The sequence below is a fragment of the Apium graveolens genome, chromosome 11 (genome assembly GCF_009905375.1).
Source record: "Apium graveolens cultivar Ventura chromosome 11, ASM990537v1, whole genome shotgun sequence".
Lineage (NCBI taxonomy): Eukaryota > Viridiplantae > Streptophyta > Magnoliopsida > Apiales > Apiaceae > Apium > Apium graveolens.
The window spans coordinates 201,798,555-201,870,643 of record NC_133657.1 but is presented as its reverse complement, the minus strand read 5'-3'; the positions used below and the strand labels follow the sequence as shown (position 1 = coordinate 201,870,643).

Here is a 72,089-nt window from a genome sequence, read left to right as displayed (position 1 = left end):
TGGGAAAGCAAGTGATTAAATAAGATAGGCTTGACACAAGTTCCATGCCTTGTATTTAATCATGACATTGCAGGGTAGAAAGAATTATTTGGTAACTATTCACTGAATAGGTTCTTAATATTCTAAGCAGTGAATTCGTATTATCCGGATAGTCGCGATATGCTGAGAAGTATCCCTCACGATGTAGAATAAATATGATTAATTAATTAATCATATTTAATGAATTAGAGAATTTAAATAAATAATGATAAACTAGTTTTATTATTATTTATTTCTACTACCGGCTTAATATTGAACCTACAGGGTCACACCATAAAAGAGAATGATTTAATGGTGGAGGAATTAATTAATAATGGCTGATAATTATTTATTTATGAAATAAATAATTAATTGGCAAATTTAATAATTGATTAAATGAGATTTAATTGATTATAAATTAATTAAGAAAAATTCTTAATATTATTAATTAAGAATTTTATTTTTGGAAATTAAATCAAGTGAGAGAATTATTTCTAAAGAGTTTAGAAAAAGGATTAATAATTAAAAGGTGTTTTAATTATTAATGAGAATAATAAAGGGTTAATAATAATAATATTTTATGGGAAAATTTTCAGCTGAAAATTTTGCCTATAAATATACTATTATAAACCCTATTTTTGCCTCAACCTAAAATTTTTACAAAACCCTAATTCTCTTCACCTCCTCCTTCTCCATTACATCGTTTTCTTGGTGGATACCGGTGGAGTGCTTCACACTTGAGGAGCAGCTGCTAAGGATCTCCGCTCGTGGTTCTTGGATCGCTATTAAAGACCTCCATCTTTCCATTAATGTAAAGATTCTTAAGGTAAACATACTGAACTACGAATTAAATATTATTTTTCACATGGATCCTGCGGAGGGTTTCAGTTTTTTTAAGATTTAAGTTTACGTTTTCGCTGCGTTTATGTGCTAAAACCCTTCACCCATCAGGTCCAGGTACACCTCTTTGATCGATATGATCAATACACGAGGGGATGAGTACCCGTCCGACGCGCACCTAGATGCGTTTGATCACATTAATACTTTTCGGGACCTAAAGAAGCTGGACAAGATGAGATCTTTCTTCAAGATCAAGGAGTCGTACAAACTGGTCACTGCAGGTCCGGCCGACAGGGCTTGCCATTGGAAGAAGGACACCTTATGCGTCTTTAGAGACACCTTGAGGGCAGGTATTAGACTTCCTTTTCATCCTTTCATTCCAGTCTTATTTGCAGATGTGGGCATCAGCCGTTGCCAACTTTCTCTCAACTCTTGGAGGTTGATACTTTGTTATTTATCACAATGTGCCAAGCACGACGTTCCTCCTACGGTCGCCGTGTTTAGAAAGATATTCCAGTTCAAAAATAGCCCCAACAAGAATCTGGGGTGGGTTTCTTTGAACCAACGCCCCACTGTCCCCCATATTGTGAATGGGAAGTCCATCCCTGACAACAACTTGGGGTGGAAAAAAGAGTATTTTTATGTCCTCTGGGAAGGAGGGGACTGGGGGACTCTCATTCGCTCGTCCTTTGGGCAAGCCGTGGATGGGAGCCCGAATGACATTGTTATGACTGAGGAGGAGACCAGGGCTTTCAATCTCCTTACTCAGGATAATGGAACGTCACATTCCTGGGATCTCATTAGAGAGACGGTTCTTGTTGAACGTGGTCTTTCTCCCATTTCTAAGCAAGGTGTATTTCCTTCCTTATAGTGGTTTTTTTTATTTTCCTTACCTTTTCACTATTTTTCAAACTCCTTCTCCTTTAATTCGTGCAGTGGCTGAGAGAATCAAAGAGGCTACCAAGCCTAAGGACCTGTAAACAACCAGGATGAAGCATGATGGAAGGGTCTTCAAGGACCCGCGCCTTGGGGATCGCTTCCCAGAGTTCCTTATTCAGGCAAAGGAAGGAGACGAGGAAGGCCCCAGCCAACCCTTACGTACAAAATAGAAACCAGGGGCCTTCTTCCAGCCTGCATGGGGAATCCGAGGAAAGGACTCGATTGTTGGCAATACGAAACTTGCCAAGGAATGGTCCATCCAGTAGATTTCCCCTGTATACTATCATGATCTTGTCCTCTAGCAGGACTTGGAGGCTAATGAGCTTTTCGATGCTCAAGCCCAAGCGACAGTACATCTTTTTCTTCTTGTTATCCACAGTTTTTTATCACGATTTTCCTTATTTCTCACCTTATCTTTATCTCTTATAGGCGAACGTCCACTTCTAAGGGGCGCTTCACTAAGCTAAGGCTTGGAAGATTGGCCTAGAGGATACGACCAAGAAATTGGAAGAGGCCAACCAAGAAATTGAACAACTCAAGGCCCAACTTGCCTCCTCAACCTCGGACTTGGAAACGGCTCGGGCTGAGATTGTGATTCTCAAAAACCAAAAAGACAAAGCCTTTGATGCCTGGATGGATACTAAGGAGTTTCAAGACTTGATGGTGGAGCACGACACCCTCCTTCAACCGGTTAGTTTAAAGGAAGGCTGGGATGCTACCGTAGAGGCTATCCAGGAAGAGTTTCCTGAGATTCTTGAGCAAACTCCCTTCCCCTGTCCTGTAAAGGTCCCATCACTTGGAGGCGTTACTGACAAGCTAGCGGATCTTTTAAAGGAGGGTACTTCTGCGTCCCCAACCAAAGCGCCATCAGGGAGTCAGGGCCAAGGTCAGAAGAGGAAGGAGCCTGAGTCCAGCTCCGGAGAGGAGGAATCTTCTTCTGAGGAAGAGGCTGAGCCCAATGTGAAGAAGGCCAGGGTAGAAGAGCCTAAAAAACCAGTGTCCCCAAAGGCATCTGAGGCGTCTAAGAGTAGTCCCGAGGAGACCTCGGCGGAGACTTATGAAGAAACTTCCGAGGGGCCAACTCAAGAGACGTCCGAGGAGACTTCAGATAGTGGCTCCGAAGAATCTGAGCCTTCTAAGGCCTAACTCCTTTGTATTTTACTCTTCTTCAGAAATTTTCAGACTTTGTAATTGATCATGGATGTTTTTATTTTTTTACCTAATGATTCAATTTCAAGTACTATCATAGTTCAACCTTTCGAGTTTCCGAACTCAAGTTTATAATTTTTTTTGTCTTCCATAATCTAACAATTCATCAAGCTAGATCAAACTGGACGTATTTCATTATAACTTGGTATTTTCAACACCTTATACTAGATGGGTTCATCCCTGATAAAACTAAAACATATCTTCTATTGAATTTTATAAAAATCCTAAGCAAGCAAAGCTTCAAGGTGCTTTTAAACCTACTTGTCATCTTGACAAGTAAGAATCATCCGAAACCATTTTACATATAGTAAACCTTCAGGTTCTGCGCGTGCCAGGTTCTTGGGACTTCAAAACCATCCATAGTCTCCAACTTGTAGGTTCTTCTTCCTTGAACACTTTTGACCTTGTATGGCCCTTCCCAATTTTGGGAAAGTTTTCCTTTCTGCCCAACACCGGAAGCTTCCACCTTTCTCAGAACCAAGTCACCTTGCTTGAAGAACCTTTCCTTAACCCTTAGGTTGTAGTAGAACGAAGCCTTTTTCTGATATTCCACTATCTTCGCATGTGCCTCATCTCGTACTTCATCAATTAGATCCAGGGCTAATCTTTGCCCCTTCTCATTTTCCTCAGCATTAAAAGCTTGAACCCTGGGAGACGAATGTGATATCTCTACAGGAACAACCGCTTCTGCCCCATATGCTAACATGAAGGGAGTTGCTCCAGTCGTGACTCTGCAGGTAGTCCTATAGGCCCATAGTATTAGGAGTATTTCATCCACCCAGTTATTCCTCGACTTCTCGATCCTCTTCTTTTGTCCATCCAGGATTATTCGATTTGCCACTTCCACTTGCCCATTGGCTTGCAGGTGAGCCACAAAGATAAATCACAACTCAATTTCATTCTCCTCACAATACTTCTTAAATTTCTCATTGTTGAACTGTGTTCCATTATCGGTGACTAGGATATGGGGAATTCCATATCGGCACATGATGTTCTCCCACAGGAATTGTGCAACCTGCTTGGTTGTGATCTTGGCCAAAGGCTTAACTTCAATCCACTTAGTAAAATAATTAATGACTATAATCAGGAACTTCCTTTGTGTCGTGGCCATGGGGAAGGGTCCAAGTATATCCATTCCCCACATGGCAAAGGGGATGGGAGAGTTGATGGAGGTTAAATCTCGGGGGGTCATCGAACAACAGGTGCATGTTTCTGACAGCGATCACACTTCTTCACATACTCTTTGGCATCGGCCATCATCTCTGGCCAATAGAAGCCTAAACAGGTTATTTTATGAGCCAGTGCTCTGCCCCCCAAGTGTTGCCCATAAATACCTTCGTGTACTTCTTCAAGAGCCAGGCGTGCCTCATCGGGCCTGAGACATCTTAAGTAAGTAACCACATAAGATCTTTTGTACAAAATCCCATCGATTAAGGAGTATCTCAGTTCTCGAACAGCCAACTTTCGGGCTTCAATCACGACACTTGGCAACCAACCAGTTTGAATATGAGCCTTAATGGGATCTATCCATGACAGCCCCAGTCCTATAGGAGCTACAAGCTTAACATCAATGCTCCGTGTCTTCAAAACGCGGAAGTATACACATCCTGAACTTTCCTCTATCTCAGATGAAGCAAACTTTGACAATGCATCTGCCTTAGCATTTTCCTCCCTTGGGATATGCTCAACATGACATTCATCGAATTGAGTCATCACAGCCCTTACTAGGTGGACATACTTAGCCATTTTATCATCCCTTGCCTCAAACTCTCCCTTAACCTGGGATATGACCAACTTCGAGTCTCCACAGACTTTTAAGTTCTTGACTCTCAGTGTTCCTGCTAGGCCGAGGCCAGCTATCAGAGCTTCATATTCTGCTTCATTATTCGTAGTTGGGAAGTCTAGTTTCATAGCATATTCAATTAAGAACCCATCAGGGCTTTGTAAAACTAGCCCTGCTCCGTTTGAATTTGTTTTTGATGCCCCATCAAAATAGAGAACCCAATACTCCTTCTCCGTATCGTCCTTTTCTTTGCCTCCTTTATCACCTTCTGTATCTTGAGGTATAGTATCTTCCTGCCCCCGACTTCTTGGTTGGGTATGGTACATTCTACCATGAATTTAGCCAATGTCTGGGCTTTTATTGTCGTTCGTGGCTTGTACTTGATGTCAAATTCCCCCAACTCTATTGCCCGCTTAATCAGCCTCCCATTAGCTTTGGGACTATGAATAATATTTCTCAAGGGCTGATTTGTTAGTACTTCAATTTTATGAGCCTGGAAATACGGGCGCAACTTCCTCGAGGCCATTACCAAGGCTAAGGCAAACTTCTCAATAGTTGAATAATACAATTCAGCTCCATGCAAAATCTTACTTACATAGTATATGAGTTTCTGGATTTTAAGTTCCTCCTTAACCAATACAGCGCTCAAGGCACTATCTGAAATGACCAAGTACAAGTATAAAATTTCATTCAGAGTTGGCTTGGCTAACAACAGGGCCTGGGCCATATACTTCTTTAATTCTTCGAATGCCTTCTAGCTTTCCTTAGTCCATACAAAATCCTTAACTTTCTTCAAGGATTTAAAGAACGACAAGCACTTGTCCCCAGATTTGAAGATGAACCGCCCCAACGCAGCAACCCTTCCAGTGAGCCTTTGAACCTCTTTGATAGTATTTGGGGGCTCCATGTCCAAAATTGCCTTTATTTTATCAGGATTGGCCTAAATTCCTCTCTTGGAGACCATCAGTCCCAAAAACATGCCAGATCCCTCCCCGAAAGCACACTTTGCAGGATTTAGCATCATTTTGTGATATATCAAGACCTCAAAAGCTTCCTTCAAATGGGTTATGTGGCTAGTCCTCACTAGACTCTTGACTAACATGTCATCAACATAAACTTCCATAGTTTTACCAATAAGATCCTTGAAAATCTTATTTACCAACCTTTGATAGGTGGCTCCTACATTCTTGAGACCAAATGCCATAACAAGATAACAAAAAACACCAAAGTCATTAATGAATGATATCTTTAGGATGTCATCCTTATATATTTTGATCTGATTGTATCCACTGAATCCATCCATGAAGCTCAGCATCTCATGACCAGTAGTAGCATCTATTAATGTATCTATCCTTGGAAACGGGAAACAATCCTTTGGGCATGCATCATTTAGATCAGTGAAGTCCACACACATTCTCCACTTTCCATTAGCCTTCTTCACCATTACAGGGTTTGCTAACCATTCTGGAAACTGAATCTCTTCAATAAAACCAGCCTCTAAGAGCTTCTCTACTTCTTGTTTAATAGCTTCTTTCCTCTCTGGAGCAAAACTTCTTTTCTTTTGCTTTACTATCTTCCGATTCGGATCCACATTCAGCTTGTGAGTAATCAGTTCCGGGTCTATGCCTGGCATATCAGCTGCCGACCATACAAACACATCACTATTTTCTTCCAAAAATTTCACCAACTTCCCTCTAAGGGGTTCCTCTAGTGTTGCTCCAATGAAAGTCACTTTTTCAGGATCCTCGGGAGCCAAAGGAATCGAAACCAAGTCTTCCGCTGGCTTCCATCTTTTCACATCATTTTCTCGGATATCTAGATCTTCAATAGGCAGAACCTGCCCCCAACTCCATCTGCCTTAAGAGAAGCCACATAACAACTCCTTGCCATCTTTTGATCTCCTCTCTCTTCTCCAATCCCATTCCGGGTGGGAAACTTCATCACTGAATGGTAGGAGGAAGGGACTGCCTTGAAGGCATGTATTCCCGTTCTTCCCATGATCGCGTTGTAAGTTGAACTAGCCTTCACCACCACAAAGTCCAACATCTGAGTTGCTTGCCTTGGTTCCTGACCTATGGTTGTTGGCAACTTAATTATCCCTTCCACGGGGCACTCCACTCCTGCGAATCCATATACTGGCATATCGGTCGGGGTTAGTTAAGAATCATTGTAACCAATCCTTAAAAAGGTATCATGGAGTAAAATGTCCACCGAGGCACCGTTATCTACAAGGACCCTCTTCACCGGGCTGTTCCCTATTATTGGTGTTATGACCAGCGGGTCGTCATGTGGAAATTTCACACCCTCCAAGTCAGAATCATCAAATGTCATTGTCACTCCTGTCCTGGCCCTCTTCGGGGCTTCCCCAACAATATGCATGTAACACCCCCAAATCCGGGGTCGGGGATTCGGGTTGTCACGAGTTCTATTTCCCTTAATAACACCTAATCTTAATAAACAAACAACTACTGCGTACTGTGACCCCACAATATACACACACACCACAAGTTATAGTCTTAGACATGAATACCAAAATAACACAAGTCATTTTATTCCACAATTATAAGTCATTACACTTCAAAAGGGTTTCTGAATAGATTTACAAATTCTTTGCCATTATTACAATTCATATATATACATAAGTCTGGTACATCAAAAGTTGAAAGCCTAGCCTACTGGTAATTCCTACCTCAGCTACAGTGACATCAACTCCTACAGGAAACTGCAGAACGTTTCCTATCCACTCGTAAATTGGGAGCTTGGTCCTGTTCATCTTGTCTCTCTGTTGTTGTGTGATGAAAGAAGAAAGCAAGGGTGAGCAACAAGCCCACCAAAATAATATGTATAATAATTAACAATATATGAGCATTCTCATAGTACTCATGATAGTCTTGGTCAAGAAGAAATGAACCAAATTTGATATCTTAACGCGACCAAGTCGCAAAATAATCAGTATATATGTATATATATATTTCAAAATCTTGGAAATCCTCTTCCATGCATAATATACACAGGGTTCCAGTTTATAACTGTATAAAAATATCGTTGCAAGGTGATCTCATATATCTAACCTTGTCTCAACGTTTTTTCTGAAAATCTTTATCATTCATAAGATAATCATTAACTAGATATAAGTTGAAAAGATGAAGTTACAAGATACTCCAATATACTTATATCTTTTCCGAATACTACTTGAACTACCACCGTGCAAGTTATAATCAGTTTCAAAAGTTCATCACCTAGATGAGACTACTTCATTAAGTCCCGATATATATATACACCTATATATATATATATCTCATACTTTCCTTGAAAACCTCTGTTACGAACAGTATAAATAGAGTTGTAATACTCAATGCATTTGGAAAAAAGAAAACTTTGGCATAAACCCGATATCTTGCTGATCAGGCAAAGATACCCATTAAGTAACCTTTTCTACTAGTAGATGGATGAATCCCCCACCGGTCATCACCCTGGCCGCATTAGGACCTTGTGCTGGACCGCCACCCGGCCTCTTACGCGTTGATGGACTGCCACCCAGCCACTTACACTTTGATAGACCGTACCCCGGCCTGTCGCTTATGCCGACTCATTTAGATGGACTTACTTCCCGAAGTTTGGGCAAGTAATCAAATTTATTTATCAAAACAACAACCTCGTTGCGAATATAAAATACACCACAGAGCCGGATCCCTCAAATTTTTAAGCGAGTATTTAAATCCCCTTCGAAAGGAAGATCTTAAATTTGAAAACAAGTTTTGGGATCCCCTCTAACCTTTAAAATCATTTTGAAGACTCGAAAATATTTTTGAAAGCGTTTGGAATAAGGATGATTTGATAGAATAAATCAATTCCAAGATAATCAAAGAATATCTGAATATTATGCTATAAATAATATTCCAATAACGAATAGCTTTTATCAAAGCAAATGAAGTAAAAGTTTTGAAAATAAATTTCTGAAAATATTTAAGGTAAGAATGATTGACGATATCAATCATTTCTCGAATACTTGGCAAATAACGAAACATTATTATAAAAGAAAATAATGAATATTATTTAATAAAATAAACGGAGTCATATGTCCTCGAATGAATATTCAAACTAAAATTCGCTTATAATTTTAAACTATCGAATAAACATTATTCGATTAATAGTTTTGAAAACTATATATATATATATATATATATATATATATATATATATATACTCGGGAACATCGCCTCCCGGTTTCCAAAAATATTAACCTTTGAGTCCCCTATACTAAGGGTATACGCAACTACTGCTTGTCTCTAGCATAGGTATTATGCAGTTTATAAGCATTTGAATTGATAAAAAAATATCAATATTTCACAACATGCATATATATACCATATCAACATGCTCCAATATATCGCAAGATTTGCTAATAATAACCATGCATTTATCTCAAGATAATGCATCAATATATTTACATCACAACAACAGTATAACGGGTAGAAAACTTGCCTGAGTGTTCCCGGATAGACTTAAGCTTAGAGTGGGTCCGGTAACCTATGAACAACAACATAAGTCGGAATTAAACCACGGTCGCTTAAGAAACTAGACTTTATCCACTTAGACCCTAACGTTCGCTTATACGCTTAACGATTTGCGTTAATCGCTCGCGCACCCTCGGCTCCACCAATTTTAATAAATTAATCGTTACGAATTTTAAGGTGACTCTTTCACGAGAACTTTACCAACTGACTAATTAATCTTACATAATTGTTTCGTAATCCAATTAGTCTTTTAAGGGCCTTAAACAAGGTTTCAAAATTAAGCGAGGGGTAAAGGTTCGTTTGCGAAACACCGTAACTTAAAACGGTCGTTCCTCCTAAACCGTAAATCGGATCTAAGCGAACCACATACCAAAACGAAGCTTACGACATGATCTAGATAAACATGGCAAGTTTACAGATTGGTCAGTGAGCTTTCTGTCCCGAACACTAAGTACCAGCAGTTGAATGGAAACGGGCATTACGACGGCTATGTTTACGTGATTACCAATGTTCATACCACTCCAATTAACCACCAACCAACTCATAATCATCAATACAACAAAACTTCACCTAAACCATACCACATCAGTCCATAACCTCCAAGTTTTTCAGCTCAAACAACCACAATCAAGACCTATGAACTATAATCAAGCTTCAATTACCAAAACACTTCCAAATCAAACCAAACTACTAATAATCACAATCCATGCTTCTCATTTCACAAAACCAACCATTAAACTTACTAACAAATAAAGTAAAGGCTAGGGTTTGAAGTTTATACCTTCCTTGGGAGGTGTTAAGCTTCTAGGAAGCCTTAGGGAGCCTCCTACAAGCTTGATCTTTCCAAAGAAATCAAGAACACAAAGTTAGGTTTTGAAGTTTCTACCAGTCCGATTGAAAGAACTGTACAAATGAGGATCTTACCATGCTTATTTGGATGAGACTTGTGAACAAGAGTTGTAGGCCATCTCAATACCTTTCCAACTAGCTATAGAACACAACATTTGAGTGAGTATTGAAGGAGATATGGAAGTTTGAAGTTCTGGTATTGTTTTGGCCGAGAGCTTTTGTTCTTGGAAGCAAAAGTCAACTTCTCTTCTTTTTGTTTTATGAAATTATGCTTGGTTGCTTCTCTTTTTGTCTTGAAAATTGTTTAGCTTTTTACCATGGTTAATTTTTCATGGCCCAAAATCAACCAACAAAACAAAACCCCTTTGTCATGCTTATGTCATCAAGCTTGTGTCATCTTTTTAACACTTGTCTTTCCTTTGTGGTGTGATGACATCATCATCTACTAACCTCTTTAATTAACCCTTAATTACTTGGCTAATGACCGCTTATCTGTTATACGGTTCGCTTAACTTTCATTCTCGTTTGTCGTATGAGGGATCATATCCAGGATTTTATTACTTGGGTTCCCCTAACCTTTCTCAATATTTTATATTTCTTTTATGATCCTCTCTTATAATCCTTAATTAAAATCCTCTTAATTATGTTACCTTATACTCAATTCTTTCGGTATCTGGTGGATTTTCGGGAAAAATCAAAGTGTCCGAATTCGAATTCTAACGACCTTTACATACACTCATTTACTTTATGGAATACTAATACGATCTTAGAATTTCCATAACAGTACTCCTATATAGCATGGTCTGATAATTTTCCTTAATCAGCATCATCAGCAAAAAGTTACTATTCATCAGTGTTTCAAAAATTCCAAAAATTGGGGTTATTACAGTCTCCCCTCCTTAAAAGTATTCCGTCCCAGAATCAGATAGAAAACAGTTGGGGATACCTTTATGGCATTGCACTTTCTAAATCAAGTCAATTTTCCCACATTGTGATTCTATTACAAAACTCTCACTAGCTTGATCACCATGTCCCTTTTTGATTCGTAACCCTCACTGGTTGCTCCACATAGGTTAAGTCTGGTTGCATGTCTATGCGCTCATACGCCCCTATTTTTCTGGCATCCGGATTACACTTCCTTAACATTGATACGTGGAACACGTTATGAACTTGCCACATGTCCGGGGGTAAGGCTAGCTCATATGCTAACTTCCCAATATGTCTTAATACATCCAAGGGTCCAACAAATCGTGGACTTAGCTTTCCTTTTTTTTTCCGAACCTTATCATTCCCTTCCAAGGCTTTTCAAGGGGATACCTTTAACAACAATAGGTCCCCTACCACATACTATTTGTCCTTTCGTTGTCAAATCAGCATACTTCTTATGTCCATCTTGGGCTACTCCCCGCCTTCCTCTGATTAGATCTATTATATCCTTGGGCCTTTAGACCACTACTGGTCTGAGCATCTTGCGCTCTCCAACTCCATTCCGATACAAGGGAGATCGACATCTATTTCTGTATAGGGCCTCATAAGGCGACATTCCGACACTGTCATATCATCCATCATCGTAAGAAAACTCGATACGTGCTAAGTGATCATTCCAAATTCTTTCAAGTCTATCGCATAGACTCTCATCATAGCTTCTTGCGCTATAGGTTTTGCTTCTCAATACCCACTCTTTTCCAGTTCGTAGTCATTACTATCTTCCATACATAATACTATACTGGTTACACTTTTGCTCGTTAGTATTCTATAACCTTTTAATAATTGTGTCAACCTTAGTATCACGAATGTGTTAGATTCGGAATACCACCGCACTGATACTACTTCCTTTAGCTGCTTCCATCTTCGAAAGCTTGATCCATCGTATAGAAGTAAAAGATTTTATTGAGAGACCACTATGATCATGAACACTTGTTACAATGCACCGTTAGTACAGAAGGTGGTCAGCCTTTAGTACTTGACAAACAATTAAACAATAGATGGTATCCTACTAGGCTTCTATCACACAGATAGATAGTCATTCGACAATACCTCCCCTTCTGGAAGGGTTGTTCTTCTCAGCTTATACAAAATAAAAAGGAGAGAAAAGAACGAATTTAAGAGCATTATATAAAAAATATACTGCCACAAAATATCTTGCTTGGAGTCTACCCCTGAATTATAGAGGGTTATCACAGGAGGACAATATATATATATATATCAACATCAAGTATTATCGAATCGTATTTCACATGCCTAAATATTTTTGCTATTCCGTCCATCATTCTATGGACCCATGCTCTTGCTCGAGCTTATAAACAATCACCGTTGAAACTCCCTCGATAGCGAAAATCAAATATGGGATTTCATTCTAGACATCATCGTTACTAGAATTCTATACTTGCACTGCAACCTTCCTCGTATAGTAATACGGCTCTCTATTCATAAGAAGGAATAAATATTCAATAGGTAGATAATCGACTTAATTAGTCTATTAATGATAACTTATACATCACCACAACCCGATTAGTGGTACCCAATCTCAACATCCATTACAATACAACTCTCACAGTTGTAATCGGCTCATTATTAAAAGAATCGTTGATGCATTACTATAGTCCACCACGGACCTACTATAGTCATTCGTTTTCCATGAAATCTTAATATCTAACCATACAAAGTCCATAGCTATCGTATCGAATTCTTCTAAGGAGGCAACATGATCACCGTTCATGATTCATGAAGAACACTCCTGAACTTGACGTACATATGTCATGAAGCAGATAAAATTGCAGAACAGTTTCAATCAAAGCAACGATAGCAGGTTAATACCATTCTTAATCATATGCCTTCAATATAAGACTTAACTCAAAGGTTTGTTTAGTCCTTTTTGAAACATGGTCCTGGCTTATTCTCAAGATAGGACCTTCTAAGATAGATAGCCCGCTCACGGCGATTACATGAATTAAATCTTTACCAAACTACTATTATGGTTGAATATCGCACAATCATCAGAAGGAATGTCAATCTTTCACACCATACACCCTTCACGGCTTTAACCATCATCACTGTATTCCTCTGGCACGAGCGCCTATAATTGCTCTTTTACACTTAGAGTGTCGGCCACCTCATTGGCCTTTCCTGATAGTAATAGTTCCTTATAATTAATGTCTTTTGAACGATCTCCAACTAAATTTTCTACCTCATTTCCAATCACTGCTTGTGCGAAAATGCTCTTCCTTAAGCTTTGGTGAGAAAAAAAATCACCATTTTTCCAAAAGTTATTGCCTTGGTCTTTAGAGGTTAACATTGTCACGATTGACTCTCGGTCATACTTAGGACATCTCTTATCTTGGGTCCTTCTTGTTTTCACCAATCTCGACCTTCATTGGATCGATCTATACTTTCTTATGGTCCAACACGTGCCCACCTGGCATTATTATAATTACGTCATATTTTCTTTATCAAAATTTCTATTTTTCAGATATTTGAAAATTACCTTTCTCCTTGTAAAACCTCTAAGGTTATCCTTGAATCGTTCCTCCTGTATTCGCTAGATATAGGGCATTTCAAAATACCATTTACTAATACTAGAACCATTGTCTAGTACTTCTGAAAAAATTCTCCATTGATCCTTAAAGGTTGTTGTTACCTTAATCCTTCATTTCGTACTACCCAAACTCATAATATCCCTATTAAGGTTGAAATGCCAACCTTTATGCATCCCCCATGGTTCATCTCAAGTTACTGAGGTTATATCCTTAATTCCACCTTTAAAAAGGTACTTGCGTCCTTACATGGATAAATCAAGTCATATATCCCTGATAAGGGTATCTTATTCAATCATTCCCACCTCGATAGTATATGCCTAATTTCACAATAACATCTGTATTCAAAATGAGGTCAATCAATATGGCCTCTAAAAGATAACAACGGTTATCCGCTTTTCTTGCCTGATTCAGTAATGATAACAGGGATATTCTAGAAGATATTGGTCGTGTTCAACGTGAACTTTTTAGTTCTAACTACTCATTTACCTCTTTTATTTATCTCAACAGTCATCTCAATGTTGGGATATCTTTTATACCTGGCGTCCCCCCTTTTTGGGTATCAATTCACATGCGTTACTTACACTTCACATTCTTGAAGGTCACTTCCTTCATCCAATTTCATAATTTCTTACTTTCTTGTCTCCTCAGTCTATCCGCGTCTCATTATTTATCCTTCGAACTATCTCAAGGTTTCCTCGAATCCTCCCAACTTAAAGGGGATAAAATATATGTATATCTTATGCCTTCAACCATCAACTTTAACTCATGGTGAATCACCCTCATTCTGACGATTACATACTTTTCTATTTCTATTGCTACGAGTCTTTAGGGTTTCCTCACACCCAACTCCCTTATCATTCCTCAAACTCTATTGCCTTTATATTCCTTTCCACTTCAGTTTCTTTTTATTTTCCTTTCTCTTACAATCATTTCATGAACCCAATAATCATTGACTTCAAACATCACGTCGTTCTGGGATTCTTGTCCTCAGAACGAATCTTGACAACTTTTACAACTTAGATTCATAATTCATCATACTCGTCCGCCTTTGTTCTGGCTCTAAATCTTTTACACTACCTCCATAACCTTGGGAAGTACTTTCCTGAAAACCATTGACTGAACTTTAATCAGTTTATTATAACTTCTGGCTCCGTGCCTTTCTTGGCCTTTCATCAGCGGTGGCCTCTCTCTTAGGAGGGTAAGTGACAAAAACAGTCTTTTGTGATTCGTCAATCATTTAGAATCTCAAATGATTCCTATATTTCCTTTAGCCAGGCTCTTGCCTTGACTGGGTCAACTTGTTCCTTGGAACTCTGAGAGCTTAGCGACTTAAAGGTCCTGAAAGAATTTCCCACCGCACTGTTTCTTCAGGGTGGTGGTTGGGGGTAAAAGTATAAGTTTTGTTTAGGCAGGTCCATGAATTGCCCCATATGAGTACCGTCCTGGTTCTCCCTATCTTGCTCGACTTCTATTTTCTCAGTATGAAATGTTTCATCCTTCTCCCATATCGGGGTTATCTTATACGTTAAAATCCTTGTTTTCCACTTCATTATGTCATGGGTACCTTCTTTCTTGATGGCGACCTCTCTGACTATCATATTCAGGGTTTGCCCTAAATCTTATTCCTCGAACTATGGCTTTTATCTAAGATCCCGTACTTAAGCTTTTGAACATTTGGAACCCAAATTCTTTAGGAATACCTCATTATTCCCTTATCATCTTTCTAGGTATTAATCTCTTCTCTATTCATTGGCTCTCTGCCTTCATTCATCACTTTTTCTTGGCACAATATGATCTTTTCCAATAATTCGGGCTGCATTACAATCTCAAACAACTTTTCAGTACCGGCTCCGGTTACCTTCAATGCTATTTCCATTTTCTCAAAATCTCTTATCACTCTCCCAAAGACATTATCATCTTGAGTCTCTCCTTTCTTCTAAGGGTGTTAGCCATCATATTGGCTTTCCCTGGATGATAAAGAATCTCATAATCGTAATCCTTGATTAGTTTTAACCACCTCCTCTGGCACATGTTGAGCTCTTTCTACGTGGAAATATACTTGAGCTCTTATGGTTTGTGTAAATCTTGCACTTCTATCCATACAAGTAGTGCCTCCAATATTTAGGGCAAAACTATTGCCGTGAGCCCAAGATCATGGGTGGGATATCGAATTTTATATTACCTTAATTTTCTTGATGCATACGCGATTACCTTGCCATGTTGTATAAGAACGCACCCTAATTCCTTGTGCGAAGCGTCAATACAAATCACAAAATCTCCTTTTTCCATCCGGCAATGCCAACATAGGGGCCGTCACCAATCTTTGCTTCAGTTCTTGAAAGCTGTTCTTCGCATTTCTTTGTCCATTCGAACTTTTCAGTCTTACGAGTAAGCCGCGTTAAAGGGGCTACTATCTTTGCAAACTTGAACGAACCTCCGGTAGTAACCGGCCAATCCTACCTCTGGTAGTCGCCCCGGCCATGGTCATCAATTCCTCAGTGGTCCTTTCTTTATTCTTGTCAGGATCCTCCTCAGCAGCAATCCCTTCTGGGACAACATCCTCAACCGTTACATCCTCAATATGAACATCATCCGGTCCCTCATTAGGGTATTCCATCGGATCCACGATCTGATCTCCAATATGTAATAAAACAACATCGCGCTGTTGCTCTTCAACATCAGGGTTCGGTGCCCCGCTACATCGATCTATGTTACTATCATGATATTTATAAGGGTTCCCATAAGGGTTTTAACTGTCAGTACTACGTTAGGTAGTCTGACTATAAACTTGGCAAGAGTTCTTATTATCTAAGTGAACTTATTATTTTAACGTCACATCATCTCTGAGGTTTATAACGCTTAGCTCTGATACCATTTCTGTAACACCCCCAAATCCGGGGTCGGGGATTCGGGTTGTCACGAGTTCCTTTTCCCTTAATAACACTTAATCTTAATAAACAACCAACTACTGCGTACTGTGACCCCACAATACACACACACACCACAAGTTATAGTCTCAGAGATGAATACAAAAAATAACACAAGTAATTTTATTCCACAATTATAAGTCATTACACTTCAAAAGCGATTCCGAATAGATTTACAAATTCTTTGCCATTATTACAATTCATAAATATACATAAGTCTAGTACATCAAAAGTTGAAAGCCTAGCCTACTGGTAATTCCTACCTCAGCTACAGCGACATCAACTCCTACAGGAAACTGCGGAACGTTTCCTATCCGCTCGCAAATTGGGAGCTTGGTCCTGTTCATCTTGTCTATCTATTGTTGTGTGATGAAAGAAGAAAGCAAGGGTGAGCAACAAGCCCACCGAAATAATATGTATAATAATTAACAATATATGAGCATTCTCATAGTACTCATGAAAGTCTTGGTCAAGAAGAAATGAACCAAATTTGATATCTTAACGCGACCAAGTCACAAAATAATCAGTATATATGTATATATACTTTTCAAAATCTTGGAAATCATCTTCCATGCATAATGTACACAGGGTTCCAGTTTATAACTGTATAAAAATATTATTGTAAGGTGATCTTATTTATCTAACCTTGTCTCAACGTTTTTTCTGAAAATCTTTGTCATGCATAAGATAATCATTAACTAGATATAAGTTGAAAACATGAAGTTACAAGATACTCCAATATACTTATATCTTTTCCGAATACTACTTGAACTACCACCGTTCAAGTTATAATCAGTTTCAAAAGTTCATCACCTAGATGAGACTACTAGATAAGACTTGAATAAATTCAATCTTTGAAATATCATTCAAAAGAAATGAAGTTACGAGATACTTCATTAAGTCCCGATATATATATATATACACCTATATATATCTCATACTTTCCTTGAAAACCTCTGTTACGAACAGTATAAACAGAGTTGTAATACTCAATGAATTTGGAAAGAAGAAAACTTTGGCATAAACCCGATATCTTGCTGATCAGGCAAAGATACCCATTAAGTAACCTTTTCTACTAGTAGATGAATGAATCCCCCACCGGTCATCACCCTGCCCACATTAGGACCTTGTGCTGGACCACCACCCGGCCTCTTACGCGTTGATGGACTGCCACCCAGCCACTTACACTTTGATAGACCGTATCCCGGCCTGCCGCTTATGCCGACTCATTTAGATGGACTTACTTCCCGAAGGTTGGGCAAGTAATCAAATTTATTTATCAAAACAGCACCCTCGTTGCGAATATAAAATACACCACAGAGCCGAATCCCTCAGATTTTTAAGCGAGTATTTAAATCCCCTTCGAAAGGAAGATCTTAAATTTGAAAACCAGTTTTGGGATCCGCTCTAGCCTTTAAAATCATTTTGAAGACTCGAAAATATTTTTGAAAGCGTTTGGAATAAGGATGATTTGATAGAATAAATCAATTCCAAGATAATCAAAGAATATCTGAATATTATGCTATAAATAATATTCCAATAACGAATAACTTTTATCAAAGCAAATGAAGTAAAAGTTTTGAAAATAACTTTCTGAAAATATTTAAGGTAAGAATGATTGACGATACCAGTCATTTCTCGAATACTTGGCGAATAACGAAACATTATTATATAAGAAAATAATGAATATTATTTAATAAAATAAACGGAGTCATATGTCCTCGAATGAATATTCAAACTAAAATTCGCTTATAATTTAAAACTATCGAATAAACATTATTCGATTAATAGTTTTGAAAACTATATATATATATATATATATATATATACTCGGGAACATCGCCTCCCGGTTTCCAAAAATGTTAACCTTTGAGTCCCCTATACTAAGGGTATACACAACTACTGCTTATCTCTAGCATAGGTATTATGCAGTTTATAAGCATTTGAATTGATAAAAAAATATCAATATTTCACAACATGCATATATATACCATATCAACATACTCTAATATATCGCAAGATTTGCTAATAACAACCATGCATTTATCTCAAGATAATGCATCAATATATTTACATCACAACAACAGTATAACGGGTAGAAAACTTGCTTGAGTGTTCCCGGATAGACTTAAGCTTAGAGTGGGTCCGGTAACCTATGAACAATAACATAAGCTGGAATTAAACCATGGTCGCTTAAGAAACTAGACTTTATCCATTTAGACCCTAACGTTCGCTTATACGCTTAACGATTTGCATAAATCGCTCGCGCACCCTCGGCTCCACCAATTTTAATAAATTAATCGTTACGAATTTTAAGGCGACTCTTTCGCGAGAACTTTATCAACTGACTAATTAATCTTACATAATTGTTTCGTAATCCAATTAGTCTTTTAAGGGCCTTAAACAAGATTTCAAAGTCAAGCGAGGGGTAAAGGTTCGTTTGCGAAACACCGTAACTTAAAACGGTCGTTCCTCCTAAACCGTAAATCGGATCTAAGCGAACCACATACCAAAATGAAGCTTACGACATGATCTAGATAAAAATGACAAGGTTACAGATTGGTCAGTGAGCTTTCCATCCCGAATACTAAGTACAAGCAGTTGAATGAAAACGGGCATTACGACGGCTATATTTACGCGATTACCAATGTTCATACCACTCCAATTAACCACCAACCAACTCATAATCATCAATACAACAAAACTTCACCTAAAAAATACCACATCAGTCCATAACCTCCAAGTTTTTCAACTCAAACAACCACAATCAAGACCTATGAACTATAATCAAGCTTCAATTACCAAAACACTTCCAAATCAAACCAAACTACTAATAATCACAATCCATGCTTCTCATTTCACAAAACCAACCATTAAACTTACTAAAAAATAAATTAAAGGATAGGGTTTGAATTTTATACCTTTCTTGGGAGGTGTTAAGTTGCTAGGAAGCCTTAGGGAGCCTCCTACAAGCTTGATCTTTCCAAAGAAATCAAGAACACAAAGTTAGGTTTTGAAGTTTCTAAAAGTCCGATTGAAAGAACTGTAAAATGTGGGTCTTACCTTGCTTATTTGGATGAGATTTGTGAACCAGAGTTGTAGGCCATCTCAATACCTTTCCAACTAGCTATAGAACACAACATTTGAGTGAGTATTGAAGGAGATATGGAAGTTTGAAGTTGCTGGTATTGTTTTGGCCAAGAGCTTTTGTTCTTGGAAGCAAAAGTCAACTTCTCTTCTTTTTGTTTTATGAAATTATGCTTGGTTGCTTCTCTTTTTGTCTTGACAATTGTTTAACTTTTTACCATGGTTAATTTTCCATGGCCCAAAATCAACCAACAAAACAAAACCCCTTTGTCATGCTTATGTCATCAAGCTTGTGTCATCTTTTTAACACTTGTCTTCCCTTTGTGGTGTGTTGACATCATCATCTACTAACCTCTTTGATTAAATCTTAATTACTTGGCTAATGACCGCTTATCTGTTATACGGTTCGCTTAACTTTCGTTCTCGTTTATCGTATGAGGGATCATATCCAGGATTTTATTACTTGGGTTCACCTAACCTTTCTCAATATTTTATATTTCTTTTATGATCCTCTCTTATAATCCTTAATTAAAATCCTCTTAATTAAGTTACCTTATACTCAATTCTTTCGGTATCTGGTGGATTTTCGGGAAAAATCAAAGTGTCCGAATTCGAATTCTAACGACCTTTACATACACTCATTTACTTTATGAAATACTAATACGATCTTAGAATTTCCATAACAGTACTCCTATATAGTGTGGTCTGATAATTTTCTTTAATCAGCATCATCAAAAAAAAGTTACTATTTATCAGTGTTTCAAAAATTCCAAAAATTGGGGTTATTACAATGCATAACCTCTCCAGTATACGCTTTCCTGGAGTTCCTGGATAATCCAGCAGCAGTTGGTCCTCCAAAGATTGTATTTATCACAGGCCCTCGGGGTCGCGGTCCTCCAAAGATTGTATTTATCATCGGTCCCCTAGGCTAGGGATTCCACCCTTGATCGTCTTGATCCCTCCTACGATCTTCAAAGTTCTTTCTCCCATTGTTATTCCTATCTTCTCCATCTCCAGTATACTTGCTCAATCTTCCTTTTAGAATGAGGAACTCTATTTCATCCTTTAATTGTTTACACTCATCGGTGTCATGACCAACATCCTTATGAAACCTGCAATATTTGCTCTTATCTAGCTTGGTAGGATCAGCCTTTAGGGGCTTAGGCCAACGAATATCTCTATCTTTCTCGATTTCCATCAAGATATGGCTTCTAGGAGCATTCAACTTACATATTCAGTGAACTTTTGCCCAAGTCCTCCCTTTTTCGGGGTTGAATCAGGGGTTTGCTTAGTTCTAGGATACTTGTCCTTAGCAATATACTCCAGATCAGTCTTTCGCTTCTTGCCACCAGCGGGCTCGTTAATCACTACTGTCTTCCTCATGCTCTCCTCCACTTTGATATATTTCCCTGCCCTATCTTGGAGCTGCAACAAGCTTTCAGGGGGCGTTTGGCCAAGGACATCTTAAAGAACTCGTCCCTAGTTCCCTGATGCAGTGCTATCATAGCCACCTTGTCATCAACATCCGAGACCTTCAAGCCTTCCTTGGTAAAAAGATTCAGATAGTCTCTCAGGGACTCTTTTGCTCCTTGCACAATGCTCATGAGGGATGCTGAGCTTTTCTCATGCACTCTCCCACTGATAAACTGCTTAATAAAAGCCTGACTTAATTCTCTGAAAGACCCAATAGAATTCGGAGGCAAACGGCTATACCATCTTTGAGCCATTCCCGATAGGGTTTGAGGAAAGGCCCGATACTTAATAGCATCATTCACGGGCTGCAACAACAGTGCATTAGAGAACGTCCTGACATGTTTAGCGGGATCTCCTGTGCCATCATAAGCTTTAATGGTGGGCATCTTAAATTTCCTTGAGATATGGGCATTCATTATTTCTTCAGTGAATGGTGGAGTAGGATCATCAGGATCTCCAAGGGGAAGAAGATTGCTTGGATCAGCTCTTGGGACAACAGTCCTTCTTTGTAACGGACCATCCAGATTTATGATTGGAGGAGGATTTCTCCCCCTTGGAGGTAGTGGGGGTCTGGGGGCCTGGTGTGCCTCCAGGTTGCGCTTCAGCCTTTGAATCTCAGCCTCGTGGGCCCTGATTCTCTCCTGCACTTCTTGGGGATTCATCCCTCAGGTGTTCCTGGGACGTTGGTTACCATCAGACATCGGCTCTTTACCAGCGCGTCTCCTTCTTGGGGCCACATCATCATCCGAAGATTCAGAGTCTCTCTCAGTATAAGGACCAGAAAATTCTTGATCCTCAGGGATATGAGTCAAACCACGTATATTGGGGAGTCTGCCCTTGTGCTTCACTTCTATTAGCATGTCCACTCCCTCCAATCTCGGGGTAAAGGGGCATCCCATAAGGGGGGTTAGTGGTCACAATAGTTGAATACTCATACCCAACGGGTTGAGAATTCACAGGTGTATGTAGTTGCTGAAGTTGGGGATTCATCCCTTGAGGAGCCGGGGGAATCGTCCCTTGTGGCTGTGGTTCACTTTCCCCCACCTGGGCTCCTCCTTGGGTGGCGGCATAGGTTGAGTGTGGGGGTATCTCCACCATCGATGAAATCGTTTGAGTTGTCTCAGCTGGTGTTCCTTCAGGGGCACTGTGTCCACTCCGTGTTCTTGCCATGGTTGTTGTTATGCTTTCCCACAGACGGCGCCAAAAGTTATGGATTAAAAACTAGGGTATATTAATTGCTGTATTTATTACCAAGGTTCGGGAGCTCAAGGCCTTTAATGGCTGCTCTCGTATTTCGTAGCTTAACTCTGCCTTTACGAGATGCCTACGTATCTCTGTAATCTAGAGAATCAAGCCAAAAAACGTAGTTCTAATTGGTGGGGGTGAGACCCCTTATATAGATGTTGGGAGTCCTTGAATTGGACTTGGGTTAGGAGACTTGGTGGGAAAGTCTCAGAATTAGAATGGACTTTGGAGTCCTAGGAAGTAGGAAACTGATTCCTTATCCTATCAGGTCCTTTGGGGGCTAATCTTCAAGGATTTATATTCTCATTGGGATTCATCTTGACAACTGATTTATCCCTTATTAATTAATTACGAAATTAATTAATATTCAGGGTTTTGGGCCCTTTCGAATTGGGCTTCGTTATTGGACCGTATCTGGTCTAATTAATTTTAACACCAATTATATTTCTAGGCTATTTTTGGGCCCCTATCAAGGGTCTTGGGCCTCTTCTTAACTGTCAGCCCAATGTTAATACAATTAATACGATATTAATTACGCAATCAGGGTTTATTTTATTCCCTATAAAAAATGTACTTGTTTTTTTAAAACAAAAATTTTTTTAATAATTTTTTATTGTACATATGTTTTGTTATATTTGATTTTGTTGCAGTATTTTTTTCTGGTTTGATGCAATATTGTTACAAAACATATGCAAATATCAGAAACATATGATGTTGAATTGAATTATTTTTTGACGATGTATATTATATAGATATATATATTAGAATATCTAATCATATCTAATCTACGGTTGGATCATTATGTCATATTTTGGTGTTTGAATAGTAGTAGAATAATGTAATTTTATTTTATTTTTTATGATTAATCGGAGGTTCAATCATATTCCATTTATGATTGTATTAGGACATTATTATCGCATTATAGTGTTTATATAGCAGTAGAACAATGTAATCATTTTTTACTTATAATTGTATTAAAATATAACCTTTGATCGTTTATTTTTTAAAAGATAATATCGACGATGAAGATTAATTTAACGGTGCATAACCATAATTTTGGATAAGAAGTCTTTTACGCTTGATATATATAAAGATATAATACTATAGAAGTATAGATAAATAATAATTAAATTATTTGTTATAGTAAATATTACTATAGAAATTATATGAAGTAAAATTAAATTAGTAGAATAAGTTGACTTCAGTATCAATTCGAATAATATATACATCATATATAAATTAGAATTTAAATTTGTAGAAGACTTAACTTTGATATCAAATATATTAATACTGAGTTCAATATGAATTAGAATTTAAATTGGTAGATGAATTTGACTTTAATATCAATTAAGATTATAATGACGGACCGACGAACCAAATTTTTAATGTTTTGTCTATTATTATATAGTATTTGATAACTTTATGCATACTAGCTTATAATCCGTGTATTGCATGATAAATTTTTTAGTATTTTAATTATGATAATTCACAAACTTTTATAATTTTAAAGACAAACAATTTTTAAGTTTACTTACTGAGATTTTTTCTAACTTTAGTACTTCACTCAAGACTTAAGAAATAATCTTTAATCTAGTGATAGTGTTACAATTAATATTCAACCGAAATTATCTTGAAATTATAAAGAAAAGACTTTTACGAATTTCATATTTAAAATTATATTCAGTATAAATCGTATTTCTATTTTATTTTAATCATTAAAAAACTTTCTTTTTTTGTATTTGAATAAAATTTCTCTAACAACCATCTACCATTTTTAATAATAGATTCACCAGTTCTGGACGATATACTTTAAGATCTAACTATAAATTTGGTCTAATTCATTTTATTATATACATATTGAATTTTCATCTTTTTGATTATAAATTTATTTTATTCTAAAATTTCAACCATCGGGTATAAATTAGAATTAATGATAATTTTTAAAACTTACTTTTAATATATCCAATTTTTTATCCGAGTAATTTATTCCAGGTATTCCCCAATTAATAAGTAAAATCGCTAGCGGATAAACTCACCAAAGCAAACAGAATTTCATTTTTTAGAACATTGCTTTTACTTCAACCTTATTATTTCCCATAGACTTTAACATGACATTTATCATACAACTATCCTTTAGGTGGGGCCTAATCGGGGAAAAATCATTGTATTAATAGTTGTAGGTTTTACCACGGCTTTAGCTCGTCTTTGTAAATTTATTAATTAAAAATTATTTAAATTTTATATTCATTTTATGTTTGAAATTAATAATTTAAATGTTATGTATAAAATGTTGTGTATTATATATAAATATCATATTGACATAATTTGAAATTAGTATTTTTTGTTATTTAGCACATATTTTTCAGTTCTAGAACCCTGATATTTTGAGTTTTGTCCCCATCAGTTCTTTTTATGTATGATTGCAAAATAAACATTTTAATTTACACATTCATGTTTTCGTTATGTTGCTTGTAGAATATACATTCATCCTTAGCTCCACTAAAGAAGTATTCCGCCAAATCAATTCAACAATAACAATAATGATGTTGGAGTCGTGCATTTCCTAATTTTTCTTTAATCAGCAACTATAAAATTATCCTTTTTTATGCATCATACATACATCGAAAAAGTCAACTAATATTTTGGAAGAGTAATATTCATACGCGGTAGAGAAGGAATTAGAGGAATTATGCTGAGCCCATGTCCCCGCACTACAAGGAAAACAGGCTGACACAGCGGTTTTTAACAACGGTTCACAAAACCGTTGTATAAACCTTGGATAAGACAATGGTTATCGGAGGGCAAAAAAAACCGTTGTCCGTCATTTTGGGACAATGATTCTTTTGTCAACTGTTGTATAATTAGTGTTGTCCGGACATGTTTTTCTTGTAGTGCCGCCAACTATCATGCTACATCAGCTATATTAGATGCGTTTGTTGATCAGGTAATGTTAGATCATTTTGAGGGTGATATCACCGGAAAAGAAAAAAAAATATATGTAGATAATTATTTATGTTTTTTCCTAACTCTTCCTCCATGTATTTGTGTTATTGGAGCCACCTATTTTAGCAATGAAAGTTCTAAAATAGAAAAAAAAAATATCTTCGTAGTCAAATAGAAATTGAATTTCCAAGAGATTGTATAATTAATAGTATTATTAATTCATACTAGAAAAGGAGGTTACACAGTTATTTAGTATTTACGAGATCATGAAACCCTTTATATAATCAAGAAAAGCATGCGTATCTTAGAAAAATTGGTAAATTTGTTGATATTGTTATTTTGATTTATTAATTATTCAATTCATATTTGATAAAATTTTACTTCTTCTGGAGAAGCCAATAATGAGTAACAACACCGACTTGAAAGAAGTTACATTATAAGGACGGTCGAATTATACAACCTAAGCGTTATATCCTTAGAGTGTCTAGATAAGATTTCCGACGAGAGAAGGCTTGGTGCAGGACCGAAATCTCCTTGTAAGTTGGAGTTAAGAAAAGTAGCAATGGACATTCTTTCCTTCTCAGAGTTTACAACGCCTCTATGCTCAATGCTAAGGTACGTTCCGTTAGTTACAACCTATATATTCAAAGTAGCTATTTAAATCAACAAGTCTAAAAATCATAAAAATGACGAAGAACTCAATCAACAACATTGATACATTATACGTACCTCCAAAATGTCTCCAATGTTTACAACAAAAGCTGAAGGCAATGGTTTAATTGGTACCCAAATGCCGTCCTTCCTAACCTGGAGGCCTTCAGTTTCGTTTAGTTGAAGAAGGATGGTGAGGCCAACACTGTCACTATGAGGCGCGATTCCAATAACTTGATCTGGTTGAGGGCATGGAGGATAATAGTTCATCCTCATTGATTGCATACCTTCGTCAAATAGCACTTCCATTTCTTCAGGGTTCATTTTTAAGAGCTTTTTCCATGAATTTAAGAATTTTCATGGCCAAGCTTTTCAACTCCCTTGCATAAGCCTCTATGGCATTTCTGTATATTGATTAAATTATTATTGTAGTTTATTTATATTCGTTATAATATTGTACCTCTTAGAGAAATTTCGTAATCACCTGAATGGAAGAGGGAGTTGTGGCATTAAGTGAGGTTTTCTTAGATCGGCAGGGAGGGTGATCATGTAAAACATGTCGGCCCAGTCAAGCTTCTGCTCATTTGACACTACGAATGCTTGTCCATATCCTTCTACATCTCCGTCTAATTGACCAAACTTTTTCTTTTCTTCAAGTGGCAGCTTAAAGAACTCTGCAACCTCAGTTTTCACTTGATCCAATAATGAATCGCTGACCCGGTGATTTATCAGCTTCATAGACACATAAAATTTGTAAGCCAAATTTAGTCCATGATCCATGATTATTTCTAACGAATACTTATAGTATGCGGAAAAATCACTAAATGGATAATGTCTCTGTTTGCAAGTTACAGAATTATGGTTAGAAATATGTTAATAAAAAAAAGTCGTTGCTCACATTTAACATATGAGCTTATAAATTGTTAATTCGACTTATAAGTTGGGTGGACATATATTAATTTATAAACTGTTGCAAGCTCATAAGTCATAAGACAAATGCATAGACTTATAGTTAAAAATAATGATTAGTACCTGAAAGAAACCCCAGTCTTTACACGCATGGTGCAATTTATTTAGCTCAGTGTCCATAACATCTCCGTCAAGTAAGATCTCCATATCGATTACAGGGACTTCAAGTTCAGGATTGGGGCTGGAAAAAATAGGTTCTTGATCGGAACGTACGTATCGGGATGGTACTGCAGCAATCTTTTCCTTGGCTATTTCATAGACTGAAGGTACTTGGAGAGACCTCCCTAGAACTGTTCCTTTTGCTACTTCCATTTTTTGCTATCAAATGCTCTAATTAGCTGAATATGGTAAATGTTTTGTACATTTGCCTATGCGGTGCAAGGGAGTTTATATAGACAAACTTATTCACATATCAATTGATTGTGGCCTGGTCCCCGTTTACTAATAAGTACAGGTCTGGTTAGACTCGCTCCTGGATTAGTCGAGATGTGCCTAATTGCTAGAAAATGAACGATACTTTTTTTGTTTGCATTCAATCGAAGTTTTATTCAAAAATGTTGAAGGGGTTTTTTGAAAAATGTAAAACAATTTTGGCCAAAAATAAGACCCAGGGATGACATTTAAATTCTGGACCATAAAAGTCTAAGTATGTACTATTAAACAAGCACATAACTGTTTGGTTGACAGACCATCTTTGCCGAGGATAAATGCCTAATTTTTTTTGAGAATAAAGAGTTTGCTACTCGTTCTCGTCTCGTAAAACGAGGTATCAAATGCCAGTCCGATCAGAACCACACAAGTGCCGGATGATACCCCAGCCCCGGGTTGAGGCTAGGCTTAACATCTCGATGTTCTAGTTTCGATTTCAAGTAATTAACACTCTGGATTTAAGTAGGAGGTCACGGTGTTGGAATTTATAACCCTATTTATTTTGGCTTTTGTATAATTGCAAAAAAATGTTTTAATTTACACATTCATATTTTTCGTTTATGGTGCTTGTTGAAATGCAAGTTTATGCATTCATCCTTACTGTGAAGCAGTTTTACGCAATCACTCAACCATGACAATAATGACGTTGGGGTCTTAAATTTCCGAAATTTGATGCCAAGATATCACATTCTCTTCTTACCCAATTAATATTCTCTTTGATTTCTTACACCTATTTTGAGTTGAAAAAAAATCATAAGTTTACACTTTTTATTTTTATTTTTTATCCAATACTTTATTCATAAAAGAAAATATGAAATATACAATTTGAAGTTATCTTTGTATGCATCTTAATAAACCTGAAAAAACTGAAGGTGACTCCTAATTTGGAATCATATGTTAGTGAAATAAAAATTAGTCTGGCGGTTGACTTGCACCATGGATCAATTCGTTCGGGCTCGAGATGGAAGAAGATAAAAGAGATCCTCGCAATTGCTTCAATGACTTGATTGGCCGATTGAATAACTTGGATGAGTCTAGTGATTTTCTTCTAAAACATGTTTCTTCTAATGATTATTTTTTTACTTAATATATAAATAAAAGTTCCAAGGAAAATAGAAGTATCATAATCTATCTTCTATTATAATATATAATAGCCCAACATAGGGCATTTGTGAGATATTTTATTTTTATTTAGCTTGAAATGTCTAAATTGCCCTTATAGTTACCATTTATAAAAAAATGATTTTGGTGGGAATCGAACCCTGGTCTTGCAAATATTCTATACAATAGCATACCACTAAGGTACTAAATCATATGAGTTGTTAACCATATACAATAGCATACCACTAAGCTACTAAATCATATGAGTTGTTAACCATATACCTATATGCAAATTAATGACTTCAACTAATTGAATTAAAGACCCATTGCTTATATATTATTAACATGAACTATTGAGTTAGAGATTTGTTTCTTTATATTCGGTGATTCAACCTATGTAATTTAATATTTATTTAAAATAAAATAATTCGAGACTTGTGTAATTAACTCATTTAAATATACTAACTTTTTACTCGTGTAAAATAATAATATTATAATATTTTTTTAATTCATGTAAACTTTTATTATTAAATTTAGAATTAGACATTCATACATCGAATAAATTTTCTTTTGACAGTATATTAATAATACTATTTTTTCATCATCGAGATATAAGTAATTAACTTATTTCGATATACTAACTTTATGCTCATGTAAAATAGCAAAATTATTGCTATCTTTTAATATATACGGTATGAATTTTGTGGGAAACATTTCATTCAAAGTTACTTTTTGCCGTTGTATTTTCTTAAAGATGACAAATCATTGTTGGCATAGAGATACATATGTGCAAATTAATGACTACAACTAATTGAGATAAATATCCATTTTATTATATTTTAATAACATTAGCTATGGAGCTACATGGTTATTTCTTTACATTGCACGGCTCAATCTATTTAATTTATTATCCATATATATTAAAATAACTTGAGACTTGAGTAATTAACTCATTTTAATATAATAATTTTATAAACGTGTACAGTATTATGATTGTAATTAATTTTTAATTTATACAGAATCATATTATAAATTTAAATTAGACATTTCAAAATTAAATAAATAAGTTTTTAATAATATGTTACTATAAAATCATATTTTTTCAATCATCGAGATTTGGGTAATTAACAAATTTCGATATACTAACTTTATGTTCGTGCACAATAGCATAATTATAATTTTTTTTAATTTATACAATAATTTTATTATCAAATTTAGGATTAGATATTTGTGAATTAAATAGAGTAATAATTTTTGATAATACATTACTTATTATATTATTATTTAATAATATTATTATATCATGTTCTGAATATTATGGAACAAATCATTAAGATAGAATAACACTATTTTTATTGGTAAAACTGCACTCTAAATTTAATACTCACCATACAATATGGACTCATGAATGTTCATCGTGACATTATTTAGTTCTTCTAACATGAACCACAAAATATCATATCAACAACACACAAATACCGTAAACGTGCACAAAAAATCAGTAATACTTTTTGCAAAATAGAGATAGCCGATGCCTTTCTCGGGTGATAAAACTAGTAACATATTCTTCATAGAAACCAACATACATCGAAACCAAGTATCATTAAAAGGGGCGGGTTGAAACGGAAATACGGTAAAATCAAGTACCGTATCATTAAAAAATAATATAAAATAATAAGGGAAATAGAAGTATTGTAATAATAATATGATTCGAACAATTTTATTATTTAATTAAAAAATTATAAAGAATTTTATGAAAAATAAAAATATTTTAATTATTAAAATTTGATTCCAATAATTTCATATTTCATTAAAAGTAACATAGAATTCTATACCCGTGTACATGTAACTTACTATTGAGGTTACTGTAACCTCAATAGTTTTTATTCAATAAATGATAATTGCTGAAATTTTACTACTCCCGGAGAAGCCAATAACATTATATAGCAACAACACTGACTTGAAAGTACTTGAATAATTAAGGGCAGTTGATATATAGTATAAACGGGTTATATGACTGTCCACATAAGATTTCCCATCAAGCTTCAGAGTAAATAACCGCTTGAGGAAATTCATAGTATTGATCCTTTTAAATTTTGGAGAAGTTTCAGACGTGAGAAGGCTCCGTGCAGGACCAAAATCTCCTTGCAAGTTCGGCGTTAGAAACGTATGTTCAATGCTAGGGTATGTTCTAATCACCAAGTCTAAATAACATAAAAATGAAGAAGAAATCATCAACACGCAACATGGACACAATATATATACCTCCAAAATGTCTCCAATGTTTATGACAAAAGCTGAAGGCAACGGTTTAACTGGTATCCAAATGCCGTCCTTCCTAACCTGGAGGCCTTCCGTTTCGTTCAGTTGAAGAAGGATGGAGGCCATCACCATCACTATGAGGCGTAAGTCCAATAACCTGATCTGGTTGAGGGCATGGAGGATAGTAGCTCATCCTCATTGATTGCATACCTTCGTCAAATAGCATTTCCATTTCTTCAGGGTTCATTTTTAAGAGCTTTTGCCATGAATTTAAGAATTTTCATGGCCAAGCTTTTCAACTCCGCCTCTATGGCAGTTCTGCATATTGATTAAATTATTATTGTAGTTTATTTATATTCGTTATAATATTGTACCTCTTAGAGAAATTTCGTAATCACCTGAATGGAAGAGGGAGTTGTGGCATTAAGTGAGGTTTTCTTAGATCGGCAGGGAGGGTGATCATGTAAAACATGTCGGCCCAGTCAAGCTTCTGCTCATTTGACACTACGAATGCTTGTCCATATCCTTCTACATCTCCGTCTAATTGACCAAACTTTTTCTTTTCTTCAAGTGGCAGCTTAAAGAACTCTGCAACCTCAGTTTTCACTTGATCCAATAATGAATCGCTGACCCCGTGATTTATCAGCTTCATAGACACATAAAATTTGTAAGCCAAATTTAGTCCATGATCCATGATTATTTCTAACGAATACTTATAGTATGCGGAAAAATCACTAAATGGATAATGTCTCTGTTTGCAAGTTACAGAATTATGGTTAGAAATATGTTAATAAAAAAAAGTCGTTGCTCACATTTAACATATGAGCTTATAAATTGTTAATTCGACTTATAAGTTGGGTGGACATATATTAATTTATAAACTGTTGCAAGCTCATAAGTCATAAGACAAATGCATAGACTTATAGTTAAAAATAATGATTAGTACCTGAAAGAAACCCCAGTCTTTACACGCATGGTGCAATTTATTTAGCTCAGTGTCCATAACATCTCCGTCAAGTAAGATATCCATATCGATTACAGGGACTTCAAGTTCAGGATTGGAGCTGGAAAAAATAGGTTCTTGATCGGAACGTACGTATCGGGATGGTACTGCAGAAATCTTTTCCTTAGCTAGTTCATAGACTGAAGGTACTTGGAGAGACCTCCCTAGAACTGTTCCTTTTGCTACTTCCATTTTTTGCTATCAAATGCTCTAAGCTGAATATGGTAAATGTTTTGTACATTTGCCTATGCGCTGCAAGGGAGTTTATATAGAAAAACTTATTCACATATCAATTGATTGTGGCCTGGTCCCCGTTTACTAATAAGTACAGGTCTGGTTAGAGGTCTGGTTAGACTCCACTACAAGAAAATAGGGTTAATTACAACTGATGCAATTTCGACCGCAGGCGGTCGACACGGTTTGGCACGGCTAAATTCGACTGGCCCCGGTCGAAATCTAATAGTCGAATTTAATTGGTCGAATTTACAAATAAATTCAACTTCAACCAGTTGAAATAAAAACAGTCGAATTTAAATCGGTCGTATTTAGAGTAAAATTCGACCGAAAAAAATTCGGTCAAATTTACAAATGGTGGGAAAAAAAAGCGGGAAGTTTCCCGCCAAATTATTTTTTTCCATTTACTAAATTCGACCGCAGACAATCGAAATTTATTTTTATATTTTAGCGGGAAATTTCCTTCCAAATTTAGTTTACAGCGGGAAACTTTATTAAACTGAATTCGGTTGAATTTAGTGAAATACTATATTCGACCGCTAGCAGTCGTATATCAAATTCAACTTTAACTAGTGGAAATAAAACGGTCGAATTTAAATCGGTCGTATTTAAAGTTAAATTCGACCGAAAAAATATTGGGTCGAATTTATGACTAAAGGAAAAAAAGAAAGAATTTTCTCACCAAATAAAATTTAATGTAATTTACTAAATTCGACTGCAGGCAATCGAAATATGTTTTTAATTTGGCGGGAAATTTCCCTCATTTCCCCCCAAAATTTTATACAAGGCGGGAAACTTTGTTTGACAGAATTCGGTTAAATTTACTAAAATGCTAAATTCGACTGAAAGCGGTAAAAAAAGAAAGTCGGCTGAAAAAGGTGGAAACTTAAATTCGACCGATTTACATCGTTTTTAGCCTTGTCATAAATTCAACTGTATTCCATTGAATTTAGGAGTTCATTTTAGAAACCCTACTACCTCTTTCTATCCAGTAGCCGTATTTCTCATCTTTCCCACCCCCAATTTCATCATTTTCTCTCCTTTTTCATCAAATTCATTCATGTGATCATCATTCTTTTTCAAGTAAGTTTAATTTTAAAGCTTTCATATATTTTTATGTTCATTAAATTCTATATGTGATTATTATTAATGTCTTGATTTCTTCAATTATTTATGTGTTTATGTAATGATTTGAGTAACTTGAATTTGTTGCTAAAATTAACTTGGTTGTTGTTTATTAGGCTTAGAATATTTGGATAATTAGTAAAATAAGTTTATAATTTTGAGTTGTTAGTTGTTGTTTACTTTTTTATGTCTAGCAATGCATTCACCTAATATCAACGTGTGGTTATTTATAGATGGAATCCGATCGTAGTTGGATAGGTCGTAGTCGATTTAATGAAGCAAAATACATAACGGAAGAATATAAAGTTGGTGTGGATAATTTCATTAAATTTGCTATTGAGCATCTTGAAGAAGAAGATAATGGCCTTATAAGATGTCCGTGCAAAGATTGTCGTAATATATACTACAAGCAACCTAGTACCGTGAAAATACATTTATATCGACATGGTATCATGCAATGGTATATTAGATGGGATTGTCACGGGGAGAAAGAAATGTCATGGAACGAGGCCGGAACAAGTTATATTAACACGGGCTGCAAAGATGATGATATGCATGATGCACATGATGATGCCTTCGAAGATTGTGAGGATTTTGAGGAAGAACCGAATGAAATAGCAAAACAATTTTACAAGATGGTGAATACTGCATCAGAACCAATTTATCCGAACAATGCCAATCTTACAACGCTGGAGTTTGTAATGAAGCTGCTTCATTGGAAAAACAAGCATAATTGTAGTAACAATGGTTTTGATGACTTGCTTCGCCTCATTGGATCAATACTGCCTGATGATCATAAATTGCCTGAGAATTACTACACCGTGCGAAAGATGATTAAAGGATTGAATATGGAGTATGAAAAGATTGATGCTTGTGAGAATTATTGTATGTTATTTTACAAGGAACATAGCAAAAAGAAAAAGTGTGATATATGCAAAGAAGACCGATACAAAGTGCAAAAAGATCCTAAAAAACAAAAGATCCCTCGAAAAATCTTGCGTTACTTTCCTATTACCATGAGATTGCAGCGTTTATTCATGGCGGAGAAGACTGCAAAATGTATGAGATGGTACCATAATAGAATTGCAGTTGAAGGTGAATTAAGTCACCCGGCAGATGGAGATGAATGGAAACAATTTGATCGAAGATTTCAAAGATTTTCAAAAGAGATTCGGAATGTCAGACTCGGGCTCTCTACTGATGGATTTGACCCCTTTCGCGATAAGCACGCTAGGGAGTATACAGTATGGCCTGTGGTGGTTATTGTGTACAACCTTCCCCCATCCATGTGTACTAAGGCTCCATACATGTTTATGCCTCTTCTCATTCCTGGACCGACGGATCCAACAAAAGACTTACATGTTTATCTCAGGCCATTAATTGATGAATTAAAATTGTTGTGGCATACTGGAGTGGAAACATATGACATGTTCTCACGTACAAATTTTATGATGAAGGCGGCACTTTTGTGGACAATTAGTGACTTTCCTGCACTTGCCATGCTTAGCGGGTGGTCCACTAAAGGTAAGTTGGCATGTCCAGTTTGCATGGGAGAGGTCAAAGGTAAGCAACTCAAACATGGTGGTAAAACAACATTTTATGGAACTGCTCGGTTGTTTTTGGAGCCAGATGATCCTCTCAGAAGGAGTACGAGATTTGGAAGAGTTGAGACACGATCAGTTTGTGCTCGACATTCAGGGTCACGTGCAAAGGTCATGTGTGAGCAAATACAGTTTCCCCCACCGGGAAAGTCATCGAAGAAAAAACCAAAAGATTATGGTGTGACACATAATTGGACTCACAGTTCTCCATTTTTTGAGCTTCCATATTGGGAGACACTCAGCCTTCGTCATAGCATTGACATTATGCACACCGAAAAGAATGTATTTGATAATATTTTCTACACAATTCTTGATGATTCGAAGAAGTCTAAAGATAAAACCAAATCAAGAAAGGATTGTCAAGAGTTAGGTGTACACCGTGAGTTGTGGATTCAAGATAATGGTATAAAACCACATGCACCATATGTACTTTCGAGTGAACAAGTTCAAAAGTTGTATAAGTGGATAGTCTCATTGAAACTCCCAGACGGGTATGCCTCAAACATATCTAGGTGTGTGAATTGGAAGAAAAATTGCATTCGTGGGATGAAATCACACGATTGTCACGTCTTCATGCAAAAAATGTTGCCTATCGTTTGTCGTGATCTACTTCCGAAACATGTGTCTGATCCTATCATTGAATTGTGCAACTTCTTTCAAGATTTATGCTCGTCTAGTCTCAAATACACAGATTTAGAGAAAATGGAGAGAGATATAGTGACAATAATGTCTAAGCTTGAAACTGTCTTTACTCCTAGTCTTTTTGATCCCATGGAGCATTTGCCACTGCATTTAGCAACTGAGTGTAAGTTGGGTGGCCCAGCCAATGGGCGTTGGATGTATTTTATTGAAAGATACTTGCACAACTTAAAATTGAAGGTTGGAAATAAAGCTCGAGCGGAGGGTTCAATGGCACAACGCTACATTGAGGAAGAATGTGTACACTTTTGTACGTTATATTTTGATTCCAAGAATGGATTGATGCATAATCAATTACGTCGAAATGAGGCCCCTCAAATGTTTCATAATGCCAATTTGTTAGAAGTTTACACATATCCGACACATCCTAGTCTACGAACTAGAGATAGAATCTTGAGTTGTGATGAATATGAACTCGTGGCATACTATGTTCTTATTAATTCGCCGGAGGTTGGAAAGTACTTGAGGTAAGTTATTTTTAAATAACTTCTTTTTTAAAATTACTTTAGTTCAAAATGTGATGTTTTTATTATTTAACTTGATTATGTAGGGGTTTTCAAAAGTTGGTACAACGACAATACCCACATTTGAATGATGCGGAAAAGGAACAATTTCAAAAAGAACAATTAAAAGATTGGCTCGAAAGAAGGGTATGCATTATAATTTATACACAGACACATACACAAATTTTCCTCATATTATATTTCTCACATATGTTATTAGGTACAAGATGACGAAGAGCTCAACAAGAAATTTATAGACCTAATAAGAGGTCCGTTGTATAAAGTGGAGTCTTATAAAGCATGCAAGTGCAATGGTTACAAATTTGATTGTGTAAATGCTAATGAGCTCACTTCACCAAATTCCGGTGTTGTTGTCATTGGTGAGAAATTTAATTATTTTTCTTAATATCTAACTTGTATTTTTCTTTACCAATTGTTTTCCAATTTAATACATTTTATTTCTAGGGACTTCTTACGAAGAACATTATGGTAACTACTATGGAAGGATAGAAGAAATTTTAAAACTCTTTTATCAAAATGGGCATCAAGTGATCATCTTCAAATGTCATTGGTTTGATCACACGACACATGTGAAAGTCGATAAACACCGGATGACTACCGTAGATGTTAAATCAAAACTAAATGCCGAAGACGTGTTTGTGTTGGCTAGCCAAGCTCATCAAGTATACTATGCACCAAACATTTCTAATGCAAAATCATCATGGTACACGATTTTAACAACAAAGAGGCGACTAGTTGATGAAAGTGTGTCAATTCAAGAAAAAACCGGGATGAATGATGATGCTTTACAAAATGAAGTGTCAAATGCTTCATCATCGCATGTTGAAAGAGTTATTATTCGTGATCCCTCAAATTTTTTTGTTGACTTGAGAATGTTTGAAAATGACTATTCGGTAGATTACAACAATGAAGAAGAAAGTGAAAGAGATAAAGAAGATGGAGAAGAAGACGAAGACGAAGACAAAAATGAGGATGAAGATGACTTGAGCGATAATGATGATTTAGTGTAATTTATTTTAATTATTTCAATCAAATTTGTGTCAAAGCAATTATTTCTTTATCTAATTTTCTATAAAATTTACATTTAGGCAATTTTTTTTGCTAGATGGCCAAGTATTTGTTAATTTTATTAGATGAATGATATCTTCTGTTGAATTAGTGCAGAACAGAGGTTTCAACAGCTTCTGGAGAAAAAAATATATTGGTTCATTAAATTTGACCGAATGACAACGAAAAGTTTCACACGGCTAATTTCCACCGATCTCGGTAGAATTGAAATAAAATATATAAACATATTTTACCCCATTTCTCTCACTTTCATCTCTCTCAAGCGGCTGTCAATTAAAATTAGGGTTTAATAAGGGTGAAGGAGGCGGCTATCGACTGATAAAATCAATGGCTGATGAACGCTCAAAGAATGCAATCAAGCTGATAAAAACTTCACAGGTTCATCTCTCTTTCCTTGAAATTAGGGGTTTTTACATTTTTATAATGCGCTCTCTCTTTCACCATTCTCTTGGCTTATTTGGGGGTTATGTAATTAGTGGGGTGTACTGAGAAATAAAACTTAATTGGATACAAATAAAAATGAAGGAGATGAACTATACCTGTGTGTAAACTATGTATGTAACTGCTGTGTGTCGGGAGTTACTGAATTTGTTTGTTGGATGGTTTTTGTTACTGAATTTGGAGGCGGAGGAGCTGAGGTTTCAGTTTTGTACTGTTTAAAGCCCCATCTTATTATGAAACCTAATATTAGTAGTAGTGGGCTGGGATTAAACTTTGTATTAAGCTAATTGTCTCATCTCCTATTATATTTTTGCTATAATCTTCCCTTGGTCCAGCTTAAACCGGGGTCTGCATAATATTTGTTTGCCATTCTTGGTTTTCTGTATTACTACACACTCTTTTTAATCACCCTAATCTTGAATTTTCTTCACTTAGAAATCTTGATGTTAAAGATTTTCCACTTCGTCAACGACAGCTTTCGAGACATGCTTACTAAATGACTGTTGTTAGTGTAATTAGTGATTTCCGTTAGTACTATTGCAGATGTTGATTTAAGTATTAGTATATCAACAGGGCCTATTAAAAGATGTATATCAACATGTCATTTTAGAAGACTAAAGTCTGGCCGACCTATGACCCCCTGTGTACTGCAGATTAATACAAATGGGACCTTGACAATTACTGTTTTGACATACTCTTTTATGTGTTTTTAAGGTGGTCTGGACTGGTCCAAACTCAAGGAAGGGAAAAGGATACAATAATGGTGGGACCAGCGGAAGTGATCCACACAAACCTAGTGACGAAGAAAGTCAGGGGGAAGGGTCTTACGAGGTGGGAGAAGGCAGCCAAACAATTCTGTTTGAGAGGAAAAGGCGCACGTGTTGTGAAGGCGACTACCCGAGAAAACCAACTTGGAATGCAAGACCAACAGTTCAATTACTTCGGATCCTAAAAGGGTAATAAATTTATTTATATTCCTTCAATAAATATTTTGGTTGTTGTTTTGGTAGTTTTTTAGAGGGAGGTTTTCTTTCTGGGGTTTTTTCCTCTATTTAGTTTCTGCATTTCAGTTTTACAGTCCTCTTTTGCTATATAAACATTTAAACAATAATTTATTTCTTTAGAATACAAGTATGAATTCTCCATGTATTTTCTTTCAACAGGAAGTTTTGAAAAAGTCAATATTACAAAAACGCCAAAATGGTAATTAGAAAAGATTTATGAAATTTTCATTTCTAAAATTGTAGCTTGGTTATAGCAGGAGTTTGAACATTGTCCTTGCAGTAAACTTCATAATATAATGACTATTTATGTGGTAGTACTTTTGTGTAGCATATTGCAATTTGTATCCCTGTTTATAGCTCAGAAGTACTTGAATGCTAGATGTAGATACTGTTCATAAATGATCTAAATTGAACTGGGAGGAATTATGTTGAACTATATTATATTAATATCATTGTTATCAAATATTGCTAACAGAAAATGCCTTGAGTTTTTTTAATACTTGTATAGATTGGTTAAAGCATGTGCTAATATCTCAGTTAGGTACTAGCTAAATCTATCTTTGAAACATTAAATACCTCAGTGGTGGGCAGGAAGCTTAGCAGACCACAATATAATTTTCTAATTATTGTCAGTCATGTAATAGTGATTTTCATACTTCAGTCTGTTTTAGCATATAAGACTTTAGTGTGTTGTTTAATGATATAGTAACAGTCAGCTAAATTTCAGACTATTTTGTTAAAACTAAAATCAGACCAGTAACTCAACTAATAGTATGAAAATTGGGAAGTGAATGCCACAATGGAAGGGTGCGGTGTTGATAAACACCTCTATACATTGAGCATTGTTTGTACTAGACAAGGCAATCCCACTTAGTTAGGAATGTACACCTAAGCACACACCTAATGATGCTACAAGTATTATATAGATTGATGTAAATAAAGATTGTTTAGCTACAGATTACATTTATTGGCCCCTCTAGATTAAATAAAAATCTCTGGTTCTGGTTTGTTCTGTGGCTCGGTTTTTCCGAGTTGGGTTCTCCATCGAGATGATAAGACCTGGCCTTTTTGCTGACATTAAGAAATTTGCTGACATTTGGATTGACAACCATAAACTGTTTTAAAGTTCTTGTTTTTAATAAGCATTATATCTGTTTAAAGTGCTTATTTTTAACATCAACTTGCTAAACTTTCATTATGTTTTTACAGTTTTATGGGGAATACACCCAAGAAAACATTGGCACGCCTTGCTCGCCTGAAATGGGATGAACATACAATCTCTACAAAGGGAGCTGCACGTAATGCTTGGTACAACAGATGTATCAACTGTTTTAAAGTAAGTATTTTAATTTTATTTTTCTTTCAGCCTTTGTAAACTACTACTTGGGGTTTAGAGTTTTTACTTCTAATTTATTCTCAACAGATGTAATGCTTAATTTCATTCTCCTCGATCAACTTTCTTGTTTCATTCTTATTTTCTTAACATCCTTTAGAGTTTAGAGTTTAGAGTTTTCTTTCTTTTTCATTTTCTTTCTTTCTTGTTTAGAGTTTACTTTCTTTCTTGTTTTTTTGAACTTACTTTTAGACTTTTATATCTTGTTTCATTTCAAGTAATATATAAATTAGGTAGCTTAAACCAAAGTGTATGATTTTGGTTAAAATCACATATATTGGTTATAAATCATATATTTTATTCACTAATTATCGCTTCGATATTGTAAATCAATCTTTCAATAAAAGTGTGACCCGTTGTGCGGCTAAAAGTGTATTTTATGGTTTTATGATTTGTTTGTGTTAAGTGTAGATAAGAATTAGTGGACATTAGTGTTGTTTTTAACTGAAATAAAACATTCAGATAAGAGTTTGCAAGTAGCTCCCAGAGTTCCCACGGTTTTTACTCACATGATGCACGGTTTGTGTTTTGTTTTTTTCTCTTTAAGGACTATATAAATTGTAAGTGTACATTTTAGCGTATCACATGTTAATCTCCTAAACGTAGTTTATAATCACACTCATTTGAGTACTTTAAAATCACACCGACTGCTCTAGTACAACTGTGGTGGCTGGTGGGACTAAAAATGCAAGACAACCCTGAGTTAACTTTGTTGAGTCTACTGTCACAATTCATGCAATAAATATAGCCACTACTAATGTTTAAATAGTCTTATATTATCATGTTTCTAGCTACTAATAATTAATATGAGACTGAATGTTTTTTAATTTGAAACACTTTACTAAGCTTTTTTATTTTAAATCTAAGCAATTTATTTTGACAGGAGTACTACATTTATCCGAAGGGGATTCTCGAAGAAGATGGGGACGGAGCTGTGAGAGCACATCTGAATAGGAATTTTAAGTCCTATCTTGGTACTGAGAGGGCCCGACTGCTCAAGAAGTTGAATGTCTTATTTGAATGCGGATATACTGAAGAAGAACTCGACATAAAAGGTGAAGCATTCAAGCCTCATTACTTCTCTCAGCGGGCATGGAATTCGATATGCGCGTATTGGGGCACACCTGAATTTAAAAAATTGTCGGATGCTGGCAAGAATGCCCGAGAAAAGATGGAATTTACCTCTCGTACTGGTGCAAAACCATATGAACAAAGACGACATGTATTATTCTATCTTGTAAATAGATTAGGTAGTTTTTTTTATCTTTTGCAAGTATGAGTGGATATGTCCTTGATTTTGTATTATAAGTTCTTATTTTGGTTTTAATCTCTCATGTTTTGCTATCTATGCTGATGCCCTCCCAGAACAAGACTAATTACTTAGCATTAATGCAAATATAAAACACATAACGCTTCACTACAACTGTTCTGAAGTAAAGGTGTTTAATTTAATATGTTTTGACTGATTCAGATTTTACTTAAATCTTACAGCCTGGTGAAATTAATAAACTTTTCTGGCTTACGTACTCGTATATGTGTTATTTATTATCGATTTGATTATGTTATCTGCAGAAATGCGAAAAGATTCTTAGTTTCGGTTTTTGATTTTTATTATTTATTGAATCAATTTGCTGTTTGCTCTTTCTTTGAGTTAAAGTTAACGTAATCTCTCTCTCTCTCTCTCTCTCTCTCTCTCTCTCTCTCTCTCTCTCTCTCTTTGTGGGGGGCGTGTGTGTGTTTATTTGTCCCTCTCCCTCTGCTTGTTCAACATGAATTAGCACACAAGATTTTGTGATCTCTGAATATGAAGTATCTCTTGTTTGTAAATCTCTAAAATCCTTTGATTCCTGTTTTTTTGTGCAGATTTCAATTTAGTTTTGAAAAAAATAATTACAAAGATATATATAGATATGAGAAGCCTCGCACATGTCTTATTTGTACCACATACAACACAAGGCATCAAATAATTCATGAGTTGCTTGACATTACTTTCAGCAGTAAGCCTTCTGTTTGATGGAGAGTGCAAAAATTGTTAAAGAAAGTTCTCCTATGGAATCTTTCCCTAACCTAGTACTAGCCTCAGAAAGCAAGGATACTAGTGTAAAGGTGGAACTTGAACATGTATCAACAATGGGCGGTTCGAAACTGGTCAATGAGCAAGATCCTTCTGATATCATGACTCCTCAACAGAATCAAGGTCATCCTGCAGAAAATACAGTAGTTGAAACAACACCAAATCATGAGAGCTTTGTGGATCTTTTGATGCAATTTCATATGAGCTAAAAGTCATAGAAAATGAGCTTCTGATATTGACCGAAACATGTAATCTTATCTTGTATCATAAGCTTTTAGGTCGAAATAGTTGGAATTGTATGACTTTAAAATTTATTCAAGTATGAGTTTAAAGTTTATATTCACATTAATTTGACATTGCATATCTTAGTTGGAATTGGTTTGTATATTATTTTGATTCCTTGGTTGAAACTATTAAAACTAGGAGGTCTTTTTAAGTATCAAGCTATTCAAAAAATACCACTAAAAATGTTGCCTTTGTCTTATAAAGTGTTGGCAAAAATAATTCGAATCCCACGGGAGGAGAATTTATGATTATGCCTCCTGAGTCAGAGCCCGTCGCTTAAATGCGGTTTACCTTGGTTCACGTGGTTTGCAGGCTATTGCGTGAACCCGTAGGGTTTACCCAGTGCGCACCCGAAGGGTAGCGGCTGCGGGTTACCTACGATAAAAATTAAAAAAAAATAATAAATAATTCAATTGGTGTTGCTATAACATGATGAGGTGTTGGCAAAATAAGAAATGTTAATCGAGTAGTGTTGCTATAGATGGAGAAAGATGTTGCAATAACAATTAAGTCAACATCAATATTGTGTTGCTATTGACTATAGGGTGTTGCCATAGAGTTAAAACCAACACCAGTGTTGGTGTTGCTATTGAGTAAAAAATATTGCCATAAGACCCTAAAGCAACATAATATGGATGTTGGTATTATTTTCTAAAATGTGTTGGCATAACATCAAAGGCCACATGCAAATTTTCAACACCCACAAAATTGACTAAAGTGTTGCCTTACGCCCTATAGCTACATTTTTTAGCATTTTTAACATTTTTTTTGATGTTGCTGAAGACCATTTATGTGGTAGATATGCAGTAATTCACTTTAACAGATTGTTCAAACTGATATAAAACATCTTCTTCACATTTATCGAACTCTTTTCTTATCTTTTCGACACGTTTCTCACAAAAATTAGGTTCAATCCTCGTCTTACTTGCAATTTTCTCAGCTTCATTCATACATCTTCCAAAACTATGCTCCATACACTTTTGAAAATAAGAAATATGCCCTTTCAATTGTGTAATAGCAACTCCAATGTCCATATCTTCTGATTGTAAAAGCTTAAAAATCTTAAGTTATTTTATAATTTTTCTAAAAACTACTCTCAATTTTTTTTAAAAAAATTTGACCCTGGACGGTGGATGTCCCATGCAATGGCTTGCTCTCGGGACCAACACTGAATTTATAGTACATTTTGCCTCTATGTGGTGCAAGTGAGTTTAGATAGACAAAATCTTGTTCATATATCAATTCATGGTGGCCTGGTCCCGGTCTTACTGTTGTATGCGTAACGGAACTCGACAGTTTACTAGTATGTGATGTCTTGGATATGAATTCTCACATCAATATGGATTTAAGTGGACGGACATGGTAATATGCTTAGTCGCCATCAGGAGTTCAGGTGTACGCAAACTGATCCGGACACCACATATAAGTTAAAGAAAAGAAAATTTGCATCCAGCTGAGCATGCTCTATTCGTATTGCAGCTATGGTGAAGATTGTTATATCCCTGGTTGTTCTGTGATTATCATAAACAATTTCACCATCTTTCGACTGAGACTGCACAGATCAGTGTATCAAAATTTTGTTGATCTTATACTCTTTAAGAGTCCCCTCAATCGTACGATACTTTTCGTTACGATTGACCAACAACATACATAACCAATACCAATAATTAAATTAAACAAATGGGGGTGGGAGGACTCGAACCTGAGTCCCTCCCTAAACCGAGCTCTGATACCATGTTAAGTAATCAATCGCACTAAAGTCTTAAGGTGGTAGAGGAAGGTCCGAACATGATCTTATACTCTTTAACAGTTTTGTCATTTCATACTGATATGAAGCTATCCGCCTATGGAACTTGTTTCTAAGGCCATAGTTTGTGATACAGTTAGGTTTCTTCTATCAATAAAGTATTGCATACATTTGACTTGCAAATGTGTTTTACGCACAATTTCTATCTATCCTGTTATTATTGCAGCCTGCTTGCTAGATGAGTTTGATGTTATATATTAGCAGTTTGCTGACTCTGTACTATGTACTAAGTGTTGGGCATTGTTATGTACTTATCTATCGAATGCAGCCAAACTGGCGTAGGCCAAAAGGTACTGACTCCAGGTTTAGGAGGAAGTTGATGGGAGTAACATATTATGGCTCAGATAAGAAGACCAAGGATCTTGAACTCTTGATGATGCACAACAGGTAAAGCTGTTCATCGATTTTTTGAAGTGTTTTCTTTTTACTGTTTTTTGATATCTGTTCATTATGTGCAGAGATTGCCCATAAAGTTTCCATCAAGAAGAGGAAAGAGATAGTAGAGAGAGCTTCCCATAAGGTCTTATCCTGCAGTAACCTCACATGATTTTATTCAATACATATTTGATGAAATTTTACAACTTGTAGAGAAGCCAATAACATTTTAGAAACAACCTTGACTTGAAAGGAGTTATAAGTAAGGGTTATATTCTTAGAGTGTCCAAATAAGATTTCCCATCAAGCTTCAGAGCAAAAAATCCCTGGAGGAAATCCATAGTATTAATCCTTTTATAATTTGGAGAAGTTTCCGACGAGAGAAGGCTTGGTGTAGGACCAAAATCTCCTTGTAAGTTGGGGGCTAGAAAAGTAGCAACAGACATTCTCTCCTTCACAGAGTTAACAACGCCTCTATGCTCAATGCTAGGGTACGTTCCGTTAGTTACAACCTATATATTCAAAGTGGCTATTTAAATCAACAAGTCTAAAAAACAAAAAAGAAAAAGAGAAATCAGTGCACAGCATTGATACAAAACACATACCTCCAGAATGTCTCCAATGTTGACAACAAAACCCGAAGGCAATGGTTTAACTGGGATCCAAATGCCGTCCTTCCTAACCTGCAGGCCTTCGGTTTCATTAAGTTGATAAAGGATGGTGAGGCCAGTACCATCACTGTGAGGCGTGAGTCCAATAACTTGATCCGGTTGAGGGCATGGAGGATAGTAGTTCATCCTCACTGATTGCATGCCTTCTTCAAATAGCACTTCCAATTCTTCAGGGTTCATTTTTAGTGCCTTTGCCATTACACTAAAAATTTTCATAGCGAAGCTTTTCAACTCCATCGAATAAGCCTCTAAGGAATTTCTGCATATTCATTAAAATTTTAATATTATCATATTTAATATTAAATTTGTACTTTACTGTACAACATACATGCATACATCTATGTTACTCCGACTCGGCTAGAAGTGTACCATCAGGCATCGGCTCTTTACCAGCGCGTCTCCTTCTTGGGGCCACATCATCATCCGAAGATTCAGAGTCTCTCTCAGTATAAGGACCAGAAAATTCTTGATCCTCAGGGATATGAGTCAAACCACGTATATATTGGGGAGCCTGCCCTTGTGCTTCACTTCTATTAGCATGTCCACTCCCTCCAACCTCGGGGTAAAGGGGCATCCCATAAGGTCACAATAGTTGAATACTCATACCCAACGGGTCGAGAATTCACAGGTGTATGTAGTTGCTGAAGTTGGGGATTCGTCCCTTGAGGAGCCGGGGGAATCATCCCTTGTGGCTGTGGTTCACTTTCCCCCACCTGGGCTCCTCCTTGGGTGGCAGCATAGGTCGAGTGTGGGGGTATCTCCACCATCGATGAAATCGTTTGAGTTGTCCCAACTGGTGTTCCTTCAGGGGCACTGTGTCCACTCCGTGTTCTTGCCATGGTTGTTGTTATGCTTTCCCACAGACGGCGCCAAAAGTTATGGATTAAAAACTAGGGTATATTAATTGCTGTATTTATTACCAAGGTTCGGGAGCTCAAGGCCTTTAATGGCTGCTCTCGTGTTTCGTAGCTTAACTCTGCCTTTATGAGATGCTTACGTATCTCTGTAATCTAGAGAATGAAGCCAAAAAACGTAGTTCTGATTGGTGGGGGTGAGACCCCTTATATAGATGTTGGGAGTACTTGAATTGGACTTGGGTTAGGAGACTTGGTGGGCAAGTCTCAGAATTAGAATGGACTTTGGAGTTCTAGGAAGCAGGAAACTGATTCCTTATCCTATCAGGTCCTTTGGGGGCTAATCTTCAAGGATTTATATTCTCATTGGGACTCATCTTGACAGCTGATTTATCCCTTATTAATTAATTACGAAATTAATTAATATTCAGGGTTTTGGGCCCTTTCTAATTGGGCTTCGTTATTGGACCGTATCTGGTCTAATTAATTTTAACACCAATTATATTCCTAGGCTATTTTTGGGCCCCTATCAAGGGCCTTGGGCCTCTTCTTAACTGTCAGCCCAATGTTAATACAATTAATGCGATATTAATTACGCAATCAGGTTTTATTTTATTCCCTATAAAAATGTACTTGTTTTTTTAAAACAATTTTTTTAATAATTTTTTATTGTACATATGTTTTGTTATATTTGATTTTGTTGCAGTATTTTTTTTTGGTTTGATGCAATTTTGTTACAAAACATATGCAAATATCAGAAACATATGATGTTGAATTGAATTATTTTTTGACGATGTATATTATATAGATATATATTAGAATATCTAATCATATCTAATCTACGGTTGGATCATTATGTCATATTTTGGTGTTTGAATAGTAGTAGAATAATGTAATTTTATTTTATTTTTTATGATTAATCGGAGGTTCAATCATATTTCATTTAGGATTGTATTAGGACATTATTATCGCATTATAGTGTTTATATAGCAGTAGAACAATGTAATCATTTTTTTACTTATAATTGTATTAAAATATAACCTCTGATCGTTTATTTTTTAAAAGATAAGATCGACGATGAAGATTGATTTAACGGTGCATAACCATAATTTTGGATTAGAAGTCTTTTACGCTTGATATATATAAAGATATAATACTATAGAAGTATAGATAAATAATATGGATAAATAATAATTAAATTATTTGTTATAGTAAATATTACTATAGAAATTATATGAAGTAAAATTAAATTAGTAGAATAAGTTGACTTCAGTATCAATTCGAATAATATATACATCATATATAAATTAGAATTTAAATTTGTAGAAGACTTAACTTTGATATCAAATATATTTATACTGAGTTTAATATGAATTAGAATTTAAATTGATAGATGAATTTGACTTTAATATCAATTAAGATTATAATGACGGACCGACGAACCAAATTTTTAATGTTTTGTCTATTATTATATAGTATTTGATAACTTTATGCATACTAGCTTATAATCCGTGTATTGCATGATAAATTTTTTAGTATTTTAATTATGATAATTCACAAACTTTTATTTTATAATTTTAAAGACAAACAATTTTTAAGTTTACTTACTGAGATTTTTTCTAACTTTAGTACTTCACTCAAGACTTAAGAAATAATCTTTAATTTAGTGATAGTGTTACAATTAATATTCAACCGAAATTATCATGAAATTATAAAGAAAAGACTTTTACGAATTTCATATTTAAAATTATATTCAGTATAAATCGTACTTCTATTTTATTTTAATCATTAAAAAACTTTCTTTTTTGTATTTGAATAAAATTTCTCTAACAACCATCTACCCTTTTTAATAATAGATTCACCAGTTCTGGACGATATACTTTAAGATCTAACTATAAATTTGGTCTAATTCATTTTATTATATACATATTGAATTTTCATCTTTTTGATTATAAATTTATTTTATTCTAAAATTTCAACCATCGGGTATAAATTAGAATTAATGATAATTTTTAAAACTTACTTTTAATATATCCAATTTTTTATCCGAGTAATTTATTCCAGGTATTCCCCAATTAATAAGTAAAATCGCTAGCGGATAAACTCACCAAAGCAAACAGAATTTCATTTTTTAGAACATTGCTTTTACTTCAACCTTATTATTTCCCATAGACTTTAACATGACATTTATCATACAACTATCCTTTAGGTGGGGCCTAATCGGGGAAAAATCATTGTATTAATAGTTGTAGGTTTTACCACGGCTTTAGCTCGTCTTTGTAAATTTATTAATTAAAAATTATTTAAATTTTATATTCATTTTATGTTTGAAATTAATAATTTAAATGTTATGTATAAAATGTTGTGTATTATATATAAATATCATATTGACATAATTTGAAATTAGTATTTTTTGTTATTTAGCACATATTTTTCAGTTCTAGAACCCTGATATTTTGAGTTTTGTCCCCATCAGTTCTTTTTATGTATGATTGCAAAATAAACATTTTAATTTACACATTCATGTTTTCGTTATGTTGCTTGTAGAATATACATTCATCCTTAGCTCCACTAAAGAAGTATTCCGCCAAATCAATTCAACAATAACAATAATGATGTTGGAGTCGTGCATTTCCTAATTTTTCTTTAATCAGCAACTATAAAATTATCCTTTTTTATGCATCATACATACATCGAAAAAGTCAACTAATATTTTGGAAGAGTAATATTCATACGCGGTAGAGAAGGAATTAGAGGAATTATGCTGAGCCCATGTCCCCGCACTACAAGGAAAACAGGCTGACACAGCGGTTTTTAACAACGGTTCACAAAACCGTTGTATAAACCTTGGATAAGACAATGGTTATCGGAGGGCAAAAAAAACCGTTGTCCGTCATTTTGGGACAATGATTCTTTTGTCAACTGTTGTATAATTAGTGTTGTCTGGACATGTTTTTCTTGTAGTGCCGCCAACTATCATGCTACATCAGCTATATTAGATGCGTTTGTTGATCAGGTAATGTTAGATCATTTTGAGGGTGATATCACCGGAAAAGAAAAAAAAATATATGTAGATAATTATTTATGTTTTTTCCTAACTCTTCCTCCATGTATTTGTGTTATTGGAGCCACCTATTTTAGCAATGAAAGTTCTAAAATAGAAAAAAAAAATATCTTCGTAGTCAAATAGAAATTGAATTTCCAAGAGATTGTATAATTAATAGTATTATTAATTCATACTAGAAAAGGAGGTTACACAGTTATTTAGTATTTACGAGATCATGAAACCCTTTATATAATCAAGAAAAGCATGCGTATCTTAGAAAAATTGGTAAATTTGTTGATATTGTTATTTTGATTTATTAATTATTCAATTCATATTTGATAAAATTTTACTTCTTCTGGAGAAGCCAATAATGAGTAACAACACCGACTTGAAAGAAGTTACATTATAAGGACGGTCGAATTATACAACCTAAGCGTTATATCCTTAGAGTGTCTAGATAAGATTTCCGACGAGAGAAGGCTTGGTGCAGGACCGAAATCTCCTTGTAAGTTGGAGTTAAGAAAAGTAGCAATGGACATTCTTTCCTTCTCAGAGTTTACAACGCCTCTATGCTCAATGCTAAGGTACGTTCCGTTAGTTACAACCTATATATTCAAAGTAGCTATTTAAATCAACAAGTCTAAAAATCATAAAAATGACGAAGAACTCAATCAACAACATTGATACATTATACGTACCTCCAAAATGTCTCCAATGTTTACAACAAAAGCTGAAGGCAATGGTTTAATTGGTACCCAAATGCCGTCCTTCCTAACCTGGAGGCCTTCAGTTTCGTTTAGTTGAAGAAGGATGGTGAGGCCAACACTGTCACTATGAGGCGCGATTCCAATAACTTGATCTGGTTGAGGGCATGGAGGATAATAGTTCATCCTCATTGATTGCATACCTTCGTCAAATAGCACTTCCATTTCTTCAGGGTTCATTTTTAAGAGCTTTTTCCATGAATTTAAGAATTTTCATGGCCAAGCTTTTCAACTCCCTTGCATAAGCCTCTATGGCATTTCTGTATATTGATTAAATTATTATTGTAGTTTATTTATATTCGTTATAATATTGTACCTCTTAGAGAAATTTCGTAATCACCTGAATGGAAGAGGGAGTTGTGGCATTAAGTGAGGTTTTCTTAGATCGGCAGGGAGGGTGATCATGTAAAACATGTCGGCCCAGTCAAGCTTCTGCTCATTTGACACTACGAATGCTTGTCCATATCCTTCTACATCTCCGTCTAATTGACCAAACTTTTTCTTTTCTTCAAGTGGCAGCTTAAAGAACTCTGCAACCTCAGTTTTCACTTGATCCAATAATGAATCGCTGACCCGGTGATTTATCAGCTTCATAGACACATAAAATTTGTAAGCCAAATTTAGTCCATGATCCATGATTATTTCTAACGAATACTTATAGTATGCGGAAAAATCACTAAATGGATAATGTCTCTGTTTGCAAGTTACAGAATTATGGTTAGAAATATGTTAATAAAAAAAAGTCGTTGCTCACATTTAACATATGAGCTTATAAATTGTTAATTCGACTTATAAGTTGGGTGGACATATATTAATTTATAAACTGTTGCAAGCTCATAAGTCATAAGACAAATGCATAGACTTATAGTTAAAAATAATGATTAGTACCTGAAAGAAACCCCAGTCTTTACACGCATGGTGCAATTTATTTAGCTCAGTGTCCATAACATCTCCGTCAAGTAAGATCTCCATATCGATTACAGGGACTTCAAGTTCAGGATTGGGGCTGGAAAAAATAGGTTCTTGATCGGAACGTACGTATCGGGATGGTACTGCAGCAATCTTTTCCTTGGCTATTTCATAGACTGAAGGTACTTGGAGAGACCTCCCTAGAACTGTTCCTTTTGCTACTTCCATTTTTTGCTATCAAATGCTCTAATTAGCTGAATATGGTAAATGTTTTGTACATTTGCCTATGCGGTGCAAGGGAGTTTATATAGACAAACTTATTCACATATCAATTGATTGTGGCCTGGTCCCCGTTTACTAATAAGTACAGGTCTGGTTAGACTCGCTCCTGGATTAGTCGAGATGTGCCTAATTGCTAGAAAATGAACGATACTTTTTTTGTTTGCATTCAATCGAAGTTTTATTCAAAAATGTTGAAGGGGTTTTTTGAAAAATGTAAAATAATTTTGGCCAAAAATAAGACCAAGGGATGACATTTAAATTCTGGACCATAAAAGTCTAAGTATGTACTATTAAACAAGCACATAACTGTTTGGTTGACAGACCATCTTTGCCGAGGATAAATGCCTAAATTTTTTTGAGAATAAAGAGTTTGCTACTCGTTCTCGTCTCGTAAAACGAGGTATCAAATGCCAGTCCGATCAGAACCACACAAGTGCCGGATGATACCCCAGCCCCGGGTTGAGGCTAGGCTTAACATCTCGATGTTCTAGTTTCGATTTCAAGTAATTAACACTCTGGATTTAAGTAGGAGGTCACGGTGTTGGAATTTATAACCCTATTTATTTTGGCTTTTGTATGATTGCAAAAAAATGTTTTAATTTACACATTCATGTTTTTCGTTTATGGTGCTTGTTGAAGTGCAAGTTTATGCATTCATCCTTACTGTGAAGCAGTTTTACGCAATCACTCAACCATGACAATAATGACGTTGGGGTCTTAAATTTCCGAAATTTGATGCCAAGATATCACATTCTCTTCTTACCCAATTAATATTCTCTTTGATTTCTTACACCTATTTTGAGTTGAAAAAAAATCATAAGTTTACACTTTTTATTTTTATTTTTTATCCAATACTTTATTCATAAAAGAAAATATGAAATATACAATTTGAAGTTATCTTTGTATGCATCTTAATAAACCTGAAAAAACTGAAGGTGACTCCTAATTTGGAATCATATGTTAGTGAAATAAAAATTAGTCTGGCGGTTGACTTGCACCATGGATCAATTCGTTCGGGCTCGAGATGGAAGAAGATAAAAGAGATCCTCGCAATTGCTTCAATGACTTGATTGGCCGATTGAATAACTTGGATGAGTCTAGTGATTTTCTTCTAAAACATGTTTCTTCTAATGATTATTTTTTTACTTAATATATAAATAAAAGTTCCAAGGAAAATAGAAGTATCATAATCTATCTTCTATTATAATATATAATAGCCCAACATAGGGCATTTGTGAGATATTTTATTTTTATTTAGCTTGAAATGTCTAAATTGCCCTTATAGTTACCATTTATAAAAAAATGATTTTGGTGGGAATCGAACCCTGGTCTTGCAAATATTCTATACAATAGCATACCACTAAGGTACTAAATCATATGAGTTGTTAACCATATACAATAGCATACATATGAGTTGTTAACCATATACCTATATGCAAATTAATGACTTCAACTAATTGAATTAAAGACCCATTGCTTATATATTATTAACATGAACTATTGAGTTAGAGATTTGTTTCTTTATATTCGGTGATTCAACCTATGTAATTTAATATTTATTTAAAATAAAATAATTCGAGACTTGTGTAATTAACTCATTTAAATATACTAACTTTTTACTCGTGTAAAATAATAATATTATAATATTTTTTTAATTCATGTAAACTTTTATTATTAAATTTAGAATTAGACATTCATACATCGAATAAATTTTCTTTTGACAGTATATTAATAATACTATTTTTTCATCATCGAGATATAAGTAATTAACTTATTTCGATATACTAACTTTATGCTCATGTAAAATAGCAAAATTATTGCTATCTTTTAATATATACGGTATGAATTTTGTGGGAAACATTTCATTCAAAGTTACTTTTTGCCGTTGTATTTTCTTAAAGATGACAAATCATTGTTGGCATAGAGATACATATGTGCAAATTAATGACTACAACTAATTGAGATAAATATCCATTTTATTATATTTTAATAACATTAGCTATGGAGCTACATGGTTATTTCTTTACATTGCACGGCTCAATCTATTTAATTTATTATCCATATATATTAAAATAACTTGAGACTTGAGTAATTAACTCATTTTAATATAATAATTTTATAAGCGTGTACAGTAATATGATTGTAATTAATTTTTAATTTATACAGAATCATATTATAAATTTAAATTAGACATTTCAAAATTAAATAAATAAGTTTTTAATAATATGTTACTATAAAATCATATTTTTTCAATCATCGAGATTTGGGTAATTAACAAATTTCGATATACTAACTTTATGTTCGTGCACAATAGCATAATTATAATTTTTTTTAATTTATACAATAATTTTATTATCAAATTTAGGATTAGATATTTGTGAATTAAATAGAGTAATAATTTTTGATAATACATTACTTATTATATTATTATTTAATAATATTATTATATCATGTTCTGAATATTATGGAACAAATCATTAAGATAGAATAACACTATTTTTATTGGTAAAACTGCACTCTAAATTTAATACTCACCATACAATATGGACTCATGAATGTTCATCGTGACATTATTTAGTTCTTCTAACATGAACCACAAAATATCATATCAACAACACACAAATACCGTAAACGTGCACAAAAAATCAGTAATACTTTTTGCAAAATAGAGATAGCCGATGCCTTTCTCGGGTGATAAAACTAGTAACATATTCTTCATAGAAACCAACATACATCGAAACCAAGTATCATTAAAAGGGGCGGGTTGAAACGGAAATACGGTAAAATCAAGTACCGTATCATTAAAAAATAATATAAAATAATAAGGGAAATAGAAGTATTGTAATAATAATATGATTCGAACAATTTTATTATTTAATTAAAAAATTATAAAGAATTTTATGAAAAATAAAAATATTTTAATTATTAAAATTTGATTCCAATAATTTCATATTTCATTAAAAGTAACATAGAATTCTATACCCGTGTACATGTAACTTACTATTGAGGTTACTGTAACCTCAATAGTTTTTATTCAATAAATGATAATTGCTGAAATTTTACTACTCCCGGAGAAGCCAATAACATTATATAGCAACAACACTGACTTGAAAGTACTTGAATAATTAAGGGCAGTTGATATATAGTATAAACGGGTTATATGACTGTCCACATAAGATTTCCCATCAAGCTTCAGAGTAAATAACCGCTTGAGGAAATTCATAGTATTGATCCTTTTAAATTTTGGAGAAGTTTCAGACGTGAGAAGGCTCCGTGCAGGACCAAAATCTCCTTGCAAGTTCGGCGTTAGAAACGTATGTTCAATGCTAGGGTATGTTCTAATCACCAAGTCTAAATAACATAAAAATGAAGAAGAAATCATCAACACGCAACATGGACACAATATATATACCTCCAAAATGTCTCCAATGTTTATGACAAAAGCTGAAGGCAACGGTTTAACTGGTATCCAAATGCCGTCCTTCCTAACCTGGAGGCCTTCCGTTTCGTTCAGTTGAAGAAGGATGGAGGCCATCACCATCACTATGAGGCGTAAGTCCAATAACCTGATCTGGTTGAGGGCATGGAGGATAGTAGCTCATCCTCATTGATTGCATACCTTCGTCAAATAGCATTTCCATTTCTTCAGGGTTCATTTTTAAGAGCTTTTGCCATGAATTTAAGAATTTTCATGGCCAAGCTTTTCAACTCCGCCTCTATGGCAGTTCTGCATATTGATTAAATTATTATTGTAGTTTATTTATATTCGTTATAATATTGTACCTCTTAGAGAAATTTCGTAATCACCTGAATGGAAGAGGGAGTTGTGGCATTAAGTGAGGTTTTCTTAGATCGGCAGGGAGGGTGATCATGTAAAACATGTCGGCCCAGTCAAGCTTCTGCTCATTTGACACTACGAATGCTTGTCCATATCCTTCTACATCTCCGTCTAATTGACCAAACTTTTTCTTTTCTTCAAGTGGCAGCTTAAAGAACTCTGCAACCTCAGTTTTCACTTGATCCAATAATGAATCGCTGACCCCGTGATTTATCAGCTTCATAGACACATAAAATTTGTAAGCCAAATTTAGTCCATGATCCATGATTATTTCTAACGAATACTTATAGTATGCGGAAAAATCACTAAATGGATAATGTCTCTGTTTGCAAGTTACAGAATTATGGTTAGAAATATGTTAATAAAAAAAAGTCGTTGCTCACATTTAACATATGAGCTTATAAATTGTTAATTCGACTTATAAGTTGGGTGGACATATATTAATTTATAAACTGTTGCAAGCTCATAAGTCATAAGACAAATGCATAGACTTATAGTTAAAAATAATGATTAGTACCTGAAAGAAACCCCAGTCTTTACACGCATGGTGCAATTTATTTAGCTCAGTGTCCATAACATCTCCGTCAAGTAAGATATCCATATCGATTACAGGGACTTCAAGTTCAGGATTGGAGCTGGAAAAAATAGGTTCTTGATCGGAACGTACGTATCGGGATGGTACTGCAGAAATCTTTTCCTTAGCTAGTTCATAGACTGAAGGTACTTGGAGAGACCTCCCTAGAACTGTTCCTTTTGCTACTTCCATTTTTTGCTATCAAATGCTCTAAGCTGAATATGGTAAATGTTTTGTACATTTGCCTATGCGCTGCAAGGGAGTTTATATAGAAAAACTTATTCACATATCAATTGATTGTGGCCTGGTCCCCGTTTACTAATAAGTACAGGTCTGGTTAGAGGTCTGGTTAGACTCCACTACAAGAAAATAGGGTTAATTACAACTGATGCAATTTCGACCGCGTCTAAATTCGACCGCAGGCGGTCGACACGGTTTGGCACGGCTAAATTCGACTGGCCCCGGTCGAAATCTAATAGTCGAATTTAATTGGTCGAATTTACAAATAAATTCAACTTCAACCAGTTGAAATAAAAACAGTCGAATTTAAATCGGTCGTATTTAGAGTAAAATTCGACCGAAAAAAATTCGGTCAAATTTACAAATGGTGGGAAAAAAAAGCGGGAAGTTTCCCGCCAAATTATTTTTTTCCATTTACTAAATTCGACCGCAGACAATCGAAATTTATTTTTATATTTTAGCGGGAAATTTCCTTCCAAATTTAGTTTACAGCGGGAAACTTTATTAAACTGAATTCGGTTGAATTTAGTGAAATACTATATTCGACCGCTAGCAGTCGTATATCAAATTCAACTTTAACTAGTGGAAATAAAACGGTCGAATTTAAATCGGTCGTATTTAAAGTTAAATTCGACCGAAAAAATATTGGGTCGAATTTATGACTAAAGGAAAAAAAGAAAGAATTTTCTCACCAAATAAAATTTAATGTAATTTACTAAATTCGACTGCAGGCAATCGAAATATGTTTTTAATTTGGCGGGAAATTTCCCTCATTTCCCCCCAAAATTTTATACAAGGCGGGAAACTTTGTTTGACAGAATTCGGTTAAATTTACTAAAATGCTAAATTCGACTGAAAGCGGTAAAAAAAGAAAGTCGGCTGAAAAAGGTGGAAACTTAAATTCGACCGATTTACATCGTTTTTAGCCTTGTCATAAATTCAACTGTATTCCATTGAATTTAGGAGTTCATTTTAGAAACCCTACTACCTCTTTCTATCCAGTAGCCGTATTTCTCATCTTTCCCACCCCCAATTTCATCATTTTCTCTCCTTTTTCATCAAATTCATTCATGTGATCATCATTCTTTTTCAAGTAAGTTTAATTTTAAAGCTTTCATATATTTTTATGTTCATTAAATTCTATATGTGATTATTATTAATGTCTTGATTTCTTCAATTATTTATGTGTTTATGTAATGATTTGAGTAACTTGAATTTGTTGCTAAAATTAACTTGGTTGTTGTTTATTAGGCTTAGAATATTTGGATAATTAGTAAAATAAGTTTATAATTTTGAGTTGTTAGTTGTTGTTTACTTTTTTATGTCTAGCAATGCATTCACCTAATATCAATGTGTGGTTATTTATAGATGGAATCCGATCGTAGTTGGATAGGTCGTAGTCGATTTAATGAAGCAAAATACATAACGGAAGAATATAAAGTTGGTGTGGATAATTTCATTAAATTTGCTATTGAGCATCTTGAAGAAGAAGATAATGGCCTTATAAGATGTCCGTGCAAAGATTGTCGTAATATATACTACAAGCAACCTAGTACCGTGAAAATACATTTATATCGACATGGTATCATGCAATGGTATATTAGATGGGATTGTCACGGGGAGAAAGAAATGTCATGGAACGAGGCCGGAACAAGTTATATTAACACGGGCTGCAAAGATGATGATATGCATGATGCACATGATGATGCCTTCGAAGATTGTGAGGATTTTGAGGAAGAACCGAATGAAATAGCAAAACAATTTTACAAGATGGTGAATACTGCATCAGAACCAATTTATCCGAACAATGCCAATCTTACAACGCTGGAGTTTGTAATGAAGCTGCTTCATTGGAAAAACAAGCATAATTGTAGTAACAATGGTTTTGATGACTTGCTTCGCCTCATTGGATCAGTACTGCCTGATGATCATAAATTGCCTGAGAATTACTACACCGTGCGAAAGATGATTAAAGGATTGAATATGGAGTATGAAAAGATTGATGCTTGTGAGAATTATTGTATGTTATTTTACAAGGAACATAGCAAAAAGACAAAGTGTGATATATGCAAAGAAGACCGATACAAAGTGCAAAAAGATCCTAAAAAACAAAAGATCCCTCGAAAAATCTTGCGTTACTTTCCTATTACCATGAGATTGCAGCGTTTATTCATGGCGGAGAAGACTGCAAAATGTATGAGATGGTACCATAATAGAATTGCAGTTGAAGGTGAATTAAGTCACCCGGCAGATGGAGATGAATGGAAACAATTTGATCGAAGATTTCAAAGATTTTCAAAAGAGATTCGGAATGTCAGACTCGGGCTCTCTACTGATGGATTTGACCCCTTTCGCGATAAGCACGCTAGGGAGTATACAGTATGGCCTGTGGTGGTTATTGTGTACAACCTTCCCCCATCCATGTGTACTAAGGCTCCATACATGTTTATGCCTCTTCTCATTCCTGGACCGACGGATCCAACAAAAGACTTACATGTTTATCTCAGGCCATTAATTGATGAATTAAAATTGTTGTGGCATACTGGAGTGGAAACATATGACATGTTCTCACGTACAAATTTTATGATGAAGGCGGCACTTTTGTGGACAATTAGTGACTTTCCTGCACTTGCCATGCTTAGCGGGTGGTCCACTAAAGGTAAGTTGGCATGTCCAGTTTGCATGGGAGAGGTCAAAGGTAAGCAACTCAAACATGGTGGTAAAACAACATTTTATGGAACTGCTCGGTATTTTTTGGAGCCAGATGATCCTCTCAGAAGGAGTACGAGATTTGGAAGAGTTGAGACACGATCAGTTTGTGCTCGACATTCAGGGTCACGTGCAAAGGTCATGTGTGAGCAAATACAGTTTCCCCCACCGGGAAAGTCATCGAAGAAAAAACCAAAAGATTATGGTGTGACACATAATTGGACTCACAGTTCTCCATTTTTTGAGCTTCCATATTGGGAGACACTCAGCCTTCGTCATAGCATTGACATTATGCACACCGAAAAGAATGTATTTGACAATATTTTCTACACAATTCTTGATGATTCGAAGAAGTCTAAAGATAAAACCAAATCAAGAAAGGATTGTCAAGAGTTAGGTGTACACCGTGAGTTGTGGATTCAAGATAATGGTATAAAACCACATGCACCATATGTACTTTCGAGTGAACAAGTTCAAAAGTTGTATAAGTGGATAGTCTCATTGAAACTCCCAGACGGGTATGCCTCAAACATATCTAGGTGTGTGAATTGGAAGAAAAATTGCATTCGTGGGATGAAATCACACGATTGTCACGTCTTCATGCAAAAAATGTTGCCTATCGTTTGTCGTGATCTACTTCCGAAACATGTGTCTGATCCTATCATTGAATTGTGCAACTTCTTTCAAGATTTATGCTCGTCTAGTCTCAAATACACAGATTTAGAGAAAATGGAGAGAGATATAGTGACAATAATGTCTAAGCTTGAAACTGTCTTTACTCCTAGTCTTTTTGATCCCATGGAGCATTTGCCACTGCATTTAGCAACTGAGTGTAAGTTGGGTGGCCCAGCCAATGGGCGTTGGATGTATTTTATTGAAAGATACTTGCACAACTTAAAATTGAAGGTTGGAAATAAAGCTCGAGCGGAGGGTTCAATGGCACAACGCTACATTGAGGAAGAATGTGTACACTTTTGTACGTTATATTTTGATTCCAAGAATGGATTGATGCATAATCAATTACGTCGAAATGAGGCCCCTCAAATGTTTCATAATGCCAATTTGTTAGAAGTTTACATATATCCGACACATCCTAGTCTACGAACTAGAGATAGAATCTTGAGTTGTGATGAATATGAACTCGTGGCATACTATGTTCTTATTAATTCGCCGGAGGTTGGAAAGTACTTGAGGTAAGTTATTTTTAAATAACTTCTTTTTTAAAATTACTTTAGTTCAAAATGTGATGTTTTTATTATTTAACTTGATTATGTAGGGGTTTTCAAAAGTTGGTACAACGACAATACCCACATTTGAATGATGCGGAAAAGGAACAATTTCAAAAAGAACAATTAAAAGATTGGCTCGAAAGAAGGGTATGCATTATAATTTATACACAGACACATACACAAATTTTCCTCATATTATATTTCTCACATATGTTATTAGGTACAAGATGACGAAGAGCTCAACAAGAAATTTATAGACCTAATAAGAGGTCCGTTGTATAAAGTGGAGTCTTATAAAGCATGCAAGTGCAATGGTTACAAATTTGATTGTGTAAATGCTAATGAGCTCACTTCACCAAATTCCGGTGTTGTTGTCATTGGTGAGAAATTTAATTATTTTTCTTAATATCTAACTTGTATTTTTCTTTACCAATTGTTTTCCAATTTAATACATTTTATTTCTAGGGACTTCTTACGAAGAACATTATGGTAACTACTATGGAAGGATAGAAGAAATTTTAAAACTCTTTTATCAAAATGGGCATCAAGTGATCATCTTCAAATGTCATTGGTTTGATCACACGACACATGTGAAAGTCGATAAACACCGGATGACTACCGTAGATGTTAAATCAAAACTAAATGCCGAAGACGTGTTTGTGTTGGCTAGCCAAGCTCATCAAGTATACTATGCACCAAACATTTCTAATGCAAAATCATCATGGTACACGGTTTTAACAACAAAGAGGCGACTAGTTGATGAAAGTGTGTCAATTCAAGAAAAAACCGGGATGAATGATGATGCTTTACAAAATGAAGTGTCAAATGCTTCATCATCGCATGTTGAAAGAGTTATTATTCGTGATCCCTCAAATTTTTTTGTTGACTTGAGAATGTTTGAAAATGACTATTCGGTAGATTACAACAATGAAGAAGAAAGTGAAAGAGATAAAGAAGATGAAGAAGAAGACGAAGACGAAGACAAAAATGAGGATGAAGATGACTTGAGCGATAATGATGATTTAGTGTAATTTATTTTAATTATTTCAATCAAATTTGTGTCAAAGCAATTATTTCTTTATCTAATTTTCTATAAAATTTACATTTAGGCAATTTTTTTTTGCTAGATGGCCAAGTATTTGTTAATTTTATTAGATGAATGATATCTTCTGTTGAATTAGTGCAGAACAGAGGTTTCAACAGCTTCTGGAGAAAAAAATATATTGGTTCATTAAATTTGACCGAATGACAACGAAAAGTTTCACACGGCTAATTTCCACCGATCTCGGTAGAATTGAAATAAAATATATAAACATATTTTACCCCATTTCTCTCACTTTCATCTCTCTCAAGCGGCTGTCAATTAAAATTAGGGTTTAATAAGGGTGAAGGAGGCGGCTATCGACTGATAAAATCAATGGCTGATGAACGCTCAAAGAATGCAATCAAGCTGATAAAAACTTCACAGGTTCATCTCTCTTTCCTTGAAATTAGGGGTTTTTACATTTTTATAATGCGCTCTCTCTTTCACCATTCTCTTGGCTTATTTGGGGGTTATGTAATTAGTGGGGTGTACTGAGAAACAAAACTTAATTGGATACAAATAAAAATGAAGGAGATGAACTATACCTGTGTGTAAACTATGTATGTAACTGCTGTGTGTCGGGAGTTACTGAATTTGTTTGTTGGATGGTTTTTGTTACTGAATTTGGAGGCGGAGGAGCTGAGGTTTCAGTTTAGTACTGTTTAAAGCCCCATCTTATTATGAAACCTAATATTAGTAGTAGTGGGCTGGGATTAAACTTTGTATTAAGCTAATTGTCTCATCTCCTATTATATTTTTGCTATAATCTTCCCTTGGTCCAGCTTAAACCGGGGTCTGCATAATATTTATTTGCCATTCTTGGTTTTCTGTATTACTACACACTCTTTTTAATCACCCTAATCTTGAATTTTCTTCACTTAGAAATCTTGATGTTAAAGATTTTCCACTTCGTCAACGACAGCTTTCGAGACATGCTTACTAAATGACTGTTGTTAGTGTAATTAGTGATTTCCGTTAGTACTATTGCAGATGTTGATTTAAGTATTAGTATATCAACAGGGCCTATTAAAAGATGTATATCAACATGTCATTTTAGAAGACTAAAGTCTGGCCGACCTATGACCCCCTGTGTACTGCAGATTAATACAAATGGGACCTTGACAATTACTGTTTTGACATACTCTTTTATGTGTTTTTTAGGTGGTCTGGACTGGTCCAAACTCAAGGAAGGGAAAAGGATACAATAATGGTGGGACCAGCGGAAGTGATCCACACAAACCTAGTGACGAAGAAAGTCAGGGGGAAGGGTCTTACGAGGTGGGAGAAGGCAGCCAAACAATTCTGTTTGAGAGGAAAAGGCGCACGTGTTGTGAAGGCGACTACCCGAGAAAACCAACTTGGAATGCAAGACCAACGGTTCAATTACTTCGGAACCTAAAAGGGTAATAAATTTATTTATATTCCTTCAATAAATATTTTGGTTGTTGTTTTGGTAGTTTTTTAGAGGGAGGTTTTCTTTCTGGGGTTTTTTCCTCTATTTAGTTTCTGCATTTCAGTTTTACAGTCCTCTTTTGCTATATAAACATTTAAACAATAATTTATTTCTTTAGAATACAAGTATGAATTCTCCATGTATTTTCTTTCAACAGGAAGTTTTGAAAAAGTCAATATTACAAAAACGCCAAATGGTAATTAGAAAAGATTTATGAAATTTTCATTTCTAAAATTGTAGCTTGGTTATAGCAGGAGTTTGAACATTGTCCTTGCAGTAAACTTCATAATATAATGACTATTTATGTGGTAGTACTTTTGTGTAGCATATTGCAATTTGTATCCCTGTTTATAGCTCAGAAGTACTTGAATGCTAGATGTAGATACTGTTCATAAATGATCTAAATTGAACTGGGAGGAATTATGTTGAACTATATTATATTAATATCATTGTTATCAAATATTGCTAACAGAAAATGCCTTGAGTTTTTTTAATACTTGTATAGATTGGTTAAAGCATGTGCTAATATCTCAGTTAGGTACTAGCTAAATCTATCTTTGAAACATTAAATACCTCAGTGGTGGGCAGGAAGCTTAGCAGACCACAATATAATTTTCTAATTATTGTCAGTCATGCAATAGTGATTTTCATACTTCAGTCTGTTTTAGCATATTAGACTTTAGTGAGTTGTTTAATGATATAGTAACAGTCAGCTAAATTTCAGACTATTTTGTTAAAACTAAAATCAGACCAATAACTCAACTAATAGTATGAAAATTGGGAAGTGAATGCCACAATGGAAGGGTGCGGTGTTGATAAACACCTCTATACATTGAGCATTGTTTGTACTAGACAAGGCAATCCCACTTAGTTAGGAATGTACACCTAAGCACACACCTGATGATGCTACAAGTATTATATAGATTGATGTAAATAAAGATTGTTTAGCTACAGATTACATTTATTGGCCCCTCTAGATTAAATAAAAATCTCTGGTTCTGGTTTGTTCTGTGGCTCGGTTTTTCCGAGTTGGGTTCTCCATCGAGATGATAAGACCTGGCCTTTTTGCTGACATTAAGAAATTTGCTGACATTTGGATTGACAACCATAAACTGTTTTAAAGTTCTTGTTTTTAATAAGCATTATATCTGTTTAAAGTGCTTGTTTTTAACATCAACTTGCTAAACTTTCATTATGTTTTTACAGTTTTATGGGGAATACACCCAAGAAAATATTGGCACGCCTTGCTCGCCTGAAATGGGATGAACATACAATCTCTACAAAGGGAGCTGCACGTAATGCTTGGTACAACAGATGTATCAACTGTTTTAAAGTAAGTATTTTAATTTTATTTTTCTTTCAGCCTTTGTAAACTACTACTTGGGGTTTAGAGTTTTTACTTCTAATTTATTCTCAACAGATGTAATGCTTAATTTCATTCTCCTCGATCAACTTTCTTGTTTCATTCTTGTTTTCTTAACATCCTTTAGAGTTTAGAGTTTAGAGTTTTCTTTCTTTTTCATTTTCTTTCTTTCTTGTTTAGAGTTTACTTTCTTTCTTGTTTTTTTGAACTTACTTTTAGACTTTTATATCTTGTTTCATTTCAAGTAATATATAAATTAGGTAGCTTAAACCAAAGTGTATGATTTTGGTTAAAATCACATATATTGGTTATAAATCATATATTTTATTCACTAATTATCGCTTCGATATTGTAAATCAATCTTTCAATAAAAGTGTGACCCGTTGTGCGGCTTAAAGTGTATTTTCTGGTTTTATGATTTGTTTGTGTTAAGTGTAGATAAGAATTAGTGGACATTAGTGTTGTTTTTAACTGAAATAAAACATTCAGATAAGAGTTTGCAAGTAGCTCCCAGAGTTCTCACGGTTTTTACTCACATGATGCACGGTTTGTGTTTTGTTTTTTTCTCTTTAAGGACTATATAAATTGTAAGTGTACATTTTAGCGTATCACATGTTAATCTCCTAAACGTAGTTTATAATCACACTCATTTGAGTACTTTAAAATCACACCGACTGCTCTAGTACAACTGTGGTGGCTGGTGGGACTAAAAATGCAAGACAACCCTGAGTTAACTTTGTTGAGTCTACTGTCACAATTCATGCAATAAATATAGCCACTACTAATGTTTAACTAGTCTTATATTATCATGTTTCTAGCTACTAATAATTAATATGAGACTGAATGTTTTTTAATTTGAAACACTTTACTAAGCTTTTTTATTTTAAATCTAAGCAATTTATTTTGACAGGAGTACTACATTTATCCGAAGGGGATTCTCGAAGAAGATGGGGACGGAGCTGTGAGAGCACATCTGAATAGGAATTTTAAGTCCTATCTTGGTACTGAGAGGGCCCGAATGCTCAAGAAGTTGAATGTCTTATTTGAATGCGGATATACTGAAGAAGAACTCGACATAAAAGGTGAAGCATTCAAGCCTCATTACTTCTCTCAGCGGGCATGTAATTCGATATGCGCGTATTGGGGCACACCTGAATTTAAAAAATTGTCGGATGCTGGCAAGAATGCCCGAGAAAAGATGGAATTTACCTCTCGTACTGGTGCAAAACCATATGAACAAAGACGACAGGTATTATTCTATCTTGTAAATAGATTAGGTAGTTTTTTTTATCTTTTGCAAGTATGAGTGGATATGTCCTTGATTTTGTATTATAAGTTCTTATTTTGGTTTTAATCTCTCATGTTTTGCTATCTATGCTGATGCCCTCCCAGAACAAGACTAATTACTTAGCATTAATGAAAATATAAAACACATAACGCTTCACTACAACTGTTCTGAAGTAAAGGTGTTTAATTTAATATGTTTTGACTGATTCAGATTTTACTTAAATCTTACAGCCTGGTGAAATTAATAAACAAATTACTAAAATAAAATAAATCACTAATTATCTCCATCTTACTACCTCCTTACCCCATCACTAATTTCATTTTTTTAATTCTTTATTTATTTTTTAAAATTATTATATTTAATTATCTACTTTCTAATAAATAACTATAACTTATAAGTTATAATTTACTAAAAATATTACCAACTTATAATTAAAATATTTATTATATTTATTTTCCATCTGACAGGAAATAGATGAAGTCAGAATTGCTAAAGGTGAGATGCCAATCAGTGATGAGGAATTTATAAATACCGTGTACGACCCTACTGAACCAGCTGTGATAGAGCTACAGGTTTGTATTTTATTTTTAAGTAAACTGATTTATAATTGAATGCTTGTTTTTAGGGTCAATTAATAGAGAAGTGCTTTATTTGTGATTTTCCTTTCATATATTGTAGGGAAAACTGAAAAAGGTGCGAGTTGAATTGGCAGATGAGTTGGAAGCTGCTGATGAAGGGGCATCCCCACGTACACAAAGGGCAATTCAGCGGAAGAATAATCTGATTGTGCTAGCTGGAGCGAGACCCCCAACTAAGGGGAGGGTTAACTTGTTTCCCCAAGATACCTTGGCGGAGTTGATGGGAGCACAAGATGCAATGAAGCTATTAAAAAAAAGAAAAATGAAAGACTCTGACGAATCATTTGACGTTGCTCCCGAAGAAATCTATTCTATGATGCCAAACATCTTAGAAGAAGTGAAACAAATGGTTCGTTCTTTACCCATGGAGGTGATGCGATCTGTTCTGGACGAGAAAGTGAGTAACCTGGCCACTGCTGCTTTTCCAGACCCGAGTCAGCGATCAAAGCACAAAAATTATGTGCGGACAGCAAGTGTTGCGCTAAAAGGGATCTTGAAGGACAATGATAAGATCATTGTACAGGTAACATATTTTGTTTACTTAAATTACTTGATCTAGAAAGCCATATATTTATTTAAGATGAAGTTTTTTTTTTGAAGAATGTTAAGCCAAAAAACCTGTGAAGCAGATTATCATTATTATCTACTGATAATAATTATATGATAATAACAAGTTATAAACTAAATAATCATATGACATGCAAATCTGATCCAGGAATGAAGATCAGTTTTATGGTGTCAAATCTCTGGTTGTCATTATCTTCAATAACAACAATTGGACCAGTCTTAGTCACGGGTCAAATTGTTTGTGAAGTTACAGTTTTGATCAGTCTTGGTTGATATTGATTTGAAATGAAGTGTTGATTCACTTCTTTTGGTAATATTATGTTGAATTGTAGTATTGAGACTCAAGGTGACAGACACAATTATATTTCAAAATATAACGAATTTATGTTATCGGTTCTAAGGTTCAGTTAAAATGATTAATTAATTGCAATGCATTGTAATATGAAGGCCTACCACGAGCAGTAAGTTTTTTAATTATGTTTGTATGCTCTGTGGCCTAGTTCATGTACAAATATAAACTGACTTTTTATTTTGTTCACGTGCGATTTTGCAGTCTGCTCTATGTTATATATTTATATTAATTGCTAGCATGTTACCAATACTTGCCTTCATGTTTAGTTTATAAACACTTGCATTTTATAATATATGCTTAAAACTTTACAAGTTTCATGCATGCAGGTGACTATATATGTTTTCTGATAAGTATCAGTATATTTATTCAGCTTATTTAGTTGCCTGTATGCTTTGTTTTGTAAGGTAATTATATAGGTTTTATTATATTAACAAAATATTGGTATACTTGTTTATGTACCGATGCAGGAGACCCTGCTAGGGAAGGCATTGGTGGTGCACAACACCTCCAACAATGGAAATAAAGATGCAGTTGGAGGCGACAATGAAGACGGAGTTGGAGGCGAATATGAAGATGAAGATCTTGACGCATACAACTATCCGTTGCTCTAGGTCTTTTTATTTGGTCTGGTGAACACGCTTAGCTTTTTATGGACTGATGGATTTAGAACCTTCAGTTTCCCTTTTGTAAAGCTAGCTCTTTTGTTAAACATTTCCGGGTATGTAACTAATGGTTTATTTGAACTTTCTACTATTATTCGGTACTGGATATAACCCGGATATAACTGTCAGCACTGAAATTTCTAACTCCTTTGTAAAGCTAAGCTAACTAGCTATTTTGTTAAGCGTTTAGGGAATGTAACTTTTGTTAAGCTAACTAGATTTGTTAGCATATATCTTTGTTAGTCTGTGAATTGCGTTTGGGTGTACAGGTATATAAATATGGCCTATCATTAGTGCTGGTCATAAGCACTATTATGTTTTTTTGGCTCTTAATTCGACTAACGTTGGTTGAGTTTAAATGACATTTGTTGGATAAATACAATCGAATTTAGAAACACCGGTCGAGTTTAATATTCGACCAAAAACAGTCAAAGTTACTTTTTGATTAAAAATAGTTGAATTTATTTTTTTACTCAAAGCGGTTGAATTTCGAAAGTGACCGGTTACGGTTGAATTTAGTATTTTTGGCGGGAATTTCAAATTATAAAAAAAAATTGGCGGTATTTTCAAATTTCAAGCGAAAATTTGAAAAGTTGACGTAAAATTCTGCTGGAATCAAATTTGACCATCTTCGGTCGAATTTTTACAGTCGAATTTAAACGGTTGTAATTTTTCGGTCGTAATCCGACGGTCGAATTTAGTTAAATACGACCGAACTTCTAAATTCGACTCCCTCTATTACAACCGATTCAAAATCGGTCGAATTTAGGTAAATTCGACCGCGCGCGGTCGAATTAAGCTAAATTCGACTGATTTTTTCGGTCGAATTTAGCCTTGTTTCTTGTAGTGCTCGCTCCTGGATTAGTCGAGATGTGCCTAATTGCTAGAAAATGAACGATATTTTTTTTGTTTGCATTCAATCGAAGTTTTATTCAAAAACGTTGAAGGGGTTTTTTGAAAAATGTAAAACAATTTTGGCCAAAAATAAGACCCAGGGATGACATTTAAATTCTGGACCATAAAAGTCTAAGTATGTACTATTAAACAAGCACATAACTGTTTGGTTGACAGACCATCTTTGCCGAGGATAAATGCCTAATTTTTTTTGAGAATAAAGAGTTTGCTACTCGTTCTCGTCTCGTAAAACGAGGTATCAAATGCCAGTCCGATCAGAACCACACAAGTGCCGGATGATACCCCAGCCCCGGGTTGAGGCTAGGCTTAACATCTCGATGTTCTAGTTTCGATTTCAAGTAATTAACACTCTGGATTTAAGTAGGAGGTCACGGTGTTGGAATTTATAACCCTATTTATTTTGGCTTTTGTATGATTGCAAAAAAATGTTTTAATTTACACATTCATGTTTTTCGTTTATGGTGCTTGTTGAAGTGCAAGTTTATGCATATTCTTCCTTACTGTGAAGCAGTTTTACGCAATCACTCAACCATGACAATAATGACGTTGGGGTCTTAAATTTCCGAAATTTGATGCCAAGATATCACACTCTCTTCTTACCGAATTAATATTCTCTTTGATTTTTTACACCTATTTTGAGTTGAAAAAAAATCATAAGTTTACACATTTTTTTTTATTTTTTATCCAATACTTTATTCATTAAAGAAAATATGAAATATACAATTTGAAGTTATCTTTGTATGCATCTTAATAAACCTGAAAAAACTGAAGGTGACTCCTAATTTGGAATCATATGTTAGTGAAATAAAAATTAGTCTGGCGGTTGACTTGCACCATGGATCAATTCGTTCGGGCTCGAGATGGAAGAAGATAAAAGAGATCCTCGCAATTGCTTCAATGACTTGATTGGCCGATTGAATAACTTGGATGAGTCTAGTGATTTTCTTCTAAAACATGTTTCTTCTAATGATTATTTTTTTACTTAATATATAAATAAAAGTTCCAAGGAAAATAGAAGTATCATAATCTATCTTCTATTATAATATATAATAGCCCAACATAGGGCATTGGTGAGATATTTTATTTTTATTTAGCTTGAAATGTCTAAATTGCCCTTATAGTTACCATTTATAAAAAAATGATTTTGATGGGAATCGAACCCTGGTCTTGCAAATATTCTATACAATAGCATACCACTAAGGTACTAAATTATATGAGTTGTTAACCATATACATATTAGATTTACTTATGTGTCTTGAAGAAGTTAATATTTAGTATTATATCTACTCTGATTAACGAATAATTTTTAATTATCTATCTTTTTTTACATTTGCTATGCTTAGAACCGAACCCTGGTCTTGCAAATACTCAATACAACAACATACCATTAAGGTACTAAATCATATGAGTTATTAATCATATACATATTAGATATGCTTGTGTGTCTTGAAGAAATTAATATTTAGTATTATATCCACTATGACTAACGAATAATTTTTAATTATCTGTCTTTTTTACATTTGCTATGCTTTTAGTGGGAATCGAACCCGGTCTTAAAAATACTCTACACAACATAATACCACTAAGTCACGCAACCATATATGTTGTTAATCATACACATATTAGATATGATTGTGTGTCTTGAAGAAGTTAATATTTGGAATTATATATATTGTGACTAACGAATATTTTTAGGGCTTAATACTCCTAAATGCATGGGTATTTTTATGATTACAAAAATTGATTAAAAAATTAGACTATTAAAAATACACTACGTGCTCATATAACTCTCTTAAGTACGTATTTTGGGATATTTTTCTCCAAATTTTAATCATATATTTCTTTTTATATTTACTACTTTAGTCATTTAATCAAATTGAGTGTAAAGTTATAATAGTCAACAATAATAAGATAAACCGAGTACTATTCTGTGTACTTACGGGTAAAACTATTTCAAATTTTTATTTGGACTAATATATTTGAGCTTATTTTGAACTAAGCATCAGAATGTCACTTAATTTCTAAAAAATACTCAAAATTTTACCGTTTTTTACAAATGATGTCAGAACTTTATCAAGCTAAAATGTATTTATTTTACTTTCGAATTTAGTCAACGGGCTAGAAAATGATTGAGAATAAGTTGTTTCTACTGATATTTTTCGTACACTTTATTTTAAATTATTATGGGCTATATACTTTATTTCTAAGAAAATCGGCACAAACTAATTTTTTTTAAATTATACGCTATGTATTCTAAAACATTATTAGATAATGACCCGTGATAGCCCAACATGGGGCTATTTGTTCAAGAGACATTTTATTCCATATAAATATTAAGACAATTTATTCAGTTTAAAATGTCTAAATTTTCATTAGACTTATAATTTTTTTTTTTAAAAATTATTTAAATGGATTCGAACTTGAGTCTATACACTAGATTGCGCATCTCCTACCACTAGACCAAACACTCACATGTGTTTTTAATCATGCAAATTATATGTGTGTATAAGTGTCGCATGAATAAAAATATAATGACGAACTTATTATTGTGCTTACTTTTAAAAATATAATTAATATTTAAGGCTTTCAAAATCGAGTATATACCCCTTCATGCATACATATGACTTCAACCAATTGTGCTAGTGGCCCATTTGTTTATATTTTGATAATACTAAGTATTGAGCTACATGCTTATTTCTTTATATTAGATGGCTGAATCTAGATAATTTAATATTGGTACAAAATAAAATCATACAAGACTTGGGTAATTAGCTTATACTCGTGTGCAATAACGAGATTATAATTATTATTTTAATTTATAAAGAATTTCCATAATGAAATAAATAATTTGTTGATAATACATTATCATATAATAATAACTTATTAATTATCGAGATTTGGGGATTAACTAACTTCGATATACTAACATTATACTCGTGCACAACAACTATGGGTATAATCAAGCCGAGTCGAGGCGAAAACTATCAGACTCGATTAAAAATGTTCGAACACATGCTTGAGTTCAACCGAGCCTTAAATTTGAAGCTTAAAACTTGGGTCATAAAAAGTTCGATAGACTCAACTTCAGCTTGAAAACTTGAATCAATTTCACAAAATATTTGCAAAAAATTGAAATATAAAAAATATAAATAAAATTTAAATATTTATATTAAAAAAAATTAAAAATAGTAAACGTCCGACAAGACTCGCGAACCTTACGAGTCGAGTAATATGAAGTTCGAGCTTGAATCCTTAAAGAATTCGAATTACTAGAGCTCGAGCACAATCGATTATTAACAAGTCAAATTCGAATATCTTACGTGCCGAACTCTATTGGCCCATGAAAAACTTGACTACTTTACACCCCATAACAGTAGCATATATAAATATTTTTTTAATTTATACAACTTTTTGGGTAAACATTTAATTCAAAGTTACTATTTTGATCCCGCATTCTGGTAAAAATAAAATATTATTGTTAGAATGGAGAACTGAACTAATGTGCAAATTAATGACTTCAACTAATTGAAATCATTTGCCCGCAAGGGTTGGCTCAGTTGGTTAAAGAGAGGAAAACTAACCTCTTGGTCACAGGTTCGAATCCCACGGGAGGAGAATTTATGATTATGCCTCCTGAGCCAGAGAGCCTGTCGCTTAAATGCGGTTTACCTTGGTTCACGTGGTTTGCAGGCTATTACGTGAACCCGTAGGGTTTACCCAGTGCGCACCCGAAGGGTAGCGGCTGCGGGTTACCTACGATAAAAAAAAGAAGCTAATTGAAATCATTCAAGAATTGGGTAATTAACTCATTACAATATACAGTACTAACTTTATACTCATGTGCAACAACGGAATCCTTATAATTTTTTAATTTATGAAGAATTTCCGTACATTAAATAAATAATTTGTTGATAACATATTACCATATAATAATTTATTTCTTATAGACACTTGAGAATTAACTATTTCGACATACTAACTTTATGCTCGTGCACAACAACTGGGAGTGTAATCGAGTAGAGTCAAGTTGAAAATTGTTAGGCTCAATTAAAAATATGCGGGCTCGAGCACGAGCTTGAGCTCAGCCGAGCCTTAAATTTCAAGCTCGAAAATTCGGGTACTAAAAGTTCGATAGAATCAAGTTCGACTTTAAAATTCTAATTAATTTCATCAGATATTAGAAAAAAACTCGGAATATGATAGGTTAAACTCGAGTTCGATTTTGTTAAATATATAAAAT

The 72,089-nt window shown here is 34.7% G+C and overlaps 4 protein-coding genes and 2 pseudogenes across 4 annotated transcripts; 2 read left to right on the top strand and 4 right to left on the bottom strand.

Moving 5' to 3' along the window:
* Window positions 1–25,670: 25,670 nt before the first annotated feature.
* On the bottom strand, window positions 25,671–27,331 carry LOC141697827 (protein SRG1-like; annotated as a pseudogene).
* A 3,509-nt stretch (window positions 27,332–30,840) lies between these two features.
* LOC141695030 (oxoglutarate-dependent flavonoid 7-O-demethylase 1-like) lies at window positions 30,841–32,005 on the bottom strand. The gene is made up of 3 exons (XM_074499254.1): window positions 31,725–32,005; window positions 31,177–31,424; window positions 30,841–31,096 (listed from the first exon to the last, which is right to left on the bottom strand). The coding sequence occupies exons 1-3, from the start codon at window positions 31,971–31,973 to the stop codon at window positions 31,015–31,017; spliced, it is 579 nt and encodes a 192-aa protein (XP_074355355.1). The 5' UTR covers window positions 31,974–32,005; the 3' UTR covers window positions 30,841–31,014.
* A 1,368-nt stretch (window positions 32,006–33,373) lies between these two features.
* LOC141696517 (uncharacterized) lies at window positions 33,374–36,974 on the top strand. Its single transcript, XM_074500647.1, has 4 exons — window positions 33,374–35,907; window positions 35,991–36,090; window positions 36,164–36,323; window positions 36,409–36,974. The coding sequence occupies exons 1-4, from the start codon at window positions 33,374–33,376 to the stop codon at window positions 36,972–36,974; spliced, it is 3,360 nt and encodes a 1,119-aa protein (XP_074356748.1).
* Window positions 36,975–44,240: 7,266 nt separating this feature from the next.
* LOC141695029 (oxoglutarate-dependent flavonoid 7-O-demethylase 1-like) lies at window positions 44,241–50,916 on the bottom strand (annotated as a pseudogene).
* Window positions 50,917–54,407: 3,491 nt separating this feature from the next.
* On the bottom strand, window positions 54,408–55,573 carry LOC141695031 (oxoglutarate-dependent flavonoid 7-O-demethylase 1-like). Its single transcript, XM_074499255.1, has 3 exons — window positions 55,293–55,573; window positions 54,745–54,992; window positions 54,408–54,664 (listed from the first exon to the last, which is right to left on the bottom strand). The coding sequence occupies exons 1-3, from the start codon at window positions 55,539–55,541 to the stop codon at window positions 54,583–54,585; spliced, it is 579 nt and encodes a 192-aa protein (XP_074355356.1). The 5' UTR covers window positions 55,542–55,573; the 3' UTR covers window positions 54,408–54,582.
* A 1,384-nt stretch (window positions 55,574–56,957) lies between these two features.
* Window positions 56,958–60,558, top strand: LOC141696516 (uncharacterized). The gene is made up of 4 exons (XM_074500646.1): window positions 56,958–59,491; window positions 59,575–59,674; window positions 59,748–59,907; window positions 59,993–60,558. Exons 1-4 carry the CDS (start codon window positions 56,958–56,960, stop codon window positions 60,556–60,558), a joined length of 3,360 nt encoding a protein of 1,119 aa, XP_074356747.1.
* Window positions 60,559–72,089: the final 11,531 nt, after the last annotated feature.

Excerpts from the sequence above, each read along its gene's own strand:
- LOC141695030 (XM_074499254.1), bottom strand. The coding sequence starts at position 31,973 with ATGGAAGTAGCAAAAGGAACAGTTCTAGGGAGGTCTCTCCAAGTACCT. Across the intron at positions 31,425-31,724 it reads AAGACTGGGGTTTCTTTCAG|CTGATAAATCACGGGGTCAG; the intron begins GTACTAATCATT and ends GTGTCTATGAAG. Across the intron at positions 31,097-31,176 it reads CAACTCCCTCTTCCATTCAG|AACTGCCATAGAGGCGGAGT; the intron begins GTGATTACGAAA and ends ATCAATATGCAG.
- LOC141696517 (XM_074500647.1), top strand. The coding sequence starts at position 33,374 with ATGGAATCCGATCGTAGTTGGATAGGTCGTAGTCGATTTAATGAAGCA. Across the intron at positions 35,908-35,990 it reads GAGGTTGGAAAGTACTTGAG|GGGTTTTCAAAAGTTGGTAC; the intron begins GTAAGTTATTTT and ends TTGATTATGTAG. Across the intron at positions 36,091-36,163 it reads AAGATTGGCTCGAAAGAAGG|GTACAAGATGACGAAGAGCT; the intron begins GTATGCATTATA and ends ATATGTTATTAG.
- LOC141695031 (XM_074499255.1), bottom strand. The coding sequence starts at position 55,541 with ATGGAAGTAGCAAAAGGAACAGTTCTAGGGAGGTCTCTCCAAGTACCT. Across the intron at positions 54,993-55,292 it reads AAGACTGGGGTTTCTTTCAG|CTGATAAATCACGGGGTCAG; the intron begins GTACTAATCATT and ends GTGTCTATGAAG. Across the intron at positions 54,665-54,744 it reads CAACTCCCTCTTCCATTCAG|AACTGCCATAGAGGCGGAGT; the intron begins GTGATTACGAAA and ends ATCAATATGCAG.
- LOC141696516 (XM_074500646.1), top strand. The coding sequence starts at position 56,958 with ATGGAATCCGATCGTAGTTGGATAGGTCGTAGTCGATTTAATGAAGCA. Across the intron at positions 59,492-59,574 it reads GAGGTTGGAAAGTACTTGAG|GGGTTTTCAAAAGTTGGTAC; the intron begins GTAAGTTATTTT and ends TTGATTATGTAG. Across the intron at positions 59,675-59,747 it reads AAGATTGGCTCGAAAGAAGG|GTACAAGATGACGAAGAGCT; the intron begins GTATGCATTATA and ends ATATGTTATTAG.